This window comes from Eucalyptus grandis, chromosome 3, assembly GCF_016545825.1.
Source record: "Eucalyptus grandis isolate ANBG69807.140 chromosome 3, ASM1654582v1, whole genome shotgun sequence".
NCBI classification, from domain to species: domain Eukaryota; kingdom Viridiplantae; phylum Streptophyta; class Magnoliopsida; order Myrtales; family Myrtaceae; genus Eucalyptus; species Eucalyptus grandis.
The window spans coordinates 18,495,571-18,561,921 of record NC_052614.1 but is presented as its reverse complement, the minus strand read 5'-3'; the positions used below and the strand labels follow the sequence as shown (position 1 = coordinate 18,561,921).

The 66,351-nt window shown below is 40.4% G+C and overlaps 1 protein-coding gene and 1 pseudogene across 1 annotated transcript; both read left to right on the top strand.

The window, feature by feature from the left end:
* Positions 1-23,059: 23,059 nt before the first annotated feature.
* On the top strand, positions 23,060-29,064 carry LOC120291699 (disease resistance protein RPV1-like). The gene is made up of 5 exons (XM_039309390.1): positions 23,060-23,160; positions 23,663-24,136; positions 24,244-25,339; positions 27,531-27,812; positions 28,297-29,064. The coding sequence occupies exons 1-5, from the start codon at positions 23,060-23,062 to the stop codon at positions 29,062-29,064; spliced, it is 2,721 nt and encodes a 906-aa protein (XP_039165324.1).
* Positions 29,065-29,798: 734 nt separating this feature from the next.
* Positions 29,799-46,850, top strand: LOC104436911 (annotated as a pseudogene).
* Positions 46,851-66,351: the final 19,501 nt, after the last annotated feature.

The window sequence follows — 66,351 nt, the reverse complement described above, 5'->3', positions numbered from 1 at the left end:
GTGAGATTTCGACAGTGGTCATCAAACGTCAACACAAGTGTTGTTCCATTATCTTTTTTTTCTTTTCCGTTAATTTCAATAAGTTTCAAGTTGGAGGTAGTTTAATCAAGGGAAAAAGCTATCAAAAACTCCACACTATACTCAATGTGACATAATTGATCTAGACTTTTTTTGTTAGACCGAAAACTCAAACTTGTACCTATGTGACCTCTATCATGGTTCCACTTATGAGCACCATTAAACATTTGCCTACATGGACAATGGAAGACAACTGGTGTTTACATGATATTTACGTGACTTAAGCAAAATAAATATGACGTTGTTTTGGCTTAAAAAATCACCACGACATAATCTTAACAAATGATAAATGTGTCACCAACTATAAGTTTAGAGTTTTTGATATCTAGAGATAAATTTTAGGGTAAATGTGTCACAATAGACATAGTTTGAAGTTATTGATGTCACAAAATAAAATTCAAGATAAATGTGTTATAGTGTGCATAATTTGGAGTTTTTAGTAAAAATTTAGAGCATCCAATTTCAAAGAAGCTTCTCGCAAATTCTCCATACTTTGAGCTATGCTCATTATAATGAAAAATTGAAACCAATTTAGAGTGCGCTTGGTTTGAAGATACTAGTGTTGCTTGGTTCGGACGTGTTGGCTCTTGTGTTGAAAATTGAAAACCACTTATCACAGCATGTCACGTTCTGTATAATTCCACGAGTTGGACCGGTTGCCTCGGACCAAAAGTGGACCCTTATTTGATGCATTGAACGGGACGATTAGTGTGGAACTTTAGGTTATCAATTGTCAATTTGCCATATAATTCCTTGGGTGCCTCTCGCATAAAAGTTTTAACTCTTATTTATTTTATTTTATTTATTGAAGGTTACTGAGTTATTTGAGCAAACTTGGTTACTGCCCGTTACTTCCATTCCCTCAATCTACAGTACTTTCTCTTTTTTTTTCTCCAAATTTATGCAAATATCGGAAAGCAGATTTTTATTTGGCAGACACGTGTGTGTTGATTACTACTAGTTCGAAAATTGAAAATATTTTAATGGTCCGTCAAACTAGTCAACCATATAAGGGCCATCCAACTCGGATGATCCCGGTGAATGACATGGCGCATGGTTCAAGATATTTTGGTAACGTTCTAATTAGAGATGTCGATAGGCCGGGCTGGCCCATTTGACTTGACGGGCTGGAACTGGACGAGGTCCATGTTGGGTTGGCCCAGCCCAGCCGTGGTCAGACGAATGGGCCGGGCTGTGGTCCAAGCATGTTCGTCTCTTGTCTGGTAGGGCCGGCCCATTGGTCGCCACCAATAGTAATCGTAAAGAAGCATTTGTTAATTTTGCTTGAGCGACTACGTTTAGCAAAAGACTAGTAGTTTCCTCGCAAGGGAAGCTGCTAACCAATTCATCGTTGTTCCTCTCAGTCTCAAAGAATTCCGCGATAAGCTCAAACCATAAGTTATCTCACCCAAAAAAAAAAAAAAAAAAAAAAAATTGAAGCTATCAAGCTAATATATATATTAATATGCTAAGTATTCTCTTGTTGTCTAACTTTGTTGCTGAAATCTTCATTAAAGATTAGAGCTCTCATCAATTTATTCGACAATGGATGTGCTGATTGTATGGTGTTGACAATGCTTTTATGTATCGAAAATCCTATAAATCCGCGACCTCTTTTGATCGTGAATGATAAAGTTTTCTTATTTGATGGTACTTGTCGAAATAAATTAGTAATTTCATGTCAGCAAATTTCATTATTGTATTATTATATAGTATCTTCAAAAGTTCTAGTAAATTAAATTCGAATTTGTAGTAATACCTCCTGTCATCGTGTTCTCTTTGCATCAATAAGCCAAACGGCGACATAAATCAAGATCCAGGGCCAACTCAATCCAACTCAAGATTCTCCATACTGCTTATTGATTATTTCTATCTCACGAATGCCACTGTCTTATTCCAAATAAAGGCAATGAATTCATTGGCTACGTCTTCTGCAACAGCATCTCACAATGTACCAACATTTCCAACTCTATCTAAGAGAATGGCTAACACAATAAACCCGTGAGAATGGACATGAGCAGGACTAGCCGTGCAACACCAAGAGACGAGCCAACACTTGGCGGAGGTGTGGTCGCGCCGGCGGTGGGGGATGGCGGCGGTGGGGATCCCGGCGGGCTGGAGGTTGGGCCGCTTGGAGGCTCTGTGACGGTGATGGCCAGCTTTTGACCCTGGGAACAGTGACCTGCGGTGGTGCAGAGGAAGTAATAGTCGCCGGCGGTATCCAGGGAGTAATTAGCCGGAGAAGTGGACAGGACTGTGAATGGGGAGTCGGTGTTGCAGGCGTCATAGTCCTCCTTGGTCACGTCCGCAACGTCGTTGTTGCTCGAGTCGAAATCGAACACTGCCCCAAAAAAAGGAAAAAAAAAAATTGAAGGATCATGAGCATCAAAGAGTGAAAGCTTATCGATCATGGTCAACGCAAGTACCCCAGATCAGGGGCAGAGATGGATTGGTCTGATCACATTCAAACCTTTCAATGCTTGACATGTTGACCAGATCTGGGCTCAAACGTCGTATGACTTTCTGATGAGAGATCTACTTACAAAACAAGCTCAAAAGGTGCACGAACTGAAATTGCCATAGTTCTGGATCTTCTTCTTCAACATAAATTTAGATAGCATGCTATTGACACCTAAATTTTGGACAACCCATTTAGTCGTTTATTATATAAAAATTGGCGATTAATTTTAACCCCTAAAAAAATATTATAATTCAATCGCATAGCATATAATTTTTAGGTGCATTTATTTTTAATTTACATGTTTTGCATTTTATTTTATTTTTAGGACCGGTGGGTGATGAGCTCAAATTTTATGTTTTTTGAGCTCTAGTTTAGGCCGAGCTAGGCCCATGAAATGATAAAATTAACCCGAGCCCGTCGTTATTTTTAATTGATTATCTTGCGAAAAATTAAGATTTGATGCGATATTATGATTTTCGAAAATTAAAAAAAGATCGCATTGAAATCTTATTTTTATCAATAGGCGATAAAATCATTAGAAATGTTCGAGAGATGAGAATAAAAATATTTTTGTGATCAAGAGGTTATCAGCAATCTTTTTGTTAGAGGAAATATTGATAAAAGATCACATTTCGTTTTGGCCTATAAAAGAGTGCGGACGGAGGTCGAAAAGGGGGGCTTTGGCTAAAAAAAATTCAGAAAAGAAAAGAAAAGCAGAAAAAGCAAAAACAGCAAAAAGCAAAAGGAAAGCAAAAGGAGGCAGAGGAGAAAAGTACAAGCAGCAGAGGGACGACTGTTCATCGTCTCCCTCGCCGCTCGCACCCCTCTGCAGCTTCCATCCGCGAAAACCCCTGTGCCCACCGCCGCTCCGCCAGCATCCCGACCGGCCACCGACCTTGCCCGCTGGACGCCGCCATCTCGCCACGCCAAGACCGCCTGGAAGCCGAGGCCAGCTGCAACTACCTCGCTCGAAGCCCTGCCGGTGTCCGCCCGAGCTCTCCCGTTCGTGCCGCGCCGACCCACGATTCCGGTGACCCGTTGCCGCTGGAGGCCGTCTTCACCGCCGCCGCGACCCAAAGCCCGCTGCAGCCAAGCCTGACACCCCCGCTCGCCTGAGTCGGTCCCGCACCAGCAACCGAACGCTGCTCCTCGGCCTCTCCTGAATCGCGACACTTGCTGTTCGGAGCCGAAGACCCGTGCGTCGCCCGTCGCCCAGCCTCTAAAGTCCGAGCCCTCGCCTCGCCCCTGTTGATCCCGAGCTCACTCGACACCTCTGCTGTCCATACCGACGCGTACACACCCCTGCAGCCGTCTGGGTTCTACTCGCCGGTCCGAGATCTGCCGATCGATCACCTCGCCGCCCTCCGAGTGACCATCCGGACTAGATCTGGAATCCTTCGCCCTACGACGCACGCGCAGGAGTTCTCTGCCGTTCCTGCAGCTAGACCCGCGTTCGCAAACACCGTGATTTTCAGATCTCGCGCCCCTTTTGCCTGTGCCCGAGCATTGTTCGCTTCACCCGTGCTTTGTCGTTGTCCCTGCCGAAGTTTTGGCGCCGATCAGCAACTGTTGTTGCGCCCATACCCATCGTGCTGCCTTCCTCCCTTTGGTTCTCTACCTAGGTAGTTTTATTTCATTTAATTATTTTTTTTATCAAATTTACTTGTTATTATGTAATTTAGAGGATTGGGTGTTATTTTTTTGGAATATTATAGGCATTATCCATAGGGATTTTCCCTAAGATTATTGTAAATATTGATTTGACCCGTCGGGTCATTTTTTTAATTATATTAATTCTTGGGTTTGTTGATAGTGTTTTAAGTGCTTTGGATCAATGTAATTATTAATTTGATCCGTAAGAATTCAGATCAGATTTTTGGTTATTTTGAACTCTTTGTCGTGATAATTAAGGTTAGGATAATCGTTAATTTGAAATGTGAGACAACGAGGTTATTTTTCGATTATTTTGATCCTTTATTTGATTGGATGCCTTGATTAGTTTAGATTTAATATTTAGTTAGTAATTGCATTGTTTTGAAAAACCACTAAAAAATCTAAAAAATATTTGAATTAGGATTCAGTTTGCTTTTGGAATATTTCTTGTTATCTTGCATATCTAGAATAGGGATTTTATTCCGAATTTAAAAAAAAAAATCAAAAAATCAAAAAAAAGAAAGTGATTCATTTAGGTTGTTAGTTTTTATTTGAATTGCATGTTTAATTATGTGAAGTTTTAATTTCGAATTTCTTAAAGAAAAACACAAGAAAATCATTGTGCATTTTAGATTAGAATTGCATGTTTCATTTTAAATTTAGATAATCTTTTTAGATAAATTGCATCTTAGATTTAGATAATGTCTTAGTTTAAATTAGGATTTAATATGACTTAATCCCTAGTTTAAATTAAATAGAATCTTAATCTAGCTAGATCACTTTTGCATTTTTAAATTTCGAATTTCATAAAATTTGTCTTAGGATAAATTAGTTGAAATTTCCAGGAATAGATTGCATTTTTAGAATAGAAAAATCATGTGCACGTTATATAGAATTAAGTCCATGAAATGCACGTCATTTTAGTGATTATTGTTAGGTTCATTTCTAATTAGAAATTGCCCGTCATTAGATTATGTCATTTAATAATGTCGCTTGACATATAGCTCGCATGTCATTTTAGGTTAAATAATTTTGTATGTCATTGTATCGCATTGGATGTCATTAGAATTAGGTCATTTAGATTGCATTTAATTATTGCATTTCTTCATGTCATATAGTTTAGGTCATGTTGCCATGTCATATTAGATTATTAGCATGCATCGCATGATTCTCATTAAATAAAGTGAAAACAAAAATTGAGTAATTGCTTGTTAATTAGAAACCATATCTACGATTGTTGATGTGGATTTTAATTTAACATTGCAAATGCTTTTGTTGCTTTTAGGTAAATTCTACATTATTTAATTGCTTTATTGGGTGTTAAATTGGTGGTTTGCGCACCCGCATAATAACCTCACATGTTAGGGAGATAGTTTAAAATAAATCAGCTGCCTGCAAAAAAAAACATTTTTGAAAATAAAAAGAATGGTACCGAAAGGGCATTAGAGAAATCTAATGTAATCAAGTCCCCATACCCTTAGTCTCGGTTCGTAGGAGTAAAGTAATTATCCCATTATTTTGCTTAGGTGTCTAATTGACCTACCATAAACTTATTAGTGGCGACTCCTAAATAAAATCAATTTGCATGTTAATAAATTCAAACCTAAGTCGCGAATTCGTATGGGCTTGGGAGAGCCTGAGCTAAGCTTAAAGACTTAGGGTGCGTTTGTTTGCGTTTACGTTTAAAAATTGTTTAGGGAACAGAAATAGAAAAAAGTGTTTACATTCACGGGAACAATTTCTGAACAAAAAACGAGTTTGGTAAACTTGTTCCGGGAACAAAAAATAAATAGAAACATGTTTGGTAAATTTGGATAATTTTTTATTTCTTTTATTTTTTCTATTTTTTCTTATTTTTCCTTTTTTTTTTTTTCTTTTTCATTTTTTTTTTTCTTCTTTTGGCCGGTCGCCGGCCAAGGCCTTGCCGACGGCCGCCGGCGAGGCACGGCCTCGCCGGGCCACCGCCAGCGACGCCCGACTCGCCCAGATCCGGCGAGGCCGAGGCTCGCCCGGCCGGGCGAGGTCGGCCTCGCCGGATCTCGGGGGCGAGATCGAGCTCGCCCGGCCGGCGCGAGGTCGGCCTCGTCGGATCTGGGCGAGATCGAGTTCGCCCGGGCCGGCGCGAGGTCGGCCTCGCCATGGCGGGCGAGCTCGAGCTCGCCTAGATCCGGCGCCTAGCGGTGGCTCGGCGAGGCCGAGGCTCGCCGGCCGGCCGGGCGAGGTCGGCCTCGCCGGATCCGGGGGCGAGCTCGAGCTCACCCGCCATGGCGAGCCAACCCTCGCCCGGCTACGGCGAGCCTCGCCGTGGGCGGGCGAGGCCGCCGGCCCTCATCGGCCGGTTGCCGGCCATGGCGGCCGGCGACCGGCCAAAAGAAAAAGAACAAGCAAATAATAGAAAAAAAAAAAGTGTTTCTCAAAAGTGTTTGAAACAAGAAACACAAAATATGTGTTTCTTGTTTCGTTTCTTTTTTATTCTGGGAACAAAAGAACAAAAGGAAATGAAACGCACCCAAACGCGTTTTGTTCCTTTTTGTTCCCGGGAACAAAAAACAGAAATTTCTGTTCCTAGGAGAAATAGGGTGCAGCCAAACGCACCCTTAGTAATCCATTAACCTAATTTTAGGTGGTGAACCCGCGAAAATTAGATCGCGACAGCTTGGTGACTCCGCTGGGGACTTGTGTTAAAACACGCCAATTTTTCTTTTTCTTTAAAAAATGTTTTTGTTTGGCAGCAAGGATCTCAGGTATGTCCCTAACATTTCTAAGGTGTTAAATGTTCTTGTAGATGGGAGGTATAAGGGGAGTAGTCTTTGCTAACCCTTGTCTTGCAGGGAGGTGTTAAGATTAATGATTCATTTTTCCTGATTAGAAGTGTTGTTTGCATTTAAACTGTTGTGCATGCTTTATTGCTTTAGCACCACACTATTTGCACACACAACCTGCGGTCGGACCTGGGCTGTGATAGGACTTCTAGGATGGTGTTGAGAAGGATACTTCCTCTAAAGCGAGATTGCTATGTAGAGGTTGACCTTCTCTTCCCCGAAATTTCTTTCATGGTGTCGAACGTGTTTATCCATATCCGCGAGACTGCGTGATTATTGGGTATTCCATTCGACTAAGCCGGAGTTAGGGGGACCTGACACGTTAATGCGAGACTGCAACGGTCAGATTATCCTCTTAGCTCCACCTTGTTAAGCCGTCTAGGTAGAAATCGAGCCTCACATCTCATATGCATGTCTATGTGATTGCCGTTTATTTTTCTTGGTAAAGTAAGTTTTCTATCCCTATACCATACAATTTATTTTTTCATGCTTTTGGTCTGTCCATGACAATCTAGGATAGTCATTTGATCTAATTCCTTTCAAAAATGAAATGAACTGCCATACAATGAATCATTTGGAAAATAAAAAAAAAATGGAAATTTGTTTCCAATTTATGTCTTGGCTTTTCCTAGTTCATGTTTAGGAAATTTCGTCCCTACTGGGGCATCCCATGTCTTTATTTTCCTAGTCCAATTTTAAGAAATCCTTTTCATTGTGGACTTTTCTTAACTAAAAAATAGATTGTTGTCATGGATCGGTTTTCTCAGTATACCTCGTTCTTACATATCTCCATTTTTCTTAGGCGATCAAGAATCAGAATGGCCGATCAAACCGAAATGCGTGATCGTATCTCCGCTATGGAAGACCAACTCCGACAGTTGCTCACCTCTATGCAATTCATGACAGCTCAAATCCAATCACTCCGAATGGATTTGACTCCCGCACCTGCTCTCCCCGAGACAAGTAGTCTGAAAGCTTGTCGAGACAAGACCCAAATGAGCAATGGCGACATGGCTGACCTGGAAGATGACCCACTGATGGTCGCTGCCGAAAAAACTAAACTTGACAATGTCCCTAAGATGGGGCAAGATGAAGTGGAAGTGATGGACACTCTGGGGCAGCCTAGTGGCAAGTTTGATTACTTGGTGAAGTATTCGGCTCCTCCCAGCTTTTACTTTGACTCCAACAACATAGTTCCAAGTGGATGGGATGACATGGATGATCTGACGTCTCCAAAGATAGAGAACTCTGATGACGCCTTGGAAGGAATCACGGGTCTGTTTGATGACCTCTTCATAGGAGCCAATGACGAAGGACCTTCGGAAGACATGGACGTTAGCCTGCAAGAGTAACTTGTTCGATTGCACCTCCCCTGCGTGGGAATTCTTATTGCTTTTTAGGAATTGGTTTTCGCTTTTTAGGAATCGTTTTCGATTTTTTTCTCTTTTTAGGGGTTTAGGAATCACAATTTCCATTCCAATAATGTAATTCATTTGATTCTATTTAATGAAATTACAATTTTATTTCCAATTTTGAGGACATGATGGAGTATACCAAACCAGTCCAATGACGATATCCAACCATGAAAAAAAGAAAAATATCATCCACGGAGAAATCCGAGGGCTGGACTTTCTCATGCTTCCTCCCAAAAACTTTTTGAAAACAAAAGCGTTTCACTGCTAAAAAAAAAAAAAAAAAAATTTCCCAAAGCTTGTAGCAGATTAAACCTGTTTGTTTGTCTGACTCATTTGCTTCTTGTCTCAGTGCATAATTCTATAACTTGTTATGACAAGGGACATCTGAAAATAGCGTATCAAGTTTCAACGATCATAAACTTGACTTGTGATCGACAAGTTTAGAGCGCACTTGTAATGAAAAAGATTTGGGGCAAGTAAATGAGGACCATCATTCCCTGGTGGAAGAATTGACAAATTGGGGGCATGACAGGTTTTGGTAGTGACCCGACTGGGATAAAGTCTCAACCCGAGCCAAAATGGATGTGCAATTTGAATTTACTTTGATGTTGCATAGTATTATCCTGATGCACGTTCTCTTGTGCAGGGGCAAAAGTGGATTTTCAATCTTGAATGATAGGGACAATCCAAAGACATCAACTGCTGAGGCAATTCCCATTGTAGAGGAATCCTTGAATGAATGCTTAAAACCATTTTGCAGTATAGAAAACCGTTTGAAGTTGACATGCTTAAAGTTGTTGAGTTCTTTTTAAAAGGGTTTTGCATGTTGACTCTTACATGTTTTATCCATCAATTCCACTAAAGAATATCAAGATGGACTAATTTAATGAATGATGTGAAATTGATTGAGCTTACTAAATGAGACGAGTTGGGATGATGAAAGGCAAACCTTATCATATACACAGTCCCATATTCATATACTTGTGAGATGAGTGTAGGAAGGTTCATATTCATAAGGTAAAGAGTTCTCTTGCAAGAGGTACGGCAACCGAAATGATGAGAGGCAATTCATATCTCTATCCCAAACACTACAGGTGATCCGTTGCTTAACCCTTTTGAGCCCATACACTTATGGATATTCTTTTCAAATCACCCCTGTCAAGAATCACCCCACATCGGGGCAACTAAGAGATCAAATGGCATCATAAGGTGAGAAAAATGAATTGAAATTTTCTTGCTCTCACTTGCATCAATCTTCAAGTCATGCTATTACATTAAATTCATGTGTTAATTTAAGTGCCTTAGGATGATGAAGATCATTTCTTGCTCTATCATATACACTTATATCATTTGCATAGCCCACTTGAGCCTACAATTTCATTTCTTTTAAACCCAGTTGATGATCATCCCCCCACACTGGGGCAAGACAAAAGGCAGATGAAGACTCTTGAAAAGTTCAAGTGCCATTCAAAGTGTAATTGCTTGACGCATGCATTGTGCGCAAGAATTGAATTCAAAATAGAACTAAGGGGCGTGAAAAAGTAGTGTGCCTGGTAAAAGCAAGGCCAATGCCCATGAAAAAAAAGTGAAAAAAAATGCATGAGAACTAGGGGCATGAAAAAGCGGTGTGCCTGGTAAAAGCAAGGCCAATGCCCATAGATGAAAAAAAGAGTCAAGATAGGTGACTGTCAATTACAAGAATTGAATCCCAATGGAGCAATAGTCAAAGAACTCAAATGCTGAGTTTTTACAATCAATGGGGCACTTCATCAAGACAATCCCCGATGGTGAAAAAGAAAACTGGTGGCAATGCCAAGATGATCATCAACTCTCACCTTTTGCACACATTTTGAGCCTAATGATCATTTCATTTCTCAACCCATGAACCCAACCTATGTTACGTCCCTTAACAAAGTCTCTTCAGATTAAGGCATTTGAATTAACGTAGGAGTTCATATGTTTATAAGCATCGCTCGAAGAAGTGCGAGCAATATTATTTCTTTTTCATTTTTGCAGGGTTCTTGACTTGTAAACCCGGAGATGATTACAAGACAGTTCATTCAATAGCTTTGACTCAAAGAGTCATTTTGTTAAGCCGTTGACCAAGCCCTCATTATGGTCCCTGTTAAAGACCTCTCAAATTGGTAAGATCGTACCGCTTGCGAGAATACTCGGACCCATGTCGATATGATAAAATTGAGTGATTCTCATAAAATAGCCATTCTAAATGAGAGTGAGTGAAAGTCCTTTCTAACCGAAAGTCTCTCATTTAGTATTTCAAGAAATCCATGTCGAGTGAAGATTGTCTTGAATGATAATTTTCTCCAAAGTGGAAATTTGGGTGATGCAAAGGTCATTATGCATAAACCCCGATTGAGTTGATGAAAACCTCACTGAATTTTGAAATGTGCATTCTAGAGTAGCTTAGATTGTCTATCTCTTTGATGAATGCATATCAGTTTTTTGCTCTAATTCATGTCGACAAGTAATTCAAGTTCCTTTCAGAATGTTTCATGATATTAGAAGATGAGAAACCTCCACCAGGAGGTGAAAGACTTCCACAGGATATCTAAATACCAAAAGACATATCCCCAAGAATTAGAGATATCATCAGGTAAGTATATCTCTACCATACTCTAAAATACTTGTCATCGTGCAAGTATTCACTCTCAAGTGCATCGACGATTGACTCGGTCAAGCTGTCCTTTATATTGACCTGGCGTGCTTTCGTAGCCTAGAGTCTCTCTTTAGCGACTCGGCGTGCTTTTGTAGCCCGATGTCCCTTTATATTGACAGCGTGCTTTCGAGCCCGAGTCCCTCTTTATCGACTCGGCGTGCTTTCGTAGCCCGATGTCCTTTTATATTGACCAGCGTGCTTTCGTAGCCCAGAGTCTCTCTTTATCGACTCGGCGTGCTTTCGTAGCTCGATGTCCATTTATATTGACCTGGCGTGCTTTCGTAGCCCAGAGTCTCTTTATCGACTCAATGTGCTTTTGTAGCCCGATATCCCTTTATATTGACCTGGCATGCTGTCATAGCCCAGAGTCCCTTTTGAAAACACCGACACTCGACTGAGTTGTCCCCCAAAGATTTTCCTCTAGATTCAATCTGATTAAGGCGACCGAAGAACGGTTCGGGTCCTGGTCAATTGACCTTTGTTGCAAGGCTGGGCGACCGAAGAATGGTTCGGGTCCTAGCCAAGCAAAACCTTGTTTATGCGACCGTAGAATGGTACGGGTCCTAGAAAAGCAATTTCCTCATTCAGGCGACCGTAGAATGGTACGGGTCCTGAAAAATTAATTTTCCGTCAAGGCGACCGTAGAATGGTACGAGTCCTCGACAACACCTATTCCTTATTTTAGGCGACCGTAGAATGGTACGGGTCCTAGAAAGTGAATCCCCGTTTAGGCGACCGTAGAATGGTACGGGTCCTAGACAAAACTTATTTCCCTATTCAGGCGACCGTAGAATGGTACGGGTCTTGGAAGGTAAATCCCCGTTTAGGCGACCGTAGAATAGTACGGGTCCTAGACAAAACCTAAATCCCGTTTAGGCGACCGTAGAATGGTACGGGTCCTAGACACAACCAAACACTGTCACACTAGGCGACCGTAGAATGGTACAGGTCCTAGGAAAGCAGTCTCTTTGCAAAACCATGTTACTATTCTGGGCGATCGTAGAATGGTACGAGTCCTAGACATGTAACACCAACTATCTTGAATCACTCTACCCTCCTTGAAGGTAAGTCATTCCAGGTAAGTCTTTTATCATCTGCATTAGCATTTCCATGCATCATATAAATTGCATTAAAAAATGAAATTCATTTTCCGACAAAAAAATCATTCAGTGCATTTGCATAGTCAAAATTTAGATTTCAATTTGTCTTTGAAGGCAACCTCTTGAGCTCATCTTCAAAGAGGAAAGAATTTTTTGACACCTAAATTTTGGACAACCCATTTAGTCATTTATTGCATAAAAATTGGCGATTAATTTTAACCCCTAAAAAAATATTATAATTCAATCGCATAGCATATAATTTTTTAGGCGCATTTATTTTTAATTTACATGTTTTGCATTTTATTTTATTTTTAGGACCGGTGGGGGATGAGCTCAAATTTTATGTTTTTGAGCTCTAGTTCGGTAGGCCGGGCTAGGCCCATGAAAGGATAAAATTAACCCGAGCCCGTTGTTATTTTTAATTGATTATCTTTGCGAAAAATTAAGATTCGATGCGATATTATGGTTTTTGAAAATTAAAAAAAAAAAATCGCATTGAAATCTTATTTTTATCAATAGGCGATAAAATCATTAGAAATGTTCGAGAGATGAGAATAAAAATATTTTTGTGATCAAGAGGTTATCAGCAATCTTTTTGTTAGAGGAAATATTGATAAAAGATCACATTTCGTTTTGGCCTATAAAGAGTGCGGACGGAGGTCGAAAAGGGGGCTTTGGCTAAAAAAATTCAGAAAAGAAAAGAAAAGCAGAAAAAGCAAAAACAGCAAAAAGCAAAAAGGAAAGCAAAAGGAGGCAGAGGAGAAAAGTACAAGCAGCAGAGGGACGACTGTTCATCGTCTCCCTCGCCGCTCGCACCCTCTGCAGCTTCCATCCGCGAAAACCCCTGTGCCCACCGCCGCTCCGCCAGCATCCCGACCGGCCACCGACCTTGCCCGCTGGACGCCGCCATCTCGCCACGCCAAGACCGCCTGGAAGCCGAGGCCAGCTGCAACTACCTCGCTCGAAGCCCTGCCGGTGTCCGCCCGAGCTCTCCCGTTCGTGCCGCGCCGACCCACGATTCCGGTGACCCGTTGCCGCTGGAGGCCGTCTTCACCGCCGCCGCGACCCAAAGCCCGCTGCAGCTAAGCCTGACGCCCCCGCTCGCCTGAGTCGGTCCCGCACCAGCAACCGAACGCTGCTCCTCGGCCTCTCCTGAATCGCGACACTTGCTGTTCGGAGCCGAAGACCCGTGCGTCGCCCGTCGCCCAGCCTCTAAAGTCCGAGCCCTCGCCTCGCCCCTGTTGATCCCGAGCTCACTCGACACCTCTGCTGTCCATACCGACGCGTACACACCCCTGCAGCCGTCTGGGTTCTACTCGCCGGTCCGAGATCTGCCGATCGATCACCTCGCCGCCCTCCGAGTGAACATCCGGACCAGATCTGGAATCCTTCGCCCTACGACGCACGCGCAGGAGTTCTCTGCCGTTCCTGCAGCTAGACCCGCGTTCGCAAACACCGTGATTTTCAGATCTCGCGCCCCTTTTGCCTGTGCCCGAGCATTGTTCGCTTCACCCGTGCTTTGTCGTTGTCCCTGCCGAAGTTTTGGCGCCGATCAGCAACTGTTGTTGCGCCCATACCCATCGTGCTGCCTTCCTCCCTTTGGTTCTCTACCTAGGTAGTTTTATTTCATTTTATTATTTTTTTATCAAATTTACTTGTTATTATGTAATTTAGAGGATTGGGTGTTATTTTTTTTGGAATATTATAGGCATTATCCATAGGGATTTTCCCTAAGATTATTGTAATTATTGATTTGACCCGTAAGATGTCGGGTCATTTTTTTAGTTATATTAATTCTTGGGGTTTGTTGATAGTGTTTTAAGTGCTGGATCAATGTAATTATTAATTTGATCCGTAAGAATTCGGATAAGATTTTTGGTTATTTTGAACTCTTTGTCGTGATAATTAGGGTTAGGATAATCGTTAATTTAAAATGTGAGACAACATGTTATTTTTTCGATTATTTTGATCCTTTATTTGATTGGATGCCTTGATTAGTTTAGATTTAATATTTAGTTAGTAATTGCATTGTTTTAAAAAACCACTAAAAAATCTAAAAATATTTGAATTAGGATTCAGTTTGCTTTTGGAATATTTCTTGTTATCTTGCATATCTAGAATAGGGATTTTATTCCGAATTTAAAAAAAAAAAAAAAAAAAAAAAAAAGAAAGTGATTCATTTAGGTTGTTAGTTTTTTTTATTTGAATTGCATGTTTAATTATGTGAAGTTTTAATTTCGAATTTCTTAAAGAAAAACACAAGAAAATCATTGTGCATTTTAGATTAGAAGTGCATGTTTCATTTTAAATTTAAATCATCTTTTAGATAAATTGCATCTTAGATTTAGATAATGTCTTAGTTTAAATTAGGATTTAATATGACTTAATCCCTAGTTTAAATTAGATAGAATCTTAATCTAGCTAGATCACTTTTTGCATTTTTAAATTTCGAATTTCATAAAATTTGTCTTAGGATAAATTAGTTGCAATTTCCAAGAATAGATTGCATTTTTAGAATAGAAAAGTCATGTGCACGTTATATAGAATTAAGTCCATGAAATGCACGTCATTTTAGTGATTATTGTTAGGTTCATTTCTAATTAGAAATTGCCCGTCATTAGATTATGTCATTTAATAAATGTCGCTTGACATATAGCTCGCATGTTATTTTAGGTTAAATAATTTTGTATGTCATTGTATCGCATTGCATGTCATTAGAATTAGGTCATTTAGATTGCATTTAATTATTGCATTTCTTCATGTCATATAGTTTAGGTCATGTTGCCATGTCATATTAGATTATTAGCATGCATCACATGATTCTCATTAAATAAAGTGAAAACAAAAATTGAGTAATTGCTTGTTAATTAGAAACCATATCTAGGATTGTTGATGTAGATTTTAATTTAACATTGCAGATGCTTTTGTTGCTTTTAGGTAAATTCTACATTATTTAATTGCTTTCTTAGGTGTTAAATTGGTGGTTTGCACACCCGCATAATAACCTCACATGTTAGGAGATAGTTTAAAATAAAAACCTGAAAAAAAAAAAAAAAAACATTTTTGAAAATAAAAAGAATGGTACCGAAAGGGCATTAGAGAAATCTAATGTAATCAAGTCCCCGTCCCTTAGTCTGCGGATCGTAGAAGTAAAGTAATTCTCCCATTATTTTACTTAGGTGTCTAATCGACCTACCATAAACTGATTAGTGGCGACTCCTAAATAAAATCAATTTGCATGTTAATAAATTCAAACCTAAATCGCGAATTGGTATGGGCTTGGGAGAGCCTGAGCTAAGCTTAAAGATTTAGTAATCCATTAACCTAGTTTTAGGTGGTGAACCCGCGAAAATTAGGTCGCGACGCATGCATACTTTGCACTCGTAAATGTATTTGAATTCGAAAGATTAATGTCGGGCGAGAACTGATTTCCAACTCACCTAGAACGTCGCCGACCTCAAACGTGTGTTGGCTCGCCCAGTCGGAATACGCGCCGGCGCTAGAAGGGATCTTCCATCCCTCATAACCTCCCACTGTGTAATTCGTCGCCTCGGCGCACGATAAAAATGCGACCATGACACCGAGCACACAGGCTGTGATTTTCGCGTCGGCCATTTTCAGCTTGACTCGTGTTGCAATTTGAAGCCCAGGTCGCCCCCCAAAAAAGACTAGCTCCTTGTTTTGTCGAGGGCGTGATTTGAATCCTGAGTTCATACAGGTAACAGGCTGCATTGTGCTGGACAGGTAGTGAGGCACATGAATTGATTGGCTTTGACTGATTATCTTATTTTCCGCACAGTCGGTGATGCAGTTTGGGATTTGAAATATAAAGTCAAATATGCACGCACTCACACTAGAGTTCTGATGCAGTTAAATTATTATTATTTTCAGTGATTTTGAATGGATAGCATCCCCTCTCTCTCTCAATAATTTTCATGAGTGGCTTGAGCCCAATTGGGTTGGGGCCCAAAGACATGAAACCCCACACTGGCCCAAACATATTCAGGGAATTAAAAATATCTTTGAAACAGTTAAGAGTTAAAAAAGAGTTTAGATGGAATTAAATATTCATGTTCAAATTCAAAAGACCTAAGTCACTAAGAAGCTGAACATACAAGTCAAAAGAAAACTTGCGGAAGGCCACAAACACCAGAGGGACAGGATTCGGAAAAGTGGCGAAGAGTATAGGGAATAAGCTCAACTATCTTTAATTTTTACGGTCAATATCACAAAAATATTAAATTATGCAGATCATGACAAAATATCCCGAATTTTTTTATATCATCAAAAACCCTAAACTTACCCAATGTGATACAATTATATCAATTTTTTTTTTGTGTCATAAATACCGTAAACTTATATCGGTGTGATAAATATACTGTGATAGAATTGAAATAAAATGTATATGTGTCACACATGTATGAGTTTGGGTTTTTTCGTAACAAAAAATATTTGAGGGAATTGTATCACAGTGAACAAGTTTAAGGTTTTTGGTGATACAAAAAAGTTAGTATTTATGTCACAAATGACATAATTTAGAGTTTTTTTTGTGGCAATTTATCCTTATTTTTAAAATATATTGTGTTAATTACATGGTGATTGCATGCTTGGTTCTTGAAACAAAATTAATAATTAGGTTTTAGAAACAACAGAAAGGGAGACTTTGACATCGGGCCGGGCTTAAACCTGCTCTCACCTGATATATAACTAATTTTCATTTTGAGTCCATCCTGAGATGATTCAGGCTTGAAAAACTCTAGCCTGAAACTTTATGTCGTGCCTAATGAGGGACAAAACATCGGTCAACTCGGTGCGTGAAGAGCCGCAACCATCAATGGGTCCTATTGAGACTGTGGCTGACGATTTCGAGGTGCCACTAGTCAGTCCAATGCAGCGACAAACTATTTTGAGTAAGCGCTAAAATGTAAGTCCATTAATTACTTTTTGTTACTTTTCACAGTTGCTTTGATATTGTATCCTTGCTTTTATTTGAACTCATTCAAGTTCATATAATCGAAATTTGGGGATCAAGAGGTCCATGTGATGTAAATATGCTATCCATTGATTATGATATGATGTATACGCTATTTGCGTAATATAGCGTATACATCCAGATCACATATATTGCCATATGCAATCACACATGATATGGAATCGAATATTTCCATTTTATTTTGTTTTTTGCTGCTAATATAGGTATAGACAAAATGGATGCCCTGTAGTTGGCCCTCACGATTTGGAAAACGCTTGCACCATATATGGACTATAAATGGGGAATACATGGAAATCAACATGACTTGTGTTTATTACATTGCCCAATTTAGATTGATAATTATCATATATAAATCTGTGAGAAAATTACCAAAAAAATCTTAAATCTATTGCAATTATATTAATTCAATCATAAATATTTCAATTTGATCAATTTAGTCCTAACCCTTTCGACAATTTGCCAATGTAATACATCCGACTAATTTTGATTAAAAATTACTAACGTAAACTCTGGACATTTTACATAACAAGACTGGCATTGATATGGGGATTTTTACAAAATTTTCAATATTTTATAATTTTTGGTTTTCTCGTTTTTCTCTTGTTTTTCTTTTCTTTTTACCCAACTTCCTCCACTAGTTGTCGAGCCTCCGCGATGGTTGGCGAGGTTTGCTCTTGCCAAATCTGGCAAGAATCAACCTCACTCACTAAGTAAGGCTCACCCTTGTAGGGGCGAGATCGTTTAAGGTTGGCGAGGATCGTTGGTGGCTTCAGACGAGGCTTGACAAAGGTTGCCCCTCACCAGCCTTGAGCGTCCACGCAAGAGGACTAGTGTTAACTAGGTTGCCATGTTAGTACTTTTCAGCAAAAAATTGGCCGAAAGAACTAAATTAACAAATTGTCAAAAGGTTTAAGACTAAATTAGCATATAGCCAAAAGGTTGAGAACTAAATTGATAGATCTATGATTGAATTGACTGCCATACAATAGGTTATAATTAATTTAGTACGATTAAGAACTTAGTTAGCCACCACACAATATATTTAGGATTTTTTGGACAACTTTTTTGTCAATTTTTTTTTATCAAAAAAGGTAAAATCTTGTTAATCTCAACTACTGAAAGATGTTAAAATCGAATCTTCTGAACGGGTAATGAAAGAGAACATGTTAACCATATCGGTAAGAGAATCTTTCTACGACTTTTTTTTATCCAAGATGGATCTTTCTATAAAACTAGTTCTTTAAATAGATCTCTCTCCAAACTATTTCCCCAACTAGAAATTCTATGCCACATCATTCCTCGCATAGCTTGTGCTTCACACTACTTTACCGTTCCGTTTTCGCATGCGGCAACGTAATCGGGGTGTCTTGCTCGCTTCACTTTCCCATTTATTAATGGAAAAGCAAGTCAAGTCAAGTCGTGCTTGATTTCAAAGTTCAATAAAAGCACCTGTTAGGTGGCGCGCACCTTCCACATGATGCTAACGAAATTACGCGTTCAAGCGCGCAAAGTAGAAAAAGCAAGGTCTAGGAGCATCTTTATTACAAGTGGGTTTTCTTTTCCACTTTTTTGTTAAAATAAAAGGCAAGTAAAGTCAAGAAGCACCTGCAGAGGTTCCCCGCAACTTCCTCGTAATGCTATGAATATTACGCGTGCAAATGACTCAGCATTTCTGGAGGACTCTGCAATCAGTATTCTCCAAGCATGAAGCTTAATACCGTGCAAAAGAAAAAATGCACTTTGGTGGAGAAGGCATTCGCTGAAAATGTTAACATGAAAAAAAAAAAGGCTAAACACCAAATGAAATAATAAGTAATATATATATTCACTAAATAATTATTCGTTGGTGCAGAGAATCCATTGGCCAAGAATTTCTAAATGTGACACCGAATGTATAAACTCGCAATTCCACCAACTCGAGAGGAGCCATCTATAATGCCTTGTAGGTCTATGAAAAGGAAAAAAAAAAAAAAAAGATCGGTGGAATCATCTCATGTACTTTAACGCTGAAGCTCAATTATAATTAGAAGGATTTAACATAACGCTGAAGCACTTGAATAGATCTGTTATCATCCAAAATAAAACCCAATGTTCATTTCATTATTTAAATAGGCAATGTGAGATAATAGTTTCATAAGCGGGGTTTGGGTAATGGCCCAATTTCGATTTCATTTTTAGCAAGTAGTTCCATTCCATATATGAAGTGATATTGTATTTGTTTGTGTAAACGGTTATCTAGATATAGATTTAATCTCTTTATGTAAAAACCTTTTTTTGAAAATCTTAAAAGTTTATCGGTTGACGTAGGACAAGTTGCCGATAGTTTCCTAAAATGAATTGATCAACAAATGAATAGAGTTTAGCACAACATTTATCAAAGTGAATAGATAAAGGTCGGCCGCTACGAATGAGAGCTACGGACAATCTAGCATAACTCATGTTGACAAGGATTTTTCATAGGAGTGCTACGGGGTTTCATTACAAATACCGGTGAAGAGCAGATGCTGAAAATGCATTTGTCCAAGCCTTTAAGTTAGCTTTGGAACTGTTCTCGTCAATCCTCCACAACCTCTAACGAAATTCACCACTCAATTCCAAAAATTCTCTGCCCAGCCACACCAATTTTCCCAAAGTCCTCGCATAGCTTGTGCTTCACACTACTTTACCCATCCGTTTTAGCGTGCGGCAACGTGGTGTCCTCCTCACTTCACCTTCCCATTACATTCCCTAAAGACCCCATTTATTAATGGAAAAGCAAGTCAAGTCAAGCTGTGCTTGATTCCAAAGTTCAATCAAAGCACCTGTGTAGGCGGCGCGCACCTTCCGCAGGATGCTAACGAAATCACGCGTTCAAGCGCGCATAGTAGAAATAGCAAGGACTAGGAGCATCTTTATTGCAAGTGGGTTTTCTTTTCCACCTTTTTGTTAAAATAAAAAGCAAGTAAAGTCAAGAAGCACCTGCAGAGGTTCCCCGCAACTTCCTCATAATGTTGTGAATATTACGCGTGCAATGACTCAGCATTCTTGGAGGACTCTGCAATCAGTATTCTTCAAGATCGTGCAAAAGAAAAAATGCACCTTGGTGGAGAAGCCATTGGCTGAAAATGTTAACATGAAATAAAAAGCTAAACACCAAATGAAATAAAAAAGTAATTGATATTCACTAAATAATTATTCGATGGTGCAAAGAACCCATTGGCCAAGAATTTCTAAATGTGACACCGAATGTATAAATCCGCAATTCCACCAACTCGAGAGGAGCCAACTATAATGCCTTGTATGTCTATGAAAAGGAAAAAAAAAGATCAGCGGAATCACCTCATGTACTTAATTAGATGGATTTAACATAACGCTGAAGCTCAATTAGTTGTTGATTATGCAAACAAAATCATCATAATTTTCTAACTTGTCTAAATAAGGACAAAAAAAACCTCCCGTATTTACTAACAATCGAATATCAGTTGCCTCCATAATTCTCATATACTTACATTCTCCTGTCATTATTGATATATCAAATGCCCGAATATGCTTGTAGCTCCATCCAAATCTGGAAACAGAGGCTCGCCCATATCTAGTCTTTCGTAGAAAGTGTGCACTAATCTTCGGCCGACCTCACTCCGAGCATCAGCATTGCTCGCTGGTTTTCTTTCCAATTCTTCGTTTACTTGGAAAAAACAAGTCAAGTCAAGTCAAGGTGCACTTGCATAGGTAGCTTCAATGCACCTTCTGCATAATGTTGCAGAAATTATGCCAGCAATGGTTGCCCTTTGCTTTTTATTTTCTAATTGTTTTAATAATGGAAAAATAAGTCAAGTTGAACTCGTGCTCATTTTAGAGAAAAAAGCACCCGCATATGCTCTATGCCCCTTCCGCGCAATACCGTGGAAATTATGCATGCGATAATTACGCTTTTCGTGCAGCATGCATTGCAATCGCAGCGGTTCGATTAGTTGGAGATTCGTGGACCGTTGGATGCAAGAACTCAGTATTGTTCAACCATGCACGGTAGAGTGTTGTGATGTCATTTCTCTGACTTGCTGACACTGGATGTGTTTGATGTTGACTAGTTTTGATATTTCTCTCAACTCTTGGCATGTATGTGAGTAATACAACGAGAAGCTTGAAATATGGAGGAGGATGTTTTTCTTCGAGGACTCTTATCAAATTTCAGATTGACTGGAAGTTCTCAATACACGGTCTCTTCCCATTTTCAATTTACTATTAGTTCCAAGTGACAACCTAAGATGATTTCTTTGTCTAATTTATCTTCGCTTTCATCTTCTAGCTGGTGAAGCATAGAAACCATCATATTTCCTATCAATCTCGACATTTGATTGATTTCATCAATCATTTATTATTTGAAATCCCTTCTCCTTACCGTGTCATAGAGTGAAATGGGAAATGAGTGATTCCTATGAAAACCATTGAATAGTTCTTGAACTTTAATTCGTTTCATGGAACATATTTGAATAGAACAACAAAAATATGGTTCATTTCTTAAGTTTTCGATTATACTTTCATGGAGATCTCCAAATCTAGTAAGTATCATATGCATCGTGGAAGTATTAGAAGCAACTTGAGTGAAAAGTCATCATCTCTTCTTCACTTCAAAAGCTATTTACTTCATTGATATCGTTGTGTGGAGCTTTAGATACTTCATTTCTTTTCATGTTTTGCAAATTAAGTGTACAAAAAGGCCTATGTTGAATACGAAAGTCCGAAATTTACATCAACTCAAATACTATAAAAGAGAATATGCACAAATATGAATTAAATGATTAGGAACGTCATGTGGGATGTGTTTTCAATTATACACTTGAGTTGAAAGAATGTTTGTACCTATAAGTAAAGAAGTGAGTTCATGCTCTTAGGAGGTTTTATAAGCTAAGTTGGTTGTGAGCAGCAAAAGTAGGCTAATATTATATAGCTATAATACACTAGGTGTCAACGTAATCACTCCTTGTTGTCGTGTTTAACGCAATTCCTCTCCATTTAATACCTTTAGTTTTTCAAATCACACCTTCTAATGCTAAATAAGCTAATAGTGAATCCTCCTCTATTGTGCTGCAAAAAATTGTATTTTGGTGAAGAACATGTTGGCGGAGACTGTCAACATGAAATAAAAAGCCTGACAAAAGATGATCATAGAAGGGGAAAAAAGTATTACTGAATTACCATTCGAATACGGAGAGTTGTTAGCTTATAATTTATTAACACAAAAGCAAAAGAATAAAATTTATGTAGTGTGTTGAAAACTATGAATTTAAGGGGAGAGATAAAAGTGGCTTGGATGGAGGATAACGATTTGATAATTTTTAAGCAAAAAGTAGTATGGAGAAATCTAGTTTAAGGAATTATTTTGAAAAGATTTATTTTAGAGTTGCTTTTCTAGACGAATAAAAAAAGGAAAAGCCTCCTGCAGACTTTTAATAACAAAATCTTATATAATCCCCCGATTTATTCGCTCGTCATTGACTCATGTAAATTAGAGTGTATAAGAGAATGAAAGCAAGTCAAGTCAAGACCTTTACCAAAAAAGAAAAAGAAAAACAGCAAGTCAAGTCAAGACAGCGCTGGATCTCTCAAATTTCAACGAAAGCACGTAGATAGGTTCCACGCACTTTCCCACTAATGTGCTGTGGATCGGTGGAGATCACAGCGGGACCATGGGAGTGTTGCTCGTCAGTTCTCTTTTCTTACTTTTTCTTATTTATTTAAAAAGCAAGTCAAGTCATGATGATGCTAAGTTTTGCGCGTCTCCAAGTCATGATGCTGCTTTGACCAAAAAAAAGAAAAGAAAAGAAAAGAAAAAGCCATGATATGCGGAAATTACGCGTACAATGATTGTTGTTTCCGTGGCATGTCTCACAGCGGTTCGATTAGCATGGAGAGTCTTGGACTGTCAGATGGCAAGAACTTAGCATTGTCCAAAGCACGGATATTAGATAATGTTGTGTGTTGGTAATCTAATGTCGAAGGCTGAAAATCGGTGGAGATCCCAGGGTTGTATTTTTTGAGCACTCCTCAGGTAGTCAACGACACCTTGCTCTTATCTGTTTCCTACTTTGATTGCTCCATTTTCTTCTGATTAAGCAAGGGGTGTGAGAGTTCTTTTATTTTCGTTTGAATTAACTGAGTTATGAAAGACATTCGTGCAATTCGCAGATCTGGACTGTGAAGGCTGGCTTTCTTTCAAGGCTCTGCTTGATCAACCTCTTATTTTAAAACAAAATAAAAATCTCGTTGGTCAATCACTACATGATGTACATCCAATCAAGAAAAAGGAAAATGGTCTTTCCGCTCTCTTCCCTTCTCTCCAATTCATTTCTTTTCTTTTCACTTCATTTCCCTCTCAACTTAAATTGCCAATCGAATTGTAAAAGAAAAGAACCCACCCACTCAGAAGATCCAAATTCCGGGGTGTCTTCCTTGTCGACCGCTTCGGATGGAAGAGATCATGAAGGGGAGATGAACAGCTGAACGGGAATGCTTACGAAGTGTTCTTGAGTTTTAGAGGGAAAGACACTCGTAAAGGTTTCACCAATTATCTCTATTCTAGTCTTGTTGATGCAGGAATTCACGTGTTCAAAGACAACAATGAACTCCGTGTTGGTGAGGAGATTGGTGCGGAGCTTCTCTGCAGCATTACACAGTCCACGATCTCTATCCCGATTATCTCTGAGAACTACGTTTCCAGCAAATGGTGCCTTCGTGAGCTGGTTCATATGTTAAAGTGCAAGAGGAGTAAAGGGCAAATAGTGTTGCCCATATTTTACAAAATGGAACCCTCACAAGTGCGACATCCTACAGGGAGATTGAGAGAAGCTATCGAGGCACATAAAAAGAATACGGAGGAAATTATTGTGAAGGAATGGGAAGAAGCACTCAAAGAAGTCAGCTCTTTGAAAGGATGGGAATCGGAGAAAATTGATAACGGGTACCTTATTCTCCAACAAAATGTTGTTAAATTTTCATAAATAGATCTTTCTTGAAAAAGATTAGACATATCGCTATCCTAAATTGATATTCATTGTTATTTGACAGGCATGAAGGAGCATTGGTTAAAATTGTTGTTAGAAAAGTTATGGCCGAGTTAAAAAGACTTTTTTTGTTAAATGTTCCCAAGCAGTTGGTGGGAATCGATGATCATGTGGAACAAATTATGAGTAGGATAGATGCAAAATTCAATGGTACAAGGATTATTGGAATTTATGGAATGGGCGGCATTGGTAAGACAACTCTTGCAAAGGTGTTATACAACAAACTCTCTAGTCATTTTGAAAACCGTAGCTTTGTGGCAAATATTCGAGAAACATCTCAGTGCAAGGGCACGGAATTTCTACAAAAGCTGCTCATTTCTGACATAGTAGGAAGTTCAATTGATGTGTCTAATATCGATGAAGGAGTCGATATCATCAAATGTCAATTTGCAAGTAAGAAAGTCTTAATTCTTCTGGATGATGTGGATGATCGTACTCACTTGAATGCTTTGATTAAGGATGGTAATTGGTTTGAACTGGGAAGTATAGTCATCATCACAACTAGAAGCAAAAGGATTCTCGATGAGGCTAGGGCAAGCTACATGTACCAACTCAACGAGTTGTCTTTTGATCAATCATTGATTTTATTTAGTAGACATGCATTTCGAAACGATTTTCCTCATAGTTATTATGAGGCTATCTCTTCTGAAATCGTATCTACTACCGGGGGGCTTCCATTATTTCTTGAAGTTGTAGGTTCATTCTTATGTGGAAAGAAAGAAGAAGTATGGAAAGATACATTAAAGAAATTAAAGAAAGTGCCTGATAAGACAGTGCAAGAGAAGTTGAAAATAAGTTACGAAGCACTAGATGACGAGGAGCAACAAATATTTTTGGATATTGCATGCTTTTTCATTGGATCACGTAAACAAAATCCAACTTACATGTGGGACGCCTGTAGTTTTCTCCCAGGGAGGGGGATTGAAGTGTTAAGTCTTATGTCCCTAATTAAGATTGACAAAGAGGGTGAGCTAATGATGCATGATCAACTGAGAGATCTTGGAAGGGAAATTGTTCGTTTGGAAAATCCAAGGAAGCCTCAAAGACGTAGTAGATTATGGAATTCTGAGGAAGCTCTAGATGTAATTGACAGAAACAGGGTAAGAGTTTTCTCTACTTATCTTAGTAAGAGAATGTGGTTCCATCTTCCCTTTCTATTAATTACCTGATATTATTTATTTGCTAAATATAGGCTATCATGTTATAACAATAATTTGTTTATTGTTCAATTCTTAGTGAACTTCTTTTTCAGCAAAGATTTAGTTAACATTAATAACTTCATCTTATTTTTGTGAAACAAAAACTAGTTTGAGTAAATGTGGCACAGACTCACTAGTTTGAGATTTTTTTTTTTGACATGACAATTAGTATGGGATAAATGTGGAACAAGTCTATTGGTTTGGGATTTTTGGTATTATTAACCAAAGTAAATATGGTTTTGAATTTCGTGTGATTGTAATTTTCATTGTTAGCATGAAAGTTAATAGTTAATCACTAAAATCAATTATAACATATGGATGATTTGTACAAGCATCAAACAAATGAGTTCAAGTATCATGAATGTCGTTAAGTAAGAAAAATTAAACATAAACATTGAGATGCAAAACATAATGAAATAACAATACTTTTCAGCAAACATTTTTTCGCACGAAGGAAAATGCAATTAACTAAATAGAACATTGCTTGGAAGTGAAAACAAAATGATATCTATGAAGTTGTTGACAAAAATACTATAAACACACAAGAAACTTTTAATGTAAAAACAAGTAGGGATTCATATGAAATAATAAAAGTTTGAAGGAAAAGTTGAAACCACCAATGTGCAATTCGTCACCTAAAACAAGAATTATATTTGAGTTTGTAAAATATTAGGTTACAATAAAAGAAGCATGCAGAAGACTCGAGTTCCTTAAGAATACAAATTTTATCAATTTTCATGTCCAATCTGTTCATGGAGAAGATCTCATTAATCCATGGGAAAATTGATCAAAATTTAGATGACTACTACTTCAAAGTAAAAAAGCAACACGACAACGAAAAGATAGCATCAAATATCTATAGTGATAAAAAGAAAAGTAATGATCATGTATAGAACGTTCGATGTTATCAATCCTTCCACATACAATGAAAAACCCTTGTTGAAGAAACAAGTGAGAAGAAGGGAATATGAAACACATGCGTACCTTTTGCAATGACATTCTTGTTTTCATTTTGATTATGTGAATTGCAACTAAAGTATATCCAAAAATATGGGAGGATTCTACAATTGGGATTCTTTAATTTTGATAATTATATTAGATGGCAAGTTTGATAGATATATTTGGACGGTTAGAGCTGTATTGGTTCACATATACATGATAGGAGTAAAGGTAAGGTTATTCCATATATAAAGGGTATGAATTTTGATAGATATATTTGAGCTAGTGTATGCATGAAGAGAGGCCTTCTATTGTATTGCAAATGGATGCAAATTTTGGAAATTCATAAGGTGCAAATTGCAAAGGACATAGTTGGATGAGGAAAAAGTTCAAGAAATACCACTTGAGCTTCTCATCTTTAGATAGATTAGATAAATAATATGCAGCCACAACCTTTCATTTCACAAATTGATGGGGAGAAGCCTAAGCCATAGTAGTAAGGATCATGTATATAACATTCAATGTCATCAAATTTTCCTTCCACATACAATTAAAAACCCTCAACGAAGAAAGACATGATAAGAAAGGAACGTAAAACACGCGTACCTTTTGCAATGACATTCTCATTTTCATTTTGATATTGAGAATTGCAAACAAAGTAGACCAAAAAAGTGAGGGGATTCTACAATTGGGATTCTTTAATTTTGATACTTATATCAATGGAAAGTTTGATTGATGTATTTGGACAGTTAGAGTTGTATTGGTTCACATATACAAAATAGGAGTAAAGGTAGTGTTATTTCGCATACAAAGGGCATGAATTTTGATAGATATATTTGAATTAGTGTGTGCATGAAGAGAGGCCTTCCATTGTAGTTGCAAATGGACACAAATCTTGGAAATTTAGAAGGTCCAAATTGCAAAAGACATATTTGGATGAGGAAAAAGTTTGGGTACAACCGCTTGAGTTCACATCTCTACACTAATTAGATAAATAGTATGCAATCACAACCTTTCATTTCACAAAATTGAAAGGGAGAAGCCTATGCCATAGTAGTATGACAACAAATTGAAATCAATGCACTTTTTCTTATGTTAGTTGGTCTCATCTCATCATTCAAAATTTATGGTCCACAATGTTTCCAAAATGTAGGGTACTAGAAAGATAGAGGCCCTTTCTCTTGGCAAATATGGTATGGGAAGAACATATGCAGCCAAACAACTTAAAAAAATGACTAACTTGAGGTTCCTCCAAGCGGATGGTGTCGATTTCATCGGAGATTTCCAAAGCTTACTTCCTAAATTAAGATGGCTTCAGTGGAAGGGCTGTCCATCGAATTTCGCTGCGGACAACTTTCACCCGAAAAAACTAGCTGTACTCGATCTATCAAATAGTGCCATTTCGGAGGACTGGGGAGGATGGGATTCACTCAAGGTAAGACGTAAAGAAGGCATTGAAGTATTTTTTAACTTAATATTTTTTTCCTTGTACATATAACATTTGAAAATTGATTTCATAATTAAACTAGCCGTTTCTCTTTAATTTCATAGTATTAAAGGAAAACATGGTGCCCAATGATTGCATCTCTCTTTCACTTAGATTTGTCATGTGCTTTTTTGTAATACAAGTTGCTTATGTCTAATAAGCAAATATCTCCTTTGAAATGTTATTCGGAAATAAATGCAATTAGCACTTGTACACCCTAACATTCTTTTGCAATCAATACGCTTAAAAGACATTTATCCATTGGCATGGCCAAACACTACTAAAAGAGACATTTAAAATTAAGTAGGACAACCGCGAAGGAGTAGAGGAGCACGGGGAATTCTTGAGGAATTCGGTGAAATACATAAGAAGTAGTGAAAAATCACAGGTTGTAATGGTTCACTTACACTGACATACCCTTTCTTTATTGTAGAATGCAATTGAGCTCAAAATTCTCAACCTTACGGATTGTGACTTTTTGAAAAGAACTCCTGACTTGTCCACTTTCAAAAGGTTGGAGATTTTGACTCTTGCATGTTGTTGGAATCTGGAAGTGCTTCATCCTTCTGTTGGAAATTTGGCATCATTGATCGAGCTGTACTTAGCAAGGACATTGATTACAGAATTACCTGAAAGCATTGGGAATTTGCAAAATCTAAGGATCTTGTGTATTTATGGAACTGGCATAATGGAATTGCCTCATGCCATTGGAATGTTGAAAAATCTAGAAAAGTTGGAAGTTTGGGATTGCAAAAACCTGGAGCGACTACCTAGTAATATATGCGAATTGATTTCGCTAAAGGAGCTCTTCCTTGACAGGTGTGAAAAGCTTCGTGAATTACCAAAACTACCCTCTGGCTTAACATATCTAAGTATTACGCGCCAGGGGCGGTCTTTGCCGCATCTTTCCCAGCTAACCCGTCTCAAGATGCTCGCTCTTCGTGATTGCCATCGGCTTGAGTGTGTCCCAGAGCTTCCCATTGGACTATCGGAGCTTTATATTGTAGGCTGCGAAAAATTGAAAGCCTTGACAAATTTGTCAGACTTGAAACACTTGCGCCGTTTTAGTTTATATGAATGCCCATCTCTTGAAGGATCGCTCGACGTGTTGAATTTTAGGCGTACGCAGATGGGAGAACTTGGCTTGAAAGAGATCGACTTCCCTCCGTGGGGCTTAGAATTCTCCTGTGAGCAGACCTGAAGAGCTACGGGGGGCAGAAGAGAAGGACGGCTCAACGTCCATGGAATCTCTCTCTCTCTCTCTCTCTCTCTCTCTCTCTCTCTCTCTCTCTCTCTCTCTCTCTCTCGCTACTAGTCAGTCGCCCTGCTGGTTTCCCAGGCCCGAAGATCGAAGCCACCGTTCACACCGCCCATCCACCGTAGGCAGGCGTGCAGTTTGGTCAGCGCGGCGGAGATGACGGCGGCGAGGCGACGAGGCGACGCCACGGCTGGCAACGCCCTCTCCATCCGCTCTAGGTAAATGCACGCACGAGTCTCTCGAGCTTTCCTATGGTCTCTCAGCTTCAGCTGCATTTTATAACCTCGGTTGGACCGCGTCGCTTCGTCGCGCGAGCTCATCGATTGTTCGGATTGGAGATTTTAGTTTGCTCGTAGTAGCTAGTGCGATAGTTTCGGCAGCAATCGGTAGTTTCGGCAGTTGGAGCTGGAAGTCGCGCTGGCTGCTAAGGTTCTGTCGAGATTTGGTGTGGTCTATCAAGTTGCTCGAGTTGACCAAGGTCACGAACCTAGGTTTGCTGTTTTGAGCTGAGGCTAACATGTACTGTTTAGTCAAATTCCTGCATTGGCGATGTTGTGAAAGCTCTAAATCGGCCACGAGTGGATGTATAGGGCGTGATGCAGATGATCAATCAATCGCATTTGAAGTTTAGAGTCGATCCATTTCATGTCGTAAATTTGCAATTGCAAATAGTTGAGATGGCGGTGTTCAGTTTCCTAGCAGTGGCCTTCTACGTCTTCCTGGGACATGTTGCTTAGGAGCAGAGCTGCTGAAATCACTGTGAGACAATGTTCTCTTTTGTGGTAACTCCCTCTTAGCGTTTACTTTGTGCCATGATGAAATTGATTGCTTTTCCTTCGTCACTTTTCTAGGAATTGATGGGATTTTCCACATATATCCCCTGATTTTCAGGTGTTATTGCTGATGTTTCAGTTTGTCTGGTGTACTGCAATAGATCCGATGGATAAGACCAGTTATAGAAAGAAGAAGAGATGCCCCATAGCAATGGTGCTCACGGAATTTTGTGCCAATTCCTCGAGCTTGCCCCTCCAATTTCAATGCTTGATTCGCCTACTTGGCTACTTGGACATTCATACATGTTAAATTGTTATTCCTGTATTTAGTTGCTCCCAAACTTTCTTGTACTAAAAGAAATATCTTACACTCATTTTTAAAAGTGAATTGGGTCGTCGAGTTTAACCTACGTCCAATTATTTACCTTTTCATCTCTGCTTTTGGCTGATAAGCTGCTGGAATTTTTTCCTTTAAATTGATGGTAATTCATTGTTATGCTATGCTGTGTTGATAACTTCCTCCTGGACTGGTTAGAGCATTATGACTAGTGGTTGTTAATTATAAACTATACAAGATTTTTTTACCTTGAAAATCGTATATAGGATTGCTATCCGTATAGGATGCAATTAAAACAATGGAAGTTGGTCACATCAAAATCATTCCCATTGGAGATGTAGGATGGTTTCTAACTCCGGTCCCAAATATCCTACTTTGCCTATTTAATTAGCACTCAATCTCATAGTAAAACCAAATTAGGCTCCAATTCTCCTTTTGCGTGACCCATTTTACGTCTAATACAATATCTAAAGGCCAAAACTGCTAATCAGGGCTAACCTTGGGTTTGAACTATAAGGGAATTATCAATTAAGAATGAGATGTTGCCCTCATCCTGAATTAGATTGGATGGACGATTTAATAGTTGGTGGTGTTAAGGCTGAATATACTTTCTGTACAGACTTGTGAGAATCCATAAGCTTTTCTTTGATGTAAGAATAATCTTTTATTGGTGGAGTTGGAAGTGGGCTCTACCTCCATGAGAGCTTGGATTGGGGTAAAGGAAAGGTCTGCTGTGTGTCCATAGATAGCAATGCAGCACAATACCAACACCTTTGTACTGCAGCCATCTTTTTTGGTTGGGGACAGAATTCTTTTTTACATAGTAGCACATACCTCTTTAACTTTTCTATTTTTTTTTCATCCTCCTCTCTTCTTCTTTTCATTGCCATTATTGGTTTTGCGTTTGTTTTATTCTCTTCTTTACTCATGCCCCAGATGCTTCTCTAGTTGACTTTCTCTATATAGGCATGAGAGTTTCTTCAATGATGTGCTTCCGCTGTGGTGATGCTCTTGCTTTTATCTTCTACTTTTGAACTTCATTCCCTTTTTTCAAAGATAACATACAGGTGTTAGTGCAGAAGAAAAGATAGAGAATCTATCACTTTAGACCTTAATTTTCTGTAGTCTTATGATCATTGATCCAAAGTCCAATTTCAATCATTTTTGGCTCAATCTTAACAACCTTTACCTTAAGGGTTAGATTTTATACTGTAGGGATTGCCTTCCATGTGTGTATGATTGTGAAATGTCGTTTTGTGTAGCCGTGACATGCCATCTATTTATAACTATCTAAAAAAGGAATGTGCTTGGCATATTGACATGGGAATTGGCTCTAGGCAATCTGTTGGGATGCAAGATCTGCTTGGCACTTGTGCTCTAGAATCTAATCCTCGTGGTTTCTCTTGTTTTGGATTCTCTCCCATGATTGCCCCAAATTTTTACTTTTTGTTCCCCTATTCATTTATGAATTGGATTACTTCTTTTTTCATGTCTAGTTTAGGATACATTTTATGACATATCCTTTATGGGGATCTTATACTGTTTTCAAGTTTTCGATTGGCAAGGATCCTCCTCATAGAAATACATGTATTTCTATTATCCTTGCTATTGCCCTTTTGGTTCCTTTTTTGACAATATTATCATTCTAGAGTGACAAATTTTCCATGCTGTTAATCAAATAGTTCAAATCAAAGTTTTAGTGGTGATCTAGACGTAATCAAGTCATTGACTTGATTGGATAGTGACCTATGTGTTGCATCTTTCTTATAACAGGATGTGACAGCAATGGTGCAACAAGCTGTGCAATATGTTGACTAGACACTTGATCTTGAGACCAAGATAGAGATTATTAAGACACTTAACTCTGTCGCCGCTGGGAAGATGAATATGTGAAGTCAAACTCTGGTGCAGCTTATGTTCATCAGCAATTTGCTTTTATTTTGTGATTTATATACCTAGTTTCGTAATGCAGGTATATTTTGAAATTGAGAGAGCATGGTTGTTCAAGAAACTTGCAAAAAAAAAGGAAGAACGGGGTCTTCTAGCAGTACTGATTTGATGCAAGAAATGGGGGTAACTAGAAGTTGACTTCTGTTCTCACTGATCTTGTAATTGGTTTTCCCTTGTCCTACATTCCTACGACGGTTTGAAGTGCAGGTAGGAACTTTTGGAGCAAAGGCAAAGACAGAGAAAATTGCCCTTATTTTTGAACAAGTGTGGGTCTTTTCTATTGCTTTTAGCCATTCATGCATTATTACTATGATTGGTTTTCTGATCGATGGATTTTGCAGGTTTGTCTGTGCAAGGGTTATGTCTGTGCACGTATCATTTCCAGGAAGATCAACTCCCGAGTGTTTGATGCAAATCCTTCCATAGAAAAGAAAAAGTCTAAAGAAGGTGAAAACATTGTGGAACAAGCGTCAGCTGATATTCCATCTCTTTTGGAGTTGAAACGGATATGCAATGACTCATGATACGGTAAATTGGTGTTTGCTTTTTGAATGTTGTGTCCACTATCTTTGACTAATTTGTTTTTGCTAATCAAGTGCCACCTGGTATTCAAGTTGTGGTTCACCATGAACTTGTATGGCTTTATATACGTGGCACATACTCTTCTTTCTTTCTAGCTGTATCGCAAACTATGACGTTCCATATGTACTTGATGGATTTGAACTCGCATCTCAGTTTACCTCACATTTATGTGGATAACAATGTAGGTATTACTCACATAACAATGATTGCCTTGAGATTTGTCGATACTATAAGGGGATATATGAGATTCCATCGGTAAAAGGCAACCCAAAGCAGTGAATACGGGTGAAGCTCTTTCCTTGTTAAGTCCTTATTGACTTTTTTAAGGCAGAGCTATTCATACTATGATTTAATTAAACGCAGATTCTAAGGAAAATCTGCTAGTACTTAGTTCTATCACCACATGATCCTATGTGATCAAGCCTTCGTAATGCAACTTTAGAGGATAAACATCTCTAAAAAATTCTTTACCAAAAAAAAAAAAAACAATTAAACTTGACCAAAAAGACATCTCTCAGAAATTCCCCAATTCAGCTACTTTTCTAGGAGCCTCTTGAGAGAATCATTGAACATGTAATTACAGAACTTGTTGTTTTTCTTCTTTTCATTGGATCAGCACTCAGATGTGACTCAGTTTGTTGTATGCAGAATATTATCATTGTTTTGAAGTATTGCTCGAGGATTACCTTGAAGAGACTTGCAAAGCTGTTATGCCTCAGTGTCCAGGTTTGAGTATGTGGAACATTTGTTGAGGTTCTTTATCAGTGTCACTCTTTATGAACGATTGCCTAGACCCCTCATTTAATCCTAAGCAGCCTCTCTGCCTGTGATCCCCAATTGGGGCATGGCTGCTGGACTTGGATACAAGTTCCAAATATGTATAAAAGAGGTTTTGGTGCATTGAAAGCCAAAGATTTGTCATGGATTTGAGGATGTCGTCTTCATTGTTTTGTTTTGTAAACATTCTGATTGACATGTGTACTTTTTGTTTTTTTTTTGGCTTAGTTAGCTTTTGCTCATAAATTTGTTGTAGCTGTAAGCGTCATTGTTTGGCATTGTGAAACCATTTCTTGTTTCATGGAACCTGAATCTTTAATGCACTTTAGAAGCATGGGAGGAGCTCTGCTATATTGCTAGAAATAGCTGAGCAAGCTTTTTCTGCTGGTATTGACACTCACCATTTCTTGTGTTTCAAAAGTATATCTTGCTAGAGATCTTGATTAATGTGTACAGAAAATCTTTGTAGCTGAATCACTTGAAGAAGAGCTTTGTGTTTGGGTTCTCTTACTCTGTTGTTAAGAGCTTTAATCAATCACATTAAATCAACACTATCATTTGACAGACAGACCATATAATGATAATCACACACGCTGGTAAGATATTCTATCATCTTGACCTCTTACTTCTATATTACCTTTTTAGGAAGCTGAGAAGCATATCTCCTTAGTGGTTGTTTCCAAGTACGTGGTGGCAATGGCAAAGATAGAGCAGCCAATGGGAATTGTCAGTTTCGAAACGGCACAGCAATGAGATTTTGAACTCGGGCGACAAATTTGGAAAAGCTGCTTGACCTTGTTGAGAAAAGTTGCCACCAAATCCCCAAGGAAACCACGGTTCATAAGGCTGCTTTGAGAGCTTGAATTGGTTGAATGAATGATCTCTCTCCTCTCGATGCTTCCTATATCCTTTCCCCCTCTCTCTCACCGAAGAATGCTGTTTCACATTGTGGTGGGGACTGGAGATATTCATCATAGAACTTTCGTGTAGCTGTCTTAAATTTGATTGCATATTTTGCGGGTGGACCAGATCCCGGCCTTGTTTCGGACTGAAATGATGTACTGAATACACTTTCTCTATAGAAATGGAGTTTGGTCTTTTCATCTTTCCTCTTTCCTCCCTCCTTTTAATTGAAGATTTGCGGGCTTTCAGGGTCCAGAAAATGTACCAATGGAACAGGTATCAGGAAAAGATGTGCACTCATTTGGACTGAAATAAACGCCTTGTTACATAATTGTGTTTTGCATTGCAAATATTGCTGGTGCTTGTATTTTTTCTAACATCGGGGATAACTCTCCAGATTAAAGGCTTAATTAATGCTACTTTTCCATTTCATTTCATATTCAAAATGAGCACCTGTTTCTAGGAGGCTGTATTTCAATAATATGTCTGCAATTTATATCTCCTCAAGGGACGTTATTTTCCTCCAAGTTGATACCTGTTAGGGATGAACCTTGTTCCCTAAAATTCCAGCTCCTTCATTTGCTTCGTGGAAACTGAAAAATTGGGAAAAGCTATGGCTACATCTTTTGGCTGTGGAAATAGTTATGCCCACTAGTAAATAGCACCAATTTGTTGGTGAAAAGCACCATTCTACTTTCTTCACAAAGTAAATGTACAAAAACACATAGGCAAAGGAGAGAGATCAACACAGCTGGATTTATGGTGCTCTCAATCCCCAAAATTCGCCAGGTTCTTTCAAGCTCCTAGGGTATGAGTTCGTAGTTTCAATGTCCTTTCAAATTCTTGATGAACTGTTTATGTGTTAGAGTTCAATCCTAAGAAGATTCACTTCGTTTCTCCAATCACTAGGCAATTTACTCTTCAGCTCATTAGTCATTCCAATGCTGGGATTTTTTTCATTACTGCAATGAAGATTTTGTTCTAGCGAGTGATGTTCTATTTTGACATTCCAATATGCAAATTTTTATCTACTGTTGCTTTCTTTTTCCTTTTTTTTTTCCTTAAATAATATTGGTCTTCATGATATTGGAACTGCGAAAAGAGTCGAGTTTCAAACTTTCAGAGGAGAACCGTATATAAGTTTCCAAAAAACACATGAACTATATTACAAGTTTGAGCAAGGTTATCTGTATGTATCATATTGCTGGAATAGTGAGAAGCCTTTTAATGAGTTTATTCACTTTATGACGAGTAGCAACATCTCACAGTCTATCTATAGTCCACCAGTATCTAGTAGAAACAATGACCCTCATGTATTATGCACTTACACAATAAGCTTACGGCAATGCACATGAACAGGACTAGCAGTGTGACACCGAGAGATGAAGCATCACTTCCAAGTGGTGGCGGAGATGTGGTGTTGCCGGTGGTTGTGTCTAGCAGTGACAAAGATCCCGCTGGACTAGAGGTTGGGCCGATGGAAGTTTCATTGATGGTGACCACCAATTTTTGGCCGTGAGAGAATGGTCACCATTGGGAAAGGTGTAGATGCGAGCAATACTCACCAGCGGCAGCAACGGAAAAGGCTGCCGGTCCGTTGCTTAGGGTGGTGAACGGAGAAGCAGCGTTGCAGTTGTTGTTGTCATCCTTTGACATGTACGTGACATTGCAGTTGTTGTTGTCGGAACCTTTATTGAACACTACAAAAATGATGGAAGATCATCCGGCATTGAAGAGTGAAGCTCAAGATCGATTGCAGTTACAAGTAATCAAGAACGGACTAGTCAAAGCAAAGTCCTTTAAAATTATGATAAGCGGGTATCTGATTCCTACTCGAAGAGCACCAAAACGAGAAGGGCGCGTTGGGTCACCCACTCAAAGGACATGTTGGTGTTGGAATGGATCCTTCTTCCTCTTACTATTTGCGCTTAGCTATTTTGGCTGGGCTTGTGTTATAATCTCAGGTTGAGGTTGCCCCTTAGATCTCCACTCTTAGTCGAGGGGGTGGTTTTCGAGCGCAAACATAGGTGGGAAGCAAATGTTGTGAACGATACACATGGACTGTATAGTGAGTCACTAGCTTTGTTGCCTCGACTAAGTATAATACTTTCTTGAGTGGTTGATGACTGAGATTGCGATCGAAAACGAAGGAAAAGGGTGCTTATCGTTCATTCCCTTTTAATATAAAGCATTGACAACTGACTTTTGATGGGAGTGAAATTACTCAGACTCTAGGATGTTGCCCAAACAGATTGTGGGATGGGGGTGGGAATGGACGAGACGCCACAATGCTCAAACCAATTATAATTGGATTAAGGAGGATGATTTGATCATGGGCTGCATTCTTGCAAATTCTTTAGTCTCTATTCTATACAATTTCTCGATCATTCCAACAACCGACCATAATATTTTGACTAATTGATATCTATAAAAATTCTGCATTATAACTAGATTAGAACATATTGCAGCTTAGATCACTTGTATGTAATGTCATATTGCTTAATCTGAATTCCCACTCCGGGCAATAAAATTGATTGCTTTATGATGTTCTTGCTGGACCAATATCGCAGCTAAGATCACTTCAGTGTGTTAGCTCAACATCTCTACATGAACATATGATCCATTAGAAACAACTCTCACGACGAGAAAAAATCAACGCTACATCACACGGATCCCATAATCTACACTACGTGAATTCCATGAATAACTCGCACGATGTGAAAAAGGGGATCGGGGGCATTGTGAGTCTTTCTAAAAAAATACAAAGAGGAACTAAGACTCAAAAGGGCATTTTTGGTTGATGTCGTTCAGGAATCAGTTGAGCTTTGTTTGTACCAAGCGTCTAACCCTCAAAAGCTAGAGAACTATGTTATAGTGTGTAATCTCAACATCTACACATAAACATTTGCCCTGAAATGCAAAATGCATTTGCGATAGAGCAAACCAATAGAAACACCTCTCAGAAGAGAGAAGATTGGTGTAGCACCACACCGATCCTATGTATGCTTTTCACGAATTCCACTGATAATCCCCCACAATTAGCCATGAGAAAATGCAATTTTGGAGGCCGAAGATGGCGAGAACAATTTTTTTTTTTTGTAAATGTGAGATATATTGAGCTTTAAACCAACTATACAAAAGATCTGGCTCCAAAAACTTTCACTCATAGTGACAACACATTAGAACGAGTGGAAGGGAGCCGAAGTAAAAGAAAGCCAGCCGCAACACTACACCAAACCTAACAAAGCAACGGCCAAAAGGACAGGCATAACAAATAACAAAAGATCCACCCTTAGGCAAGAAGAACGAAGCAAGGAATGGTAGCCTTCAGGAGAAGATCCACCACATCTCCGCATAACCAAGCAAGTAGAGAACGCGAACCAGTAGCATATACTAGCCTCCGAAGTCCCCGACCACGCAAACAAAGCTTCTAGCCACAAAAAGGAAGGTAGCAAACCCGATCCTCCAACGTAACCCAAGCCCAAGAAGCACCCGTGAAGCAATGCAAGAGGACTAGCAAACCAAGGCAGAGAAGGTACCCAACTCTAGTTAGGAATGATCGGCACCGTAGAAGAAAAAATGGAGGGGTCGTGTCATGCCCCGAACCTCGAGCGCGCGCACATCCCTTTGCGGTCGATACAAATGCAACATTCCCAGGATGCATCATCGACCCAATCGTTTTAAATGTACATGCGGAAGCGAAACAAATACCCCTGACAACAAACATCATGGGATAGGAAAGCAGGGCACATTTCATAAAAGCCAACTTTTATTAATAACGGGTTTAGATACAAAAAGAGTTTGGTCAAAAGTCTACAAGATTGACTCTCAAAAAGGAATTGTCCTATAACATACTAGTCGGACACAAACGCCGATCCTTCAGATTTCATCTCCACAGACTTCGGGACTTCGGTCCTTCACGACCACCTTCTAAGGACCTGAAAATGGTTATACAATAACCAGTGAGACAACGTCTCAACAAATCCACCCCTTAAACCCTTATTAGGAAGGAAATACGCCTCATGGCGATCTAGTCACACAACCACACAATGAGAACAGAGGACTTACTTCACCTCAGTTTCTTCCTGCACGTCAGCATAGTTCATATCACAAATGCATCTAATTAATGTACATAACAATTGAAATGCCTCAACAACTCAACAAATCACAGGGGTCCCGATTATAAGGCCAAATTGTTATGACATGTCTCATACCATGTCACACAGTTTTGTCTCATAATCAGGCACATCAAACTCAACCAATCATGCGTTCCAATTGTTAATTAAACCCCTCTAGGGTACTGCCGACTCCCATGTTAGGCAGTTTACTAGCGTAGCTAGGCATTGTCTCTTCTCCATTGAGCACGGCTACGTCACAAAGACGGCTATCCCGAAGGAGCTTAGATCCAGAATCTACTGCGACCCGCTACCCTAATGCATGGGTAACCCGAAAGTGGGATTTAGTAATATCCGGTGTAAATGCTAGGACAGGTTCTCTTTAACTAACACACGACCAATTAATCTCGGCCCAAGACACTGTGCATTGCACTCAAATGCCTCAATTAAAATGGTGATCCTAGCCTATTTTCTTTGTATTAAAATCATCCGGGAAAATAGGCGTGGGTACACAGTCAATTCAAACCAGAAAAGTGATACTCTTTCTTTTTGAAATCCCACGATTCGATATAGTCATTAAAACCACTTTCGGTGTTAAAACTCGACACTTGAGATTTTCAGAATAAAAGCCATATTTTCACAATCACCACTCAATTTCACAATCCAGCAATCAATTGCATAATTCAACCACCCACAACAGTCAACATGAAATTCCAGTCACCGGCTATCCAGGTGGCCTAATTTCTGGAAAATAATAAATAATTAAATATATTCCAAAAATAAATAAATAAATACTAAAATATATTAAAACAATTTAATAAAATAATATTTATAATTTCCAAATAATTAATTAAGGGCCTAATCACGATTACACTAATTTAATCATATAATTAGCCTGAATTAATTAACCACTAAACTAATCCATTCACTTAATCTAATTAGCATTTAACTAAGCTAATCTAACCACCTAAACATGCTTAGCCTAATCTAAACAATCCTTAAGCATCATTAACCTCCTAAGCAAGGTTTAGTGAGTAAACTCACCGGTTTAGCAATTCGGTGAGTCCACGGCGACGGCAACGCCAAGGCGATCGACAATCCTCCTAGCGGCGACACCAACCAAGGCTGGGAAGGGCTTGAAAACAGGCCATAACACCTCAAAGCCCTGCTAGCTTTTTGCTTCTGTTCTTGGCTGAACTGCAAAGAAGAAACCAGCAGCTTCAACGGCGAAAACGGGCTAATTAGAGCTCCGGCGAGGGGGTGGCTAGCAACCGGCAGCACCCGGGGGTTAAGGGGGACTTGCTGGTGGTTGGTATGGGTGAAAGAAGGGTCGAGATGGGAGGAAAAACGAAGAAAATGCGAAATAGGCGGACCAAGTAGGCGGATCGACGGATCGGCAATCGGCGGCTTGTGGCGGCCGGACGGGATGGCTGGCGGCTCCGTTCGGGGCGAGGCCGGGCTCTTCTGTACAGTTTGGATGTGCTAGTCATGGTGGTGGGTGGGGCATTGGCTGATTCTCATGGGAAGACAACTTTTAACTCGAGTTTTTAACGAAAGGTCGCCTAGAGCGTAAACCGGAAGAAGGGAAAACAGAGGGGGAAAAGAGGTCTGGCGGGCATGCGATGGACTTGGGCGGCTCAATTGGTCTTCCTCTGGTTTTCTCAAGCTTCCAAGCACCCTCAACAATGGAGAAAGCCTTGCTTCAAGGAGGAAGAAGGTTGCTGAAGAGAGGGGTCCCTAAAATGCCTCATTAGCCTTCAACACTTGTCTATTTCTCCTCACACATGCCCCCACCATCCATGGCCCTCACCCTCTGCCTTTTTCAGCCACCAATCTTCCCCAACAAGCTTGCCAAAGAGTCCCAAAAGGTTGTGTACCCCATGGCATACGAATTTTGTGGAATTGGCCTTCATTTCCATTCAATTCCCCTTCAATCTCATTCAATTTCTCATCCAATCAATCCCAATTGAAGCCCATAATTTTATCCAATGTGTCCACACTGAAATCCACATTTTTCCTTATCCATAGATCCCACTTGCATCCCAAAAATGCGACCAAAAGTAGGCCTACGAATTTCCCGATTCAAATTACCCTTACTTTGGATTTTTCGCCGAAAATCTCGGTTTGCAGAAAAATCTTCGGAGGATGAGTCAATGTTCCTAAAATGACTTGTGAAATGAAAGAACTTCCAATTTCTAAAATCGGATTCAATTTCATGGTTAATTTCAATCTGGCGCGATTTGAGCGCGTCTTAATCTACATGATAGCTTTTAGGAATTTTCGGTGCATTTGACTTGTGGTTGGTTATTTTCAAGCCATAATGTACATCTTCGACATATTGGCGATTCTCAGTTGTCGTAAAAATCTCGAGATTTCAAATACAAACATAGGGTACAGAAAAGACAGAATAATTAATCCAGTGTCGTTCAATGAGAATTTTGCCATCAAGTGGAATCACTCACACACTGATCACATATTTTAGTCGAATTGACCTATCTCTAATCTCTAATCTCTAATCGATTTGGATAATGCCGTATTGACCCTTGTAGATTAGCACAATCGAGTAATCGATTTCTAGTCGAATTCTCAAGTTTGTAGCATTAAAATTCCTTAACAGTTTCACCTGATCGATTAGTTAACTCGTGAGTGACCAACTCAGAGAAAAATGATATAGGCACGTCGATGAAAAGTCCGACTTATTCAATTGAAAGCAGAAGTGGAAAGTTAGGATGTCACAGATCGATACCCCAACTACGTTGTAGCCTCCTATTCCTTGGATTATCAACCACATTCTTGAAGGTCAAAGCTTTGTCCCCGACCACTCTGATAAGATGATTTTTCAAAGCCGACACCACCAGCTCCTCTCCCCTAAAGATAATATCATTCCTCTTCTTCCAAATCAAATGACACAAGGCCCTAAAGAAGAACTTGGCAATGGAGCGAAGAAAATCCTTGCCTGAAAGGAACCTCAAAACCCATTGGAGGTTCTCTGACCAAGACCTATTCCGCCACGGAAGATTGCATATAGCAGCCCAGAAAAAAGCACGACTAGCCGAGATACAACAACCAAAGGAAAGGTGGTCGATATAATTGGGCGCAGAGTTACAAAAGGCATACAACGCATTGTCAAGTCTACCATAAGAGAGGAGGCAAACCTAGGTAGGTAGACAGTTCCTGTTAATCAGCCAGAGATTGAATTGAAATCTTGGTGCAATTGAACTGTTCCAAATTAGTGAGGCCCAAGGGACACAGACCTTCTTCCTCCTAATGGCTTTCCAAGCTGAGGCAACCGAGAAGACGCCGGAAGAGTTCCCAAGCCAGGTAAACCGATTAGGGGTCTGAGAAAGAGTAGGGAGGGAAAAATCCCACATCTCCAAGGTCTTGAAGGCGAGACTAGAAGGGGAGAAAATGTCCGCCACCGTCGCTTGCCTAGAAAGCCCCGAGCTATAGCTAAGAGAGTCTGATATAAGCGAATTTAACGAGCCTCTCGGGTGCTAGTGGTCAAACCATAAAGACACTGATAAGCCAAGACCAATTCTCCAAAGAAAGGATAACCGAAACTCTCTCCTTAGCTGCAGGATCTTCTTCCAAGCCCACGTACAAAAGTTGGTTTGCTTGCCACCCAAATTTTTTTAAGAAAGTGGAGTGAATCCATTTGCACCATAACGATTCTTTGTCTATAAATAGAATCCAAATGTACTTGAGCATGGCAGCTTTGTTGCAATCACGTAGCCTGCGAATACCCAGTCCTCCCTCATCCTTCGGGAGACACATATCTTCCTAGGAGACCTTTGCCCCACTAGCACCAAAGCCAGGGCCTTTCCAGAGAAACTATCTCAAAATTTGTTCTATGCTGTCCAACACAGAACAAGGAATGATAAATACACTAGCCCAAAACGCTTGGATAGAGTGAAGGACAAACCTGATCAATTGGAGTCGTTCTGCGAAGGAGAGGAACCGTTGGGTCCAAGATTGGACCTTGGAAGTGATACGATCAATAAGGGCAATGCAATTCGCCTTCCCAAGCCTAGAGGAGATAATGGGCACCCCTAGATATCGCACCGGTAGCTTCCCTTCCTGCAAGCCAAGGGCCTGAAGGATATTATTCTATAAGGATGAGGACCCACCTGCAAGAAAAACCTCACTTTTGTTTACATTTGGCCGAACCCACTCTAGGAAAAGAAGGTATTGAGGCCTCATTTTAAATGAGAAACAGAAGCCAAATCTGCCTCACAAAAAAGAAAGACATCATTAGCAAAGAAAAAGTGAGATAAGTTCAAAGCTTTGCACCTCTAGAAATATTTAAAATCCGGTAGCCTAGTGCGAGAGCTCAAAACCCAAGAAAAAACCTCCATCACCAAGGTAAAAAGATAGGGAGACATAGGGTCCCCTTGCCGAAGACCCCGACCACCAGAGAAGAACCCATGTAACTCCCCATTAATCTAAATGGAATACTTCGGAGTATGTACACAAACCATGATGCGCCGAATAATCCACTCAGGAAACCAAAAGCTGTAAGAGTAAGCTCAAGGAAGACCTAGTCAACTGTATCATATGCTTTCTGGAAATCCACCTTAATTGCACACTTGGGCAAATAAGGGTCTAGGTGAAATCTAGCAAAGAGCTCTTGGGCCAAAAGAATATTATCTCTGATCCTCCTACCCTTGGCAAAAGCATTCTAGGAGGGTTTAATCAAATCATGAAGCACAACAGCTACACGGTTAGCCAGAATCTTAGTGATAACTTTGTAAATGGTATTGCAGCAAGCAATGGGCCTAAAGTCAGAGACTGCATTTCCATTATGGAAATTCAAATCAAGAGCATGGTTTTGCACTCGATAAACCATTTGGTAGTGTAATGTTGCAGCAACAGAGTCAGCAGTTTGGGGAGCTCCAGTGAGCTGATCCTGAACTTTTAGAAAAGAAAGTAGCTGGGGGTCCGAAAGAGCTATATTGAGGGAACTTTGGGCACCAAGGCTAGTATAGTGTTATTAACCTCCTGTAAGAGACGGCCCGAAATGAAGAAATCCTTCACAACCGCTAGAACCAATGGCCCCACTATCTCCCAATTACTCTCGAAGAACTCAACAGTGAAGCCATTTGGTCTAGGTGCTTTGCCTCGAGCTAGAGAAAAAAGAGTGTCGTGGACCTCGAAGTCAGAAACCGGACGAGAGATGGTACTAACCTACTCACCAATAAGCGGACACCAAATGACCTCCTGTAGCTCTTGCAAAGAAGGCCTAGAAGGGTCATGCGGCACTAGAAGATTTGAAAAATAGGAGACGAAGACCTACTGCACCAACTCTGGATCAGAGACCAAGGAGCCAGAGGAATCCATAACAGAGAGGATCCTATTCCTGAGTTGTCTTTTGTTAACAGAATGGTGGAAGAACTTGGTATTCCAGTCACCTTCCAGAAGCCACCTGATTCTAGACTTTTGTCTGAAAAAGGACTCTTCCTGGCTTCGCAAGTCCACAAAGGTGCAATGCTGAGACTTCTCTAGTTCTGCAAGAGCATCACTAGTCAGGTCCTGCTGGAGGCTAATCCGAGTAAGCCAAAGAGCATTCCTCGCTTCTGCCGTCCTCACAGAAATATTAGAGAATGATTCTCTGTTTAGCAACTTAAGATAGGCTTTAAGGGCCTTCAGCTTGACAATTAAAATATACATGGGAACTCCTTCAGGCAAGAATATAACTTTTTGATCAAGACAAAGTGTCAAATGGCAAAGCCGTCGTAGTAGGAAAATTTTCTCAAGCCAAAAATAGGAAAAGTCATTGATCAAGTAGCATCCCATGTGCTCCCAAACCTGCCCTCTTGAATTAACGAAATGATGCATCGTGACAAGTGAATTTTCTGAGAAACTATAAAACGAAGCCAGACCGCACAATGCAATTCTATGATTTGAACAATGAAAAAGAATGAAAATTTCTTGGAAATTTTCAAATCTGACTTCATCAATATGGAATGAGATGTTGTTTAGAAGGAACTATGTTTTGAGGAGGGAATATAGTAATAGCATCCATCAGCCCACCATTATCAATTGGGAAACCAAATGTTGTGTTTACATACAAGATTGTATGGAAAGCTTGCGACTTTTGCTAGCTGTTAGGAACCTAAGGACATTAGTCTTCGATCCTCGGACTTAATAGAGTTGACACATCTCCGGCCAACTCTTATCAAGAATGGTTACTATTTTAAAAGGCTTCTTCTTGCTCTTTTGGCATGAAATTTCTTTTTCTCATTTGAATACCAAAAATGAGCAAATAGTTGTCTCATACCATATTAAGAGGAAAATCTATCAATTGGCTCAAAATTCACTTATATATTCGACTTGAGCGATTTAAATTTCCAATCCTATTTAACCTCCGATTTTATATTGATCAAGGTGAGCTTTCGTTTCTCACCTTGACTCTAAATTTCCAACCACCCTTTTTATTTTTGTCCACATGCAAAGTCAAATCAAGTGTAAAATCCAAATGGTGTCAATAGCCGCGACCCACCGATCGCCTTAGAGGAAAAGAAAAGGAAGGAATTCTCATCTTCATTGCAAAGATGGCCAGCCCAGCCCACTTAATTCTCGGGCTCCATGGGCCGCCCGGCGAAGACTTGGGCTGGAATCTCTATCGGCTGTTGGATCTTTTCCGAGGCCCTTGACGACCCAATCCGACCCAAATTCGACTCGCTTCTTTTCGGATCCCCCGATTTCTCCTCCATTTTCATCCATTTTCATTTTTATTCCCCAGTGCTCTTTTATTTATTTATATATATTTTTGCTCTTTTATTTATTTATTAATTTAATTTGCTCTCGCATCAGCATGTTCAAAGAGGAGGAGGAGGAGGAGGAGGGGAGGAGAGGGAGAAACAGAAGAGTGGAAGTTTTCACGAGGGAGGGTTCACCAAGCGCTCTTTCTCTCTCCTCTTTCTTCCCTTTCTCCTAAGGCTCTGAATCGATCATTGTCGGAAACTCTTGCCAATTCCTCGAGCGTGCCCTTACGATTTCTAGGAGCTGATTGAGATGGTGAGTTCGCGTCCCCGCTTTCAGATTTGCAGCGAGTAATTGGCTGGTCGATTGCCGGCTCACCTGATAGTCCTAGGCAGATGGCATTGGGGCAACTAAATAAGGGGGTTCTTAGTGTGTTTTCGCCTGAACTTTGTGGTTTAGTACCATGAGTACTGAATGTGTCTAACATTATTGAGTTTGCGGATGCGCTATATTGTAAATGATTTTCTTTCAGGGTCTGACACCTTTTATTTTTTTTTAATTGCATTTTCTATTGAATTTAACTTCTCACGGGTAACGAATTATTCAAGTTGGCAAGATTTGGAAGAGTTGATAAAAAGATGTGCTTTTGGAACCCTTTTGTGGAAGCTTGGAGTTTATTTCTGTGGAAGGACTAATAAAAAGATGTCTTTTCGAAGTATTACTCAAGGATTATCTTGAAGTGACTTGCAGAGCTGTTGTACCTTAGCATACAGGTTGATTATGTTGAAAATTCGTTTATATCCTTCATCAATATTAATCTTTATGAATGATTGATTGCCTAGAGCCCTCATTTAACCTTGAACAGCCTCTCTGCCTGTGATCCCTGTGGGGCATGGTTGCTGGACTTGGATAAAAGTCTCAAAAAAAGTGGAAAAGAAGTTTTGGTGCCTTGAAAGCCAAAGGCTTGTCATGAGGTTGAGAATGTTGTCTTCATAGTTTCGTTTTGTAAACGTTTCTGACCAACATATATGTGTGGACTTCACCTAGTCAAATTCTACTCATAAAATTTGTAGCTGTAAGTGTCATTATCTGGTATTTTGAAACCATTTCTTGTCCCATGGAGCCTAAAATTCTGATGCCCTTTAGAAGGGTGGGAGGAACTTTGCTATCACTCACCATTTCCTGTGTTACCAAACTGTATTTTGCGATTAGAGCTTTCTTATTATGTTCCGAAAATCCATGTAGCTGAATCACTCAAGGAAAAGAGCTCTGTTTTTGGGTTCTGTCACCTCTGTTGTAGAGAGCTTTAATTGTTCTATATTACCATTTTAGGAATCTTAGAAGCATCTCTCCAAAATGGTTGTTTCCAAGTCCCTCGTGGCAAAGATAGACAGGCCTATGGGAGTTGTCTCGTTCCAGATGACAAAGGACAGCAATGTCATCTTTAATTTGTGGGCGACACATTTGGAAAAGCTCCTCAATCTTGTCGAGAATATTTTTCACCAAATCCACAAGGAAACCTTGGTTGATAAGGCTGCTTTGAGAGCTTGATGATGTTCTTAGTTGAATGAATGATCTCTCTCCCCTCGAGTGTCCCTCTATCTCTCACCAAAAGAGAAGCTGAATAATGCTGTTTCGTATTGTAGCCTGAAGTGGGACTAAAGATGTTTATCATATAACTCTCGTGCAGCTGGCCTTAATTTGATTGCTTATTTTGCAGGGGGACCAGATCTTGGCCTTGTGTGGACTGAAATGATACAATGAGTACACTTTCTGTATATGAATTAGGAACTTATATTGGTCTTTTTATCTTTCCTCTTCATCCCTCCTTTTCATTGAAGATTTTTGAGCTCTCTGGGTCCAGAACTTGTGCCAATGGAATTGGTATCACCACAAGATGTGCACTCAATGCAACAGAATGAGCATGTTAAAATCTGTTTTTGGCATTACAAATTTTGCTGGTGCTTATTTTTTTTAACATTGGGAATAACATTATCTCTCCATAGAAAAGGCCGATGAATGTTATTTTTTTTATATCATTTCACATTTGAATTTCATCTTCAGCAGAGAGAGCCTGTTTGTTTTGGACCCAATCTTGGCCATCGGCGGTTCTAAAAACCTGTTTCCGGGGAGCTTCATTCAATTAGATAACTGCATTTTTTTATCTCCTCAAGAGAGACATAGTTTCTCTCCAAGTTGATGTTTTGATGTCATTTCCATAAGACACTCCGTTGTGATGTCATTTCTCTATATAGTTTCTGTCACTGAAATGTGTCTGATTCCGATTGGTTTTGACATCTCTCTCAGCTCTTGGCATGTGTGTGTAATAGAGTGAGAAGCTTTGAAATATTGAAAAAAATGCGTTTTTTCAACGATCGTAAAATTTCAGATTTGATGGAAATTATCTTTACATAGTCTCTTCCCATTTTCAATCTACTATAGATGCTTCTAAGTGGTAACTTAGCACTATTTCTTTGTTTAATATGTTTTTGCTTTTATCTTTTGACACCATCGCATATTTCCTATTAATCTCGACATTTGATTGATTTCATTGGTCAATTGTTGTCTAAAATCCCTTTTCTTTACAGAAGATGTAAAGGTTTTGAATATTGTATTATAGAGTGAAATGGGAAGAGAGTGACGCCTATGGGGACCATCGAGTAGTTCTTGAACTTTATTCATTTCATGGAACATGTTTGGATGGAACAAGAAAAAAAAATGATCTACTCCTTAAGTTTTCTATTACACTTCTATTTATGCAGATCTCCAAGTCCAGTAAATATCGGATGAATGGCAAACTCTTATGGAAGGATGAGAAGCAACTTGAGTGAAAAACTTCTCGTCTCTTCCCTTTGAAAGCTGATTACTTCGTTAATATCATTATGTGGAGCTTTCGATACTTCATCTCTTTTCATTTGTTGCAAGTGTAAAAAAAGCTCGTGTTGAGTACTACGACACTCCAAAGTTTACATTAACGCAAATAATATAGAAGAAATAGAAAGATTATTTATTAGTTGATTATGAACATTGTGTTGAATGCATTTTCCAATTTTGCGCTTGAATTGATAGAAGAATAGTCACGAGTAGTAAATCTCTAATCAAGTTGAATCCGAGAAATTCCATTCATAATCCTATAAATTAGATAAAGGTAACTTTCTATGTTTTGTTGTTGTGATTTGTATATCATTGCCATGCCGAAGATCATTGGGTTTAACTGACATTGTAGATCGATTTATAGGTCTCAAAATCGTAAGTTTGAGTTAAAGCGGACCGTAAAATGTATTTGTAGGAATTTGGAAAGTACACAATAAGAATGACTTAGATGGAGACAATGTCTGGAGTGTTTATAAACAACAATCTAGGATGAACAGACAAAAATATTTGGGAAAAAACCACGAAAAATCCCAAATTTTGCTTAAACTGACAAATTTACCCCAAACCTTTTTTTTTTGTGACATGAAAAGCCTCAAAGTTTGCCAACCGTGACACATTTACCTCAAACTTTTTTTGTGACACAAAAAACCTTGAATTTTTATTCGTGTAACACATTTACCCTAAACTATAGGGCATTTTGGTCTTTTTACTTTTTAATTTTTTTTTTTAAATTTTTTTTTCTTCTTCTTCTCTTTTCCTTCCGTCGGCCATGGCAGAGAGAAGTTGGTGTCTGGCAAGGGCTATGTCACGCCCCAATCCTCGGGCACGCACCCATCCTTGCTTGGTCGTTTAAGTAGTGACGTCCTAGGACACATCGCCGACTTATTCATTTTAATACGCATGCGGAGGCATATAAATAATCCCCAGACAATAAAACAATGTGATAGAAAAGTAGGGCTATATTTTTCACACCTGAAAAACCATAACCACACTTTTATACAATATAACCATATAATATATATTACAATACTTTTAACAGAAGTTGGTTGTATCACACATCAGTTCATAGTTCAGAGTTTGTAAAACAGGGATGGGGGTCTCAAGGCTCCTCTAGGCCCTCATCTAGATCCTTCTCGGGGTCCTCCTCCGGGTCCATCTCCTCCAGCTCCTCTTCCTTTTCTTTGCTCCAGTTAGCGCCTTTGGTGGAGTACACTGGAGAATCAGAATCTCCCTCGAGCTTAGGATCCTTTGCATCCACCACCGATCCATCCTTGGGATCTGCCGTCCCCTTCCCGAACGCTACCTCCAAAACGTACAAAGGTATATCACTTTCCGGCACAAGACCCTCCCTTCGTCCATCATGGTAGTGACGATACCATGATCGGTATTTGTGAGGCACCTTTTGAGGTTCACCCACATCAACCCAAATCATAGATTTCATCAAAACATACTATAATCCTTTAGGGTGGGGGTGTATCAGAATGTGATATCCGATCTCAGTGATCTCCTTAGGTATACCAAAATGTGCGGGAGGAGGTGGAGGTGTTGCCATTTATGGACTTGAAATGTTATTCCACAACGGGGTAAGATGACGTCTTAGCGAGTTCTACCCTTGTCACGCCTCGATCCTCAGGCACGCACACATCCCTTACCTTTGGTCGATTTTAAATTGCGATATCCCAGGACTATGTATCGCCGACCCTTTCATTTATATATGTTCATGCGGAAGCAGTTATAAATCCCCAGACAATAAAACAATGGGATAGATTAGGACTAGAAAATTTAACCTGAAAGTCAACACCCTTATGTACATCTGTAATGACTCAGTCATACATGTACATACACAAACCATACTAAAAAGGTTGGTTTCTACTCAATTAGATTCTACAGCAACAGACATCAGGATCCTACTTTGGATCATCCTCGGGGTTCTCCTTTAGATACTCCTCTTCGAGTTCTTTCTCCTCAGGGTTTTCCTCGTCAGGTTCCTCCTCCTTAAGCTCCTCATCCGGGTCCTGAAATGGTTATTCAATAACCACTCATACAACGTCTCAGCAAGTTCTACCCCCTAAGACCCGATTAGTAAACTAATACACCTTAGGGCTGCCTATGCACAACATGAGTCATAGGACTTACCTTGGCCTCAGATTCCACCTGCATATTAGCACAAATCAATAGGCACCCAAGCACTCACATCACAGATCGAAGCATCAATCAAATCGACCTAGTCGATTACATGTCAACAAGACCACTCACGGTCATTTCCATTCAATCAATCAATTCACAGCATCAGATCAAAACAATGATCAATCGACCTAGTCGATTACATGTCATTCGGACCACCTCTCGGTCACATCAACACCATACTTTATAATCTCCATTCGGGTACACAGTCACAGAGCGATGAATGCTCGGGCGTCTTTTTTCGCTAAGGTGCCGTACCACTACCGATCACGATAATCTCCAGCAGTACACTTAGTCACAGAGCCTCATTAATGCTCTCGGGCGTCTTTTTCGCCAAGGTGACGTAAGTATCAGACGGTCTACGTGCATTCTTTAAGGCGCCGTTTTCGCACAGTGATATTCCTCATCACCGAACCACGCCCGTCATAGGTCACAAATCACTGACAGTCTACGTGCGTTCTTTAAGGCGCCGTTTCGCAGGTGATGTCCTTCATCACCGAACCACGCCTGTCACGATTCATAGGCAGTCTACGTGCGTTCTTTAAGGTGTCGTTTTCGCACAGTGATCTCCCTAATCACCGAACCACGCCTGCCATAAGTCATAGACAGTCTACGTGCGTTCTTTAAGGCGCCGTTTTCGCACAGTGATGTACTTTATCACCGAACCACGCCTGTCTATACTTCGTACTTGATCGGTCTCAGCCAATAAAATTCTCAGTTAGCTCTCACCACTTTCTCCACTTACAGCTCAACAAGGCAGTACAAATGCTAACTAGCCATACTCGGCCATTTACCAATCAATAATTTAATTTCACTCAATTTCAATCAATTTAGGGTAAATCCTAAAATATCACAATTTATTTAATTCCATACAACGTAGAGCTCAAATAAATAAACGGACCGTGCCACGACCATCAGCACGAAATTCCAGTCGCCGATCACCTCAAAGCATTAATTTCCGAAAAATAAATAATTAATAAATATAAAAATTCCATTTAACTCAAAATAAAGCTCGATTAAATAAACGGACTTCACCACGGTCATCAGCATAATATTCTGGTCATTTGGCCACCCAAGTTGAATTTTCGGAAAATAAATAAATAAATAATTAATTTCGAGAATTAAATAAATAAATACAATAAATTCAATTTAGCACAATATAAAGCTTAATTAAATAAACAGACTGCACCATGATCATCAGCATAAAATCCCGGTCATGACAATCCCAGGTTGAATTTCCGGGAAATAAATAATTAAATAATTAATTTCGAAAATCAATATTTAACTCCTAAAAATTCCACCTAGGCCGGATTTGCTTAATTAACACACGATAAGGGACGGGAAAAATCCCAAGAAGCTTCCAATAAATACTATAGGCAATTCTCTATCTAATTACACAAATTATTTCACTAATATGCAATGCAATTAACTAATAATCGCCAATCCATTATAATCTAACAACCTAATTACACTTAATTAATACTAATCAACCTTTAAGTGTAATTAGCAAACTAAGAAGGCATTAGTGAGTAAAACTCACCCAAAACGACGGGCTCGACGCGAGGATCAACTTTCCTCAAAGCGGGCCGAGCATCCGGGCTCGGGAAGGCGACCAAAACGGCCCACGAAGGTGCTGCCATACCCATTTCTGCACTCTCTGTGCGCTGTTGGTTGGGGGCGAAGGAGAGCGGATTCGGGGCCGGTTCGAGCTGGACAAGACCGGCAGAGGGCGAGGGGACTCCGGTGAGGCCGGATGGTGATCGGAGGAGGTCGGGCGGCGGCCTGAGGTGGCCGAATGAGACCGACGGAGGCGAAACAGGAGGCCGGATAGAGGTGGCGGCTCAGACGAGGCGAACGGCGAAGCGGCGACGTGCGGTCAAGCGAGCGGCGGTCCGACGGCCCGGCGTGATCTGCAGCTCCTTCAACCGACGATGGTTGTTGCTTCTGTTTCTGCTTTCGTTTCTGTTCGAACCAGAGGGAGGAGAGGGGGCGAAGGGCGTGCGGGCAGCCGCGGCTTGCACGGGGACGAACGACGACAGTGGTGGGGTGCAGCGGTTTCAGGCAACATATGGCACTACTGGTTGTCTTGGCGTCCTCCCAGATCTGCTGGGCGTCGAGCAGCCACCGAAGAAGAAGAAGAAGTAACCGGCGGTAGCAGAAGGGGGAAGAGGAAAGCGGAGGGCGGAGCAGCGGCGCGAGCGAGGCAAAGCGGCGGCGGCGACTCCAGCTTCGGCTGCTGGCTACGACGGCGAGCTGCTTCTGCTTCGCTGGTCTTCGGCTTCCATGGTGTCGAGCAGCCGAAGAGGAAGATGGAGGGGGGGGTTTGGTCGACGGAGGAGAGAGAGGAGGAAGAGAAAATCAATTTCTCATTTTCCTCTCACACTCTCTCTCTCTTAGGTTAGCCACACGTGGGCCACCATCAGCTGTCATCCACCCCTCATTTTTGACAATTAACCCCCTTCTAGAAGCATTTAGGTAGGCTAAAGTGTGGGGGTAAGTGTGGCATACGAATTTTGCTAGGTTTTCTTTCCAATTGGGCCTTAATTCCTCTTGATTCAATTTACATTGACTCCCATAATTTCATTCAACACCTCATCATTCCAATTGGTATTTTTCCTCACCAATGTAGCCTACTTGCATCCCAATTTCACAATCACTGGCTTCAATTGAACGAAAACGGCCCTATTTATCCAGTCGAAATTAGAATCCGAAAATCTGGATGTCACAACTCTTCCCCTCTTATAAAAATTTCGTCCTCGAAATTTAAACCTTTACCAATCCTTAAACGAAAGGTGGGGGTATTGTTGTCTCATCGAGTCTCACTTTTTCCCACGCTAATTCTTCAGTCTTGTGGTGTTGTCCTACCATTTTGACTAAGGAGATCATCTTGTTACGCAAACTCTACTCTTTTTGAACGAACAACCGAACTGAACTTCTCACATAAGACACTCTGTCATCCACATCTGATCTCTCTTTCTCGACTCCTTAATAAACCTTCGAACCTCAACGATTCAAAATTTCTGACAATTCTGAGCAGTCTTTACTCTGACACTGATCTGACAACTGCAAACACTGATTTCTGAGCTAACTCTGGACTTGCGATTTTCTGATTTCTGATCTCATCTCAACCGACTGAATTCTTGTACACTCTGCTCTGTACTGATTAAAAAGAAACTATTTGACTGATCTGCTGAAACTGGGAACCTCTGGTCAAGATCTAATATAACTCTGGCACTGATCTTGGCAACTGCAATCACTGACTACTGTACTGACTTTGGCCTGAAATCTTCTTCACTTTCTTTTCACCACTGAAATTCTGTACCCTCTTCTATAACACTGCTTAAGAAAGAACCCTCTGAAAACTCTGCCAAACTTATAATCTCTTATCTAGATTCGAAATATAATTCATCCCCGGCACTCTATGCCTGCGAATTATCTGATGCACACACACTTCGGTATACCCACTCTGTGACAAGATAGGATCTTCAATTTCTGAAATCGAACTTAGATTGGCGGTTAATTTCACTCTGACACGCTCTTAGTGTGACCTAGGCTACTAGGTAGTTTTCGGAACTTTTTAGGACAAATGACCCGTGGTCGATTTTCTTCGAGCCACAATGAACCCACTCGACACATTGGCGACTCTCGATTGTCGTGAAAATCTCGAGAATTCAAATACGGACACAGGGTACCAAAACGACAGTAAAATCAGATTAGTGCCAGTCGACGAGAGTTTTCCAATTTAGTGGAGTCACCCACGATCAGTCATTCATCTCAGTTGAGCCGGCCTATCTCTAATCTTAATTCGATTTTTAACTGTGCCGTAATGATCTCTAAAGATGAGCACGGTCGAGAAGTCGATTCATGGTCGAATGCTCAGCCTATCTGCCTTAAAGTCCTTAATAGCCTACCTAGCTAGTCTAGTTATCTCATGAGTGGCCAACTCAAAGAAAAGCACTATAGCCACGTCGATGAAATGCCCAATTTATCTAATCGAAATCAGAGTCCAAAATCTGGATGTTACACACTCAAAACAAGATCTATTCGCACTGTACCAAAGTGGATCGACTCCATCTATCAATCGACCACTATCCCCATAGGGAATCAGTAATCCATTGAATCCTTACTAAGCTCATCACAATGTCCCATTGTGGTATATTTTCATTCCCATTAGAGACTCTTAAGTGATGGTAACAGTCCCCCTGGTTTGCATTACTGAACTTCCACTTACTGACATCTCTTATACTTGCAACCTGCTTGGCGATATCTATCTTCATATCGGCCTACCAATCTAGCTGACATCGATTCTGACTTACTTGCACCATCTGGTCAAAATTGCAATACTATAGTAAACTTCTGACAAGATCTTTTCCCTGAGTGCTACACTGTCAAGTGTATTCAATCACTCATGGAACCTGAACTTTCCATCCTCAGAAATCTTAAAGTCAGGTTCTTTCTTACCAGTATTCTCTTATAAGATCTTCTGAACATCTCTGCTTGTCAATTAGGCGCCGATTCTAACTTGAACATTTGGCTCAATTTTGAGGGTGGCTATAAAATTCAAAAGGGTAGCCTACCTCAAATTTGAAGACCGAATTTCGAACCCTTTTCAAGTAAAGTCTATACTTTAGCCAGTTTATGCACAATTGAAAACTCTCGGCTCAACACATTAATGACTCATTTCGTTCCTCCAAGGTGATACCCGATATCACTATTATAGTTCTCGCAAAATTCTGGTTCACGACACCGCTCGTATTCCACTTATTGGGTCTCAAGCGGCGGAACGGTGATGCAACAATCTTCTCATGTTGTATCAATGCATACCTCGTCCTCTACAAGACACATCACTAAAAATTCCGTGCTTTCGAGCCAAATGAAAGTTTAGCACAAGTACGATAGTCGGTTCTTACTTAAGCTCTGGAAACTATCCTCGTACTTGTCTATGCTGATGAATTTCTCTTCTTTCTTAAGAGGTCAACCTCACAATGATGTTGATACTGAAAATTATTTCACAAACCTTCTGTAGTAATCTGTCAAATCCCCACGGCTTTTGATCTCTGACATTGATGTCGGTCCCGGTCCATTAACAACTGATTCGATCTTGGCTGGGTCCATGAAGATTCCTTTACTTGTAATCACATGACCATTCTTAGGGGCTCTCGTGATCCTCATCACTTAATGAACACCCTAGAACGTCGCTACATCACACGATCACCATTTATCTAGGTATTCTTTGAACACTTGGTTTGTCAAATCTATGACAGCGGCATGAGCGTTCATCAATCTTCACATCCGTACCTTCGGTTCTATCAATTCAAACAACAATAACTGGTAAGAAGCCTTTGAGAGTGACTTTATGCTGGTGCTAACTCGATCGTAATTTCTATCTCTTTCTCTGGCAACGGTCTGATGTTTCTTATGACAACACATCTAGAAACTCTCAGACTACTGAGATGTCTTCTATCTCCAATTCTCCAATCTGTCTTAACTATAACCATCACCAAGTAACCTCGACAATCTCCATCGAACAAATGGGTTGTCTTTAATCGACGAGATTAAAGAAATCGAAGATTCATTTCGACTCCTAATAAACTCGACACTTTCATGTGCTCCTGGAATAAACTGGGTTACTCCACTATAACAATTCATCACCACAAAATGCTCTAGAATCAATTCTTTCCACACTTGACGAATAAGTTGTACATCAACAGCCAATCAAGTACAACTCTAGTCAGTGGTTCTTTCCCTACAGCCTTAACAAACAACTGAAATTCCACAATTGTATTCCTAACTCTCTGGCACCATTCTGATGAAATCACCTCAAAACATTCTTCCATTGAATAAAGTATAGTCAATTATGTTCCTGTTCCTGTTGCCATCCTCATGGCGTCTTATCTACGGTATCGGTATCAATGCTCCCTTGGACTCACACTGATAGACTTTCACCCGACAGCTATGCTGACTACCATCATAGCACGTTTTAGCCATTCTCAAACACACGATTGATCCATGCCTTTCTTCCATACTTTTGGTACTTACCGGGTGAGTCTTTTACCTCCTGTCAAGTGCCAGCATGCACTATTTCTTGTACCGGAGACCCATCTCAAAAATTCCACAGTGCATTCTATGGCGCACTTCTTCTGACCTGTACTATCATCGGTGACAGCAGTAACCATTGTCGAGATTCCATCTACTTATGCGGATACCCCATAAATCACTGTCCGTGCTAGCGACACATACCACAATTTCCTGTCCTCAACATACTCGAGACTGATCCATACCGTCTTCTATGGAACACATATTCCATTTGTTTCAATGCTGACCTGACTATTCCACCCTTTCTATTGGATAGAATATAATATTCTTCCCTCAACATAAGTCTTTTCCCCTGACCGAATTCCAAGTCTGCTTGCGATGAATCTTGACTCAAATATCGAAATCTGTTCCGTGACTGTCCTTCCAGGTTGGACTTCAGCAAAGGTAGCAACAACAACAACTTGATTCTGATCTTACTGGCTCATCCAAATCCCAAGGAACACTTGCATCAAATCAATCTTATCGGACTTAGGATCATTCAATGCTGCTACACTAGTACCAACCTGCGGTGGCACTCTTACACTTGAGCTGGCCAGAGTCAACACTTTGCCTTACGAATCCACAACGATTAAAAGCAAGCGATTCACACATGACAAACTCTACCAATTAGCTATCAAAGACATGCACTAGTCATGAATTTAAAGGCCTTTCCTACTACTATCCCATAGGTCATCGCACCTTATCACTCCAATACCTAACCATTGCTCTGATACCACAAAAAGGGGATGTCACGCCCCGATCCTCAGGCACACACACATCCTTTACCTTTGGCCCAGGACTATGTATCACCGACCCTTTCATTTATATATGTTCATGCGGAAGCGATTATAAATCCCTTGCACAATAAAACAATGGGATAGATTAGGACTAGAAAATTTAACCTGAAAGTCAACACCCTTATGTACATCTGTAATGACTCAGTCATACATGTACATACACAAACCAAACTAAAAAGGTTGGTTTCTACTCAATTAGATTCTACAGCAACAGACATCAGGATCCTACTTTGGATCATCCTCGGGGTTCTCCTTCAGATACTCCTCTTTGAGTTCTTTCTCCTCAGGGTTTTCCTCGTCAGGTTCCTCCTCCTTAAGCTCCTCATTCGGGTCCTGAAATGGTTATTCAATAACCACTGAGACAACGTCTCAGCAAGTTCTACCCCCTAAGACCCGATTAGTAAACTAATACACATTAGGGCTGCCTATGCACAACATGAGTCATAGTACTTACCTTGGCCTCAGATTCCACCTACATATTAGCACAAATCAATAGGCACGCAAGCACTCACATCACAGATCGAAGCATCGATCAAATCGACCTAGTCGATTACATGTCAACAAGACCACTCACGGTCATTTCCATTCAATCAATCAATTCACAGCATCAGATCAAAACAATGATCAATCGATAAGGTGACGTACCAATTACCGATCACGATAATCTCCAGCAGTACACTTAGTCACAGAGCCTCATTAATGCTCTCGGGCGTCTTTTTCGCCAAGGTGACGTAAGTATCAGACGATCTACGTGCGTTCTTTAAGGCGCCGTTTTCACACAGTGATATTCCTCATCACCGAACCACGCCCGTCATAGGTCACAAATCACTGACAGTCTACGTGCGTTCTTTAAGGCGCCGTTTTCGCACAGTGATGTCCTTCATCACCGAACCACGCCTGTCACGATTCATAGGCAGTCTACGTGCGTTCTTTAAGGTGTCGTTATCACACAGTGATCTCCCTAATCACCGAACCACGCCTGCCATAAGTCATAGACGGTCTACCCGCATTCTTTAAGGCGCCGTTTCGCACAAGTGATGTACTTTATCACGTAACCACGCCTGTCTATACTTCGTACTTGATCAGTCTCAGCCAATAAATTTCTCGATTAGCTCTCACCACTTTCTCCACTTATAGCTCAACAAGGCAGTACAAATGCTAACTAGCCATACTCGGCCATTTACCAATCAATAATTCAATTTCACTCAATTTCAATCAATTTAGGGTAAATCCCTAAAATATCACAATTTATTTAATTCCATACAACGTAGAGCTCAAATAAATAAACGGACTATGCCACGACCATCAGCACGAAATTCCGGTCGTCGATCACCTCAGCATTAATTTCCGAAAAATAAATAATTAATAAATATTAAAAATTCCATTTAACTCAAAATAAAGCTCGATTAAATAAACGGACTTCACCACGGTCATCAGCATAATATTCTGGTCACTGACCACCCAAGTTGAATTTTCGGAAAATAAATAAATAATTAATTAATTTCGAGAATTAAATAAATAAATACAATAAATTCAATTTAGCACAATATAAAGCTTAATTAAATAAACAGACTGCACGACGATCATCGCATAAAATCCCGGTAATCGGCCATCCCAGTTGAATTTCTGGGAAATAAATAATCAAATAATTAATTTCGAAAATTAATATTTAACTCCTAAAAATTCCACCTAGGCCCGATTTGCTTAATTAACACTCGATAAGGGACGGGAAAAATCCCAAGAAGTTTCCAATAAATACTATAGGCAATTCTCTATCTAATTACACAAATTATTTCACTAATATGCAATGCAATTAACTAATAATCGCTAATCCATTATAATCTAACAACCTAATTACACTTAATTAATACTAATCAACCTTTAAGTGTAATTAGCAAACTAAGAAGGCGTTAGTGAGTAAAACTCACCCAAAACGATGGGCTCGACGCGAGGATCAACTTTCCTCAAAGCGGGCCGAGCATCCAGCTCGGGAAGGCGACCAAAACGGCCCACGAAGGTGCCGCCATACCCATTCTCGCACTCTCTCGTGCGCTGTTGGTTGGGGGCGAAGGAGGGCGGATCCGGGGCCGGTTCGAGCTGGACAAGACCGGCAGAGGGCGAGGGGACTCCGGTGAGGCCGGATGGTGGTCGGAGGAGGTTGGGCGGCGGCCTGAGGTGGCCGAACGAGACCGACCAGAGGCAAAACAGAGGCTGGACAGAGGTGGCAGCTCGATAGGACGAGGCAAACGGCGGAGCGGCGACGTGCGGTCGAGCAGGCGGCGGTCCGATAGCTCCAGCGTGACTGCAGCTCCTTCAACTGACGATGGTTGTTGCTTCTATTTCTGCTTCCGTTTGTTCGAACCAGAGGGAGGAGAGGGGGCGAAGGGCGTGCGGGCAGCCGCGGCCTGCACGAGGACGAACGACGACAGTGGTGGCGTGCAGCGGTTTCAAGCAACATACGGCACTACTGGTTGTCTTGGCGTCCTCCCAGATCTGCTGGGCGTCGAGCAGCCACCGAAGAAGAAGAAGAAGTAACCGGCGGTAGCGAAGGGGAAGAGGAAGGCGAGAGGGGCGGAGCAGCGGGCGCGAGCGAGGCAAAGCGGCGGCGGCGACTCCGGCTTCGGCTGCGGGCTGCGACGGCGAGCTGTCGCTCGCCGGTCTTCGGCTTCCATGGTGTCGAGCAGCCGAAGAGGAAGATGGGGGGTTTGGTCGACGGAGAGAGAGAGGAAGAAGAGGAAACCAATTTCTCATTTTCTTCTCACACACTCTCTCTCTTAGGTCAGCCATCCGTGGGCCACCATCAGCTGTCATCCACTCCTCATTTTTGACAATTATGCCCCCTTCTAGAAGCATTTAGGTAGGCTAAAGTGTGGGGGTAAGTGTGGCATACGAATTTTGCTAGGTTTTCTTTCCAATTGGGCCTTAATTCCTCTTGATTCAATTTACATTGACTCCCATAATTTCATTCAACACCTCATCATTTCAATTGGTATTTTTCCTTACCAATGTAGCCTACTTGCATCCCAATTTCACAATCCCTGGCTTCAATTGAACGAAAACGGCCCTATTTATCCAGTCGAAATTAGAACCCGAAAATCTGGATGTCACAACCCTCCTAAGACCCGATTATGAAACCAATACGTCCTAAGGGCTGCCTAAGCACAACACAAGTCAGAGGACTTACCTTGGCCTTAGTTCCATCCTGTAAATCAACATTATTTACAGATGCCTCAAATTACATCAACCGATTAGTTCATAACATCAGATCAAACATTGATCAATCGACCTAGTCGATTACATGTCTCCACGACCCTTTCTTGGTCGGCTTCTCTCATATCAAGACTACTCATTGCTAAGTGGATAAATAGATAGTATAGTTCGCTTATGAGATGATCAGATATATTGCTCTCTATCTAAGTTGCCATATCGCCCATAGGCTGATATAGTATACCGACATTGCTCAATCTAAGCTGATAAGGTATATTACTCTCTACTAAGCTACCCTATCGCCTGTAGGCTGATATAATATACCATCCCAAACATACAACCAATTCGACATTTTCATCATTCCCGATAAAATAGCCGTGTGTGGGTACATAGTCGGCTTTAGCCAAAATACAATAATTTCACTTTTTATCCTCCCACTTCTTTCAACAGTCCAAAAATAGATTTTTGGCGTTGTAGACCGATGCCCGATAATTTTCCAATTAATTACCAAAATTTCTTAATTTAGGAAATAAATCCTAAAATCACAATTTTGCAAAATTGACACAATTCAACGCTCAATTAAATAAACAGATTGCACCACAATAATCAGCCTAAAATTCTGATCGCCGACTATCCCGGTCTAATTTCTGAAAAATAAATAAATAAATAAATAATTACAAAAAATTATTAAATAAATGCTAAAAATCCAACTTAGGCCTGTAATGCCTAATTGGAAGCTAAAATGGACTTGAAAAAATTCCGAGGTTCGTTAAATAAATACTAGAACCTATTTACTCACTAATTGCACTAACTAACCACCTAACATGCATTGATAAATCATCAATTTAACTAATCTAATCTAATCTATCTACCTAATCACACTTAATTAAATCTAATCAACCCCTAAGCATCATTAACCTACTAAGTGAGGATTAGTGAGTTAAACTCATTTGTTTTGTGAGTCGGTCAGTTCAAATTGACGGGAACGCAACAGGGCTTGACTTTCTCCAAGGCAGACCTAACTTTTGAGGTTTGGAACCACCTCAAAATGGGCTAAAACAGTGCTGAAACCCACTAGTTTTGCCCTATGTTCTTGGTTGGAAAAGAGGAAACAAGGTTGGATGAGGCAGCAAGGACCGGTGGAGGCTTTAGCAGCTCGGATGGCAATTCACGACGATCGGAGGTGGCTCACGGTGGCCTGAGCTGCTCGGGACAACCTTGGGATACAACTAGGACGGCGTGAGAGTGAGAGAGAGGCTGAGTCATGGCTAAACGGCGTGGGACAGCGGCGGCACGTAGGTGGGGCGAAACGGCGATGGCGGCGTGCGACGTGCGGTCCAGCGGTGGTGCGGCTGCTTTGGCTTCTCCCGAGCTTTCGGGTCTTCGCACGGCACAAACGGGAGGGAAATGAGGATGGTCGACCAGCATATGAGGGAATAATGGGGGCCACTTGGTCACATTTTTTCTTCATTTGTCCCCCTTGACCAATCCTTAGCCAAGGCTGGTTTCCATGGCTACAATTTAGCCAACAATGCCTCAAATACAACCCTTGAATTGGTCCAAAACCATAGGCATAGGGGGCATACGAATTTCAAGGACTTTGGCTTCAATTGGACACAATATCCTTCTTGATTCAATCTAATTTGGCCTCAACAAATTCAATTAGCACCTCAATGATCAAATTGGTATTTTTCTCACCAATTGATCCCACTTGCTTCCCAATTGCGCTATCAAAAATGGTCCCTACCTTTTTCTGGACAAAAAGGGCCTTAGGACGACTCTTTCCCAAAAAATCTCGGGTTACAGAAAAATCTTCTGAAACTGAGTCAACGTTCTTAGAATTAATTGTGACATAAAACAATTTTCAATTTCTGAAATTGGACTCAAATTCGTGGTTAATTTCCATTTGGCACGATTTTAGCGTGACTTAGACTACCGGGTAACTTTTAGAATTTTTTTAGTGCAAATGACCCGTGGTCGATTTTCTTCGAGCCATAATGAACCCACTCGACACTTTGGCGACTCTCGGTTGTTGTGAAAATCTTGAGGATTCAAATACGGACACATGATACCAAAACGATAGAAAAATTAGTTTAGTGCCGGCCAACGAGAATTTTCTAATCTAGTGGTGTCACCCACGATTAGCCACACATTTCAATCAAACCGACCTATCTCTGATCTAAAATCGATTTATAACTGTGTCCTAATGGCTTCTAAAGATGGACACAGTCGAGTAGCTGATTCTTGGTCGAATTCTCAAGTCTATCGCATTAAAATTCCTTAATGACTTCCCCAGATTATCTAATCTCGAGAGTGATTAGCTCTGAAAATAGCCCTATAAACGCATCAATGAAATGCTCGATTTATTCAATAGAATATATGATCGAAAATTTGGGATGTCATAACTCTTCCCCTCTTATAAAAATCTCGTCCTCGAAATTTAAATCATTATAACACTTTAAACAATAAGGTGGGGGTACAACTGTCTTATCGACTCTTTAGTCTCCAATGTTGCTCCTTTAGTACCGTGGTGTTGCCAAACCACTTTGACCAATGGGATGGTCTTTGTACACAGAACTTGCTCTTTTCTGTCTATTATCTAAACCGGGCTTTTAACGTATGATACTCGGTCATCCACGTCCAATTCTTCAAAATTAAGCAAGTGGGTCGGGTTAGGCTCGTATTTTCTCAACATCGGCACGTAAAAGACATCGTGCACTTGTACCAATCTCGGCGGCAATGCAAGATGATACGCTAAGGTCCCAATTCTCTCTAAAATTTCAAGTGGACATACGTACCTCGGACTCAGTTTTCCTTTCTTTCCCAAGCGCGAAGTTCCCCTCATTGGTGACACTTTCAGAAAAACGTGATCACAAACTTGGAATTCCAATAATCTCCAACGCTTATCTGCGTAACTTTTTTGTCTGCTCTGTGCGGTCTTTAATCTGCCTCTAATCACTGCGACGGCATCCACTGACTGTTGGACCAACTTTGGGCTTGTGATCTTTCTTTCCCCAACTTCATCTCAACAAACCGGTGTCCTGCACACTCTGCCATACAACGCTTCAAGCCATATATATGCTTTGTTGATAACTATTGTTGTAGGCAAATTCCACTAGGCGAAGCTGATTTTCCCAACTTCCCTTGAAGTCTAGTACACAAGCTCTCAACATGTCCTCAAGGATCTGAATTGTCCTCTCAGACTGGCCATCCGTCTGAGGATGATATGCCATATTGTACTGAAGATTTGTACCTGAAGCACTTTGCAAGCTCTTCCAAAAAGCGGCTGTAAACCTTGGGTCTCTATCTAAAGTCATCATAACCGGCAATCCATGCATATGAACCACTTGATGCACGTACAGGTTTGCATGCCTATCAAAACTGAGGTCCTTTCAAACTGTAATGAAGTGAGCCAACTTTGTCAGTCTGTCAACTACTACCCAAATTGAATCATTTTCTCTTTGACTTCTTGGTAATCCGGTCACGAAGTCCATCGTGATATGCTTCCATTTCCATTTTGGGATCGTGTGAGGTTGCAGGAGTCCTCCCGGCTTGCAATGCTAAGCTTTTACCTACTGACACGTTAAACACTTGGCGACATGCTTGGCGATGTCCGCCTTCATACCTGACCACCAATAGTGTTGACGCAGATTTTGATACATTTTGGTACTTCCAGGATGAATGTTGTAACTGCTACGATGTGCTTCTGATAAAACATCCTCTCGAAGCCCCACATCGTCAGGTACAACTAACCGTCCTCGGAACCTCAGTGTTCCGTCATAAGAAATCTGGAAGTCAGCTTTTCTTTTCTCCGTGTCTTCCTGAAGAATCTTCTGAACATCAGAGTCTATCGGTTGGAGTAACTTGATTCTAATCTGGACATTCGGTTCAATTCTGAGGGTGGCCATAAGACTTAAAAGGTGGCCTACCTCAAATTTGAATATCGAATCTCGAGCTCTCTTGATTAGATTCCACTCCTTAATCAGAATATGTACAACTAAAGACTTTCAACTCAAAGCATCGGCGACCTTATTCGCCTTTCCCGGGTGATATAGGATATCACAGTCGTAGTCCTTCAGCAATTTCATCCATTTGCGTTGTCTCATGTTCAACTCATTCTAAGAGAACAGATACTTGAGACTCTAATGGTTCGTGAAATCTGGAATTTTTCCCCGCATAGATAGTGTCTCCAAATTTTCAGGGAAAAAATAATTGCCACGAGCTCTAAGTCATGCATTGGATAGTTCTGTTCATGAGGTCTCAACTGACAGGATGCGTATGCAACAACTCTGCCATGTTGCATCAGCACACAACCCAGCCCTCTAAATGACGCATCATTATAAATCTCGAATCCTCCAGGACCAGATGGAATGGTCAGCACAGGTGCGGTAGCTAGCTTTTCCTTCAGCTCTTGAAAACTACTCTCGCACTTGTCTGTCCACGTGAATTTCTCTTCTTTCTTCATGAGTCTTGTCAAAGGCGATGCTAAAGATGAGAACCCTTCCACAAACCGTTTGTAATAACTTGCCAAACCTAGAAAACTTTTGATTTCTATCACTGTAGTCGGTCTTGGCTAGTTGATCACGACTTCTATCTTGCTCGGGTCCACAGAGATTCCTTCGCTTGAAATCATGTGGCCTAAGAAAGCAACACTAGTCAACCAAAACTCGCACTTGCTAAACTTAGCGTACAACTGATGAACTCTCAAAGTCTGTAGCACTAATCTTAAATGACTCTCGTGCTCTTCCTCACTCTTCAAATACACCAGAATATTATCGATGAGCACGATCATAAATTGATCTAAATATTCCTTGAATACTCGGTTCATCAAATCCATGAAGGCAGCTGGAGCATTCGTCAACTTGAATGGCATCACAGTGAACTCGTAATTACCATACAGAGTATGAAATGCTGACTTAGGAATGTCCTCCTTCCTAATTCTCAGCTGATGATATCCCGTCCTTAAGTCGATTTTCGAAAATATCGACGCTCCTTGAAACTGATCGAACAAGTCATCAATCCTCAGGAGTGGATACTTGCTTTTGATCGTTACCCGATTGAGTTGACGATAGTCGATGCACAAACGCAACGAACCATCTTTCTTCTTTACAAACAGAACTGGTGCTCCCCAAGGTGGTGCACTGGGACGAATAAATCCTTTATCCAATAGCTCTTGCATCTGCACCTTCAGTTCTTTCAACTCAGATAACGCCATTCAGTAAGGAGCCTTAGAGATTGGCTCTATCCCAGATGCTAGCTCAATCACAAATTCTATTTCTCTTTCTAGCGATAATCCTGGCAATTCCTTAGGGAAAACATCAGGAAATTCTTGCACCACGGCGATGTCTTCGATCATCGACTCCTAAACTATCGTATCCACGATAATTGCCAGGTAACTTTGGCAACCCTCGTCTAACAAACGAGTTGCCTTAGGCGACGAGATCAAGGTGAGCGTCCTCCTCGATTCTCGACAATCTTGAAGCTCTTGCCCTATAAAGGGTCAAACTGAATCGCCTTGCGATAGCAGTCCATTTTAGCTCGTTGCTTGGTGAGCCAGTCCATACCAATAATTAAATCAAAATCATACATGGCTAGGACTAACAGATCTATTTTCTCCTCTCGCTCACCAATCTCTAACTTGCAACTAGAATAACCCAAAACAACAATAACTTTATCCTTCAATGGTGTAGATATGTAAATTGCCGACTCCAACAATATAGGACTTAATTCCAACAACTTAACATATTGCTTGGCAATGAAGGAATGGGTTGCTCATGGATCGAATAAAGCATAAGCAGGATGGTCATTCAATGAAACCATACCCGTGATCATGTTAGGTGCAGCCTTTGCCTAACCTTGCGTGATGGCATACAACGTGCCTTATACTGGGGGTCTCAGTTGTCCTCCTTGTGGCGCGTTTTGTGGCGCATACCCCCTGATTTGACCCATCGGTG

Bases quoted from the DNA above. Each gene is read 5' to 3' on its own strand.
- LOC120291699 (XM_039309390.1), top strand. From the start codon at position 23,060: ATGTCTCACAGCGGTTCGATTAGCATGGAGAGTCTTGGACTGTCAGAT. The intron at 23,161-23,662 runs GTAATCTAATGT...GAGATCATGAAG, and splicing joins TTAGATAATGTTGTGTGTTG to GGGAGATGAACAGCTGAACG. The intron at 24,137-24,243 runs GTACCTTATTCT...GTTATTTGACAG, and splicing joins TCGGAGAAAATTGATAACGG to GCATGAAGGAGCATTGGTTA.